Raw genomic sequence first — 71928 nt, 5'->3', positions numbered from 1 at the left:
CCCATAATCGACCGACACTAACAAATTCATGAGCACCCATACGCGCCGACACGCACCTAAACCTGTCCTCATCCCCAATCGTCAGTCACCCGTGTGCACCCCAAATCTATATTTACGTCCTGTGCACCCATATTGGTTGATACATTCCTAATCTTGTGCGACCTCCCAATCAGAAAACACCATCAGATACGTATGTGGTTCCAAGTCCACCCATCACTGTGCACACGTACTCGCCGAAACTCTCCTAAAGAGACCAAATCTGTGTGTACCCCCAAATCCGCTGATTTCACTAAATCTGTTCGCATCGCAAATCGGGTTGTCGTCCAAATATGCCGAAGCAGCCCTAAATCTGCACAAACCCAAAATCGGTGCGCACCCCAAACCCTCTGACACCCGAGAGGCATAATGGATTATCCCAGACAAGCAACATTTCAATCAATTCAGAGAATGACCGTCTCGAGGTTAGCAAGCCATATGTGCGCCAAAATCCTTTTGCAGATCGGCGACACACCCAACTCAGCCTGTCAGCCCAAATCCGTGTGCGGCCCCATATTCAAGACTACACCCCTAACTGATCACTAAAATCCGTCCGCACCCCCACATCTGCGCACATCCTCAAATACGAGAGCACCCCACAGGCATATTAGATGACCCAGACCGATAATCATTGCAAACACAAAATGGCTGTCTGGTAAAAAAACCACCACGTATCCCAAAGACCCTACGTACGTCACCAAATCGACATGCACTCACAAAAACGTGAAGACTACGACCCTAATTTTGCTATCCCTATAAAGGTGCGCACCCTTATATCGGAGCACTCTCCTAAATCAGTTTGCAACCCTTTATTAGAGAACGCTCCTAATCCAGGCACAACCCTAGATCCATATGAACCAGAAGACTGTGTGCAACCCACATTCGACGACAAAAAATAAAATTGCGCAATCGCAAGTTCAGTGCGCACCCTAAACCCGCGGACTCCGCCACTTGTACATCAGATTTTCCGGGAGCAACAATCAATAAAAAAACAGTTGAGAAAATGGCAACCTTGACATTAAAAATCCGCACTCATATTTTGATCCGTCAATTGACCAAATATATGTGTGTCCCGTGATCGAAAAGGCAACCCAAATCAGCGAACAACACCATGTGCATCGTCAAATTGGTGCGCATCACCATGCGCAGCCCAAACACGCTGAAACCCCCACATTCATTTGTGAGGCTCTTTGTACACAGATTTTTGTCATCTTGTGAATGTCTGAAATTATTCTTTTGAGATATCCTAATTAGCGGGTGTGTGTCTACGGTTTTTGAAATTGTGGGGATGCATTTGCATTTGGAGATGCACACGAATTTCTCACGTATTTGAGGTGTCTGCGGTTTTGGGGTGTGCCGAATCTCAAAGTTGTTTCATTTCGATCACGTGAATAATGAATTTAATTTGAAATTTGACGTGAAGTATTTTAAATGATACTTCCTCTGGGATAATCTAATGTGGAAGTTGGTTTCTCCGCAGATATGATATTCGCATGAATTTTAGGGTAGTTTAGCCATCAGTAAGACTTGGTTGTATGAGGGGCAGGTTTGTTAACTCAAACGTCCTGTTTACCGCTGTTTTTTGCCGTGCTAATGTATGTATAATTTAGGCTGAGGCGAGGCTTTAAAGGTGGAACTGAGGAATAAGAAAGATATGAACTCGTTCATGGAGCTTATTATCGACCACCGAACAGTCTGGGGATTTAGAGGAACAAATCTGTGGAGCGTTCGGAGTCTGTTGTAAGAGACATCAGGTTGTGTCATTGGGTGACTTTAACATTTTTTGGTATTGTCTCTGAGCCTCATACCGTGAAAGAAACATTGGACAGTTTTCTTAATCAGTTAAGAAAGTTTCCTTAATCAGTAGACGGAAAGTCCCAAAGAGAGTGCAGTACTTGATCTCATCCTATCGAACAGGACACACCATTTGTGCCGGGGACCACTTTGCATCGAGTGGTGGTAATGCCATTAGATACAGGGTAATTACGGAAAAAGGATGGGTGTAACCTCGAGTTAAGTTTATTTTTGAGGTTTATAACAATACGAGACGCAGGTTGACCAGATAGCTTGTATCTTTTACCCCCAGCGTGGAAATGTCTCATACCAGAGGACCTGCATTAAGGTGAGAGAGAGTAGGTTGAAAGGAGATGAGTTTGACAAGTTTTTGTTGTTACAGAGATTGGCGGGTGATTGGAAAGTGCTGGCAACGCTTGTGGTTGAGGGAGATCCATAGAGGCGTTTAAGTGGCTCTTTAACAGGCACGCGGGTGGGCAGGAATGGAGGCGGGCGGATGTTGTGTCGGCAGAAGGAATTCAGAATTGGTATATCACAACTCTTGGACCGAAGGGTCTGCTCTGTTGTGTGATTTACGTTCTCTGCTCTGTAAAAAGAGCAGAGTGATTTGAGCTCATCGGGTGGGAAGAGCAGGGGGTTGGGTAGAACACGGAACTCGACTATTTATCGGCAATCAGAGGGAACGACCAATTCGCAGATGCCATAAGCCGTGAAAAAGATACACAGCGACACCATCTTCAACGGGACACTGAAATACCCCTTACAGTGTTTCTGTGGCACCGACACAACCCTCGTCGTGATACGAACTCGACCCTCACAGTGACACCCACACACTGACAGACCCTGCACTGCAACAAGGAAACTTCCTCGCTCATAACACCCTCTCTCCACAAAACCCCTCCCCGAATCCGTAAAAACACGCCCTCTCCAACACTACTCCTCGTCCCCGTCACACAATCCCTCCACTACCCCACTCCAGTCTCCGTTATCCGTCCCTCCCTTACCAGCTACATTCTCTCCGTGATACAGTGCCTACCCTGCACACATTCTCCGTCCGGGTCATTCCTAACATTCACTGCGCCCCTCCCCGTCCGCCTGACCCACCCCATCACTTAAACACCAACCCGTGTTCGTCAACCTCTCCTTCTCCTGCACCGCTCCCTGTCTCTGTCACACACTGCTCACACAACACCGATTCACTTTCATTCAGCCCCCTTCCCTTACAGGCTACCACGTCTCCGTGACCTAATCCCTCCCCTGCACACGCCCCGTCTCCCTGATCACCCAACTTCCTGTGGCACCTCCCACGTCTCCGTTACCTCGTCAATCCCCTAAAACTATCCCTGTCTCGGTCGCCGCCCCATTCGCCTCCCTTACTGTGTTCACAGGCAATTGTGGGGTCTATGAGGGAGAGCTGACGTTTGTTGCTACACCTCGCGCATTCCACCGGATATCTCTCACCCTTAGCAACAGTTATGTTACTGTGGATACTGTCGGAGAGGTGACCGAATGATGGAAAATCGCAGTGGGATCTTTCAAGGAAGTTGCGCCATCTAAAGGCGAGACAGTTTCACGGCATTTCAATTCAATTCAATTCCAGCGTGAGACATCAGAAAGAGGAAGGAATTAAAGGAGGAGGGGTGAAAATCCTAGGCAGCGAAAATGTCACCGCCCTGCTCAGTCACGACAGGCATGAGAACGCGTCTAAGTGAGGCCCTATGGGTGGAAATGAGGAATAAAAAATAAATGACCATTTCCTTGGGGCTAAATTCTACTTCATTACGAGAGACACAGATAGACCAGACAACCGGTAAATTTTCCTGGAGCGGCGTAATGAGAGAGGTGAGCAGATACAGGTCTTTCTCATTTCGAAAGACATAGACAGACTAGATTACCTGTACATTTCTCCCCTAGGATAGAAATTTCAAATACCGCAGAGTTTAATGTGGGGGGGTCTATGCTTATAGGAGCTGTGATGGACAAGCTCTTGTTTACACAGACAGCGTGGGTGACTGGAATGCGCTGTCAGGGTTTGTGCGTGAGACAGATCAATAGAGGGGTTTAAGTGCTTCTTTGACAGGCGTGTGGATGTACAGGGATTGGAGGGAGATGGATATTGTGATGCCAGAAAGGATTTCATTCAGCTCTCCCCATCCTCTCAAATTCAGCCCACAGCCATGGAAGGGAGGGTTCGCCATGATAGAGCTGGGTGGGGCGACATCCCTCTGCAGCCTCTTGCGACCCTCTGAGTTGCAGGCTCCAGACCAGATCCTGATCCTCCCCACTGTACCTCTGGGGAAATTTTCGAATCTTCAGCGAGAGACGAAAGATCCCCAGACTCCTACAGTTGTCATCCCTTCGGTATCTGAGTGCTATGGACGGTGGTGAAGGTGAGTGCAGAGCAAGGTGTAGAGAACACTCAGACTCAGATGCGAAATAAACAAGAAACACATTGAAGAAAACCAAAGACGGATTCACAAACACTGGTACCAGAAAGGGATCTCCTCTGGTTGAGGAGCCCATTAACTGCAGGCATTCCAGGAAGGAATGTGGCGGGCAAAAATTGGCAGTCTGAGTCTTAAAGGGAAAGTGACAGCTCACCACACTCCGGGGAGTGGGCGTGGCGAAACCTGGATGCACGTTCACATTAGCCTTTTAGCTTTGTATAATTAGAAAGCGTTTTCCTCTCAGTTTTTATATTTTGTGCTCGTTGATTTGCATAGTGTATCTTATCTTTCTTAATTGCTCGCTTAGCAGTTCTCTGTTGCTTTTTAAACATTTCCCAATATTCTGGTTTACCGCCACACTTGGCGACGTTGTGTGCACGAGTGTTTTAGTTTGATGCCTTCTTTCATTTCCCGAGTTATCCACGGCTGGCTCTCCCAACTCTTACTCTCCTTGCTTTCAACCGGAATGTACTTCTGTTCAGGACCATGAAAATCCTCTGTGAAAGTTTTCCCCGGATCCTCAACCGTTCCGCCACAGAGCCTGTGTTCCCAGTTCACACCATCCCATTGTTGTCTCCATTGTTTCGGCATAATACACTGGATTTAAACCGACCTCTTGGACCCTCCATTTGTATGAGGAGCTCAGTCATACTGTGGTCACTCTTTCCAAGAGGACCTCTAACTGCAAGATCACTAATTTTCCCTCTCTCATTGCACAGAACGGATCTAAGATAGCGCGTTTTCTTCACTTCACTCCACTCTTATTAATCTCGTTTTTTATTTTATGATTTTAATTTATCTTTATCCACACTGTTCTTTTACAATTTATCTCTACTTCTGCAATCTGCTAAGACCACACCGCACCTCCCTCTATGTAGGTTAAACCCCATATCCACAGCTCTAGTGATGTGATTTTGCTGGGATCCAGGTCCAGTCACGTTTCAGATGTAGCCCGTCTCATTGGAGCAGCTCCCTCCTTCCCTAATACTAGGACCCATATCCCATGAACTCAAACCCTGATCCAGGTGTTTAACTCTCTATTCTTCTTTACCTTATGCCAATTTTCATGTGGCTGAGACAGTAATCCAGAGGCACATCTTTTTCGTGTCTGTTTTTTCAGTCTCCAGCGGATCTGGTTCCCTCAGCAGAATCTCTTTCCTCGTTCCACCGATGTCTTAAATATACCCAGTGAATTGGCATCCACAACAGCCTGCTGCCTCTGATTCCCCAAATTTACACCTCTCTGGCTGATGAACTACCTCCTGATTTCCGTTCTAAATTGTCATCCCTGTATTGAGAGGCTGTGTCCGCTGTAGTTAGTCTTCCCACCATTGGAAGCCTTCTCTCCCCATCCACTCCACCAAGGAAATTCAAAATTAGATCAGTTTCAATGAGGTCACCCCTCATTCTTCTGACTTTCAGTTGAGTCCAGTCCCAGATTCATCAAATGATCCTAATGTGATAAGCGTTTCAATCCCGGAATCATTTTCCTGAGCCCCCATTTAACGCTCCTCAATGTCAACACATCTTTTCCTACATAAGTGTCCAAAACCGCTCATAATAGCCTGGATTAGGTTCTTAAAAAGGCTGAAGATGTGATGATTGCCTTTATATTCCAGTCCTCTGGAAAGGAAAGCTGCCACTGTATTTGCCTTCCTCACCACCGACTCCATCTACAGATTCACTGAGGGAATCCTGCACGAGCACTCCCAAATCCCTTTGCGCCGTAGGTTGTTGAATCTTCTCTCCATTTAGAAAACAGTCTACACTTCAATTTCTTCCACCAAGTTTCATGACCATGCACTTCGCGGCACTGTATTCCACCTGCCACTCCTTTGCCCGTTCTCCTGATCTGTTTCAGTACTTCTGTAGCCTCTCTGCTACTTCAACACTGTCTGTAAGTCGGAAATCTTATCACCGATCAACACTGACTGTGGTTTCCTGATGAGGAAGAGAAACATTCTGTTGTAGAGGTAGATACAACCGCCCAGCATTTGGAGTTTGTTGATTAGAACTCAGGGAATGAGTGTGCAGAACTCTCAGCTGTTTCTATAAACCACAGCGTAGGCATTGCTATTGTCCAGATGGTCCGAGGTCCAGTAGAGACCAAGTTAAATAGCTCCCGCTATAGCTCCACTGTGGAGAGAGATAAATTGTAACGGGGTAATTGTACTTGACGCAATATAGATCTTCTGAGATACTACCACAAAGGGACCAATTGATTCAAGAGGCTGAGGGGTGATAAATAGGGCATATTGAGAGGTGCAGGACACAGCAAACTGGGTGACAGCCAGACGGGGATAACAGTTAAGGAGCCAGTGCAGGGACCCGTGTGACCATCCTCCACAACAGCAGGTAAACCACTTTGGGTACTGTCGGAGAGGTGACCTCTGTGATTCAAAAGGGAACAGGTAAGCGGGCAAAGGGGCTAATGACGGTTTAATGACGATGACTTAGTTAGGGGAACAGACAGGAGGGTCGATGGACGAGAACAAGATTCCCGGATGGTATGTTGCCTCCTTGCTGCCGGGGTCCGAGATGTCTCAGATCGAGCCCTCAGCATACTTAAGAGCCAGGGTGAACATTTAGAAGTCTTGGCCCGCTTAGGTACCAAAGGCGTGGCTAGGATGAGTGCTGGGGGAGTACAGGGAGACAGATGCTAAGTTACAGGGCTGGATTCCCGAGTGGTGTTTTCGGATTACTCGGTAGGCCAGAGTGAGGACCGGTTTGCAGACAGGGGGTGGGGGTGAATCTAGGGTTGCAGGCGGGTGGGGAGCAGAACGCCAGAACATTTAGTGGAGAGATGTTGGGAAGAATTCAGACAAAGTTAGCAATCAAAAGATTGAGCATGATGTGACGAGTGTCCTGAGCTACAAGACAGGAATTTGTCGTTGGAAAGTCGGGTAACAGTGCGGAATCTGAGGTAACAGGTTACAAAGAGACGCAATGTGGAGAGAGGAGAGGCTGTCAATACGGGAAAATTGCAGTCAACGGGATACAGTTGCAGATTGGCAGGTATAATGTGGGAAGCATCACTGCATCATGGCTCTAGAAATATTCTAGTTGGGAGATTAATGTCCAAGGATACACATAGTGTAGAGAGTACAGGCAGGAGGGCAGAGAGGTCCATTGCTAAAAAATTAAATCCAGCCGTTGGAAAGAGATGGCATGGGGTCGGAAGTTGTTGAACAATGTTACGATAGCCATGGGGGACTACAATATACAGGCAGATTGGGAAAATCAGGTTGATGTAAGAATGCATGAGACCATAAGACACAAGAGCAGAACCAGGCCATTCAGCCGATCTAGTCTGTGCACTCGCCGCAATGACAATGCATACATTCTTACATTCTTGAGATAAGGGGCACAAAACTGTTGATAATAATCCGTGTTTTTTTTAAGTCTTCAATATTCTCTCCTGTTTTATATTCCATTCCCCTTGAATTAAACGCCACATACTATGAATTTCTACAGTGCCGACGAGATAGATTTTTGGATCAGGTCATGATTGAGGCCACATGGGGCTCGGCTATTCTCGGATGGAGGCTGTTAAATGGAGCAGAATTCATCAGATAGGTTAAGATAGGGATCATAACATGATTGAATTCATCCTGATATTTGAGAAGGAGAAGCCAAGTGGAGATGTATCAGTATTACAGTGGAGTAAAGGGAATTACAGAGGCATGAGAGAAGAGCTGGCCAGAGTTGATTGGAAAACAACACTGCAGGGATGACGGCAGAACAGCAATGGCTCGGATTTCGGGAAGCAGTCCAGAAGGCACAGGATATAAACATCCCAAAGAGGAAGAAGTTTTCTAAAGGAAAGATGACAGAACCGTCGATAACAAGAGATGTCAGAGCCAACATAAAAGCAAAAGCGAGAGCATATAATTGAGGAAAGGTTGGTGGGGAATTGGACGCTTGGGAAGTTTTTCAGCACTTTTAAAATAAGACAACCTAAAAAAGTAATTAAGAGGGTAAAGATGGAATACGTGAATAAGCTACCCAGTACTGTTGAAGAGGATGCCAAAAGTTTCTTCAGATACATAAAATATAAACGAGAGGCGAGAGTGGATATCTGATCGTTTGTAATGGGGAACAATGGAATGGCGGATGAAATGACTGGGTATTTTTGCATCAGTCTCCATTGTAGATGGAACCAGCAGTGTGGTGAAAGTTCCGAAAGTTCCAGGTGTCAGGATTCATGAAGTGTGTGAAGGTACCATAATTACACTCTCCCACACCCTTAGTCTCTCTCCTCCCTGCCCCCACTTCCTCCGCCTGTTCCTGTTTGCTTTCTCTATCAACTGTTCATCTGGTGTTTGTCGGTGTCGGTCCGCCTCCTCTGTCAACACAGGCTTCCTCTGACAACGGCTGCTTCCCCTTTCTGAGCTCAGAGACGCAGAGAATCCTCGACAGAATGGACGACAGCGAGACTCACATGAACGTGCAGTTCGCAAAAACGGACTCACGCTCTCCATCGATGGGTGAGCGGGGCAGAGAAACGGAGGGGGTGAGCTTCATTCTTTGTTGGATCCGGGGTGCGTGCGATCGGACGGGTGAAGGGAGCCTCACCCTGTTTCTGACTCTCATGTACGGTCCCCAGCTGAACCTGATGTAACATACGAGGAACTGAATGTCCAGGCCCTCTCTGATCCCCGGGTCCGGACAGATGGCGGTCAGTTTCATCTTCGTTGGTTTAACTGTGTTTAGCTGATGGGTCCGTTCCTGTCGAGGGAGCTCAGGGCAAGCGCACAGTTGACCCTAATAATTTCCTGTTTAAGGATGTCAGAGGGATCCCGATGGGGAGGCGATGAGGAGATCTGGTGAGGAATGAGCGGTCCGCGAACGTCGGGGTTGCAATAGGGGGAGCGGTGTGGAGATAGAACCGTGGGAGGGCGATGAAGCGAGGGTACTGAGGTGGAACACAGAAGAGGGAGCTTTGCGGGATGGCCGGTGGCGAGGGAACACTGTGGGAGGAGTGGTGAGGAGAGAGGACAGTGGGAGAGGCGGTGTGGAAGGAGAGCTGTATGCAATTTGTACCACAATCTACACTTTCTAACCACACTCTCTATTTCCCCTTTTCTCCTCTATCTCCATTCTCGCCTTCTCTAACACTCTTTCTCGCCTTTCCCTCACCCACTCCCACGCCCTCAATCTCCCCCTCTCTCCCACCTTTCTCAATCCACCGTCACAAAAACTTACTTGCCCCCTCTCCATCCGCCACTCTCTCTCCCGTTCGCTATAATATTTTCTCTCCCCATTCACTCACTCCATTCTATCTCAATTTTCCGTCCATTGCTCCCATCGGATACCCCTCTCTCCACCACTCCATCCACCCCATTTGCCCTCTCTCTACTGCTCTGTGTCCTCGCACTTCCTCCTGTCTTCCCTCTGTCTCTCATCATTTGTGCCTCAACCTCTCATACCTCTATCCCTCTCAATTCCAAATCTTTCTTCGCCACTTACTGCACGCTGTCTCTGTCCTCCCTCCCCCCATTTTTTTCCCTGGTCTCTCCCCGTCTCTCTCAATTTCTCGTTCTCACTCCCAGATAATTTCACCTCCAACTACTCAGCGCTGAACTTTCGAGAAGACTCTCCCTGCACACTGTCCCATCACACACTCCCTGGGTCAGACACAGAGTTAATCTCTCTCCACACCGTTCCATCACACACTCCCGGGGTCAGGCACAGAGTGAATCTCTCTCCACACCGTCCCACCACACACACACGGGGTCAGACACAGAGTGACTGTCCATCCAGACTGTCCCATCACACACTCCCGGGGTCAGCCACAAAGTGAATCTCCCTCAGCACCGTCCCATCACACACACCCGGGGTCAGACACAGAGTGAATCTCCCTCCGCGCTGTTCCATCACACATTCCCGGGGTCAGACACGGAGTGAATCTCCCTCCACACCGTCCCGCCACACACTCCCGGGTCAGACACAGAGTGAATCTCCCTCCACACCGTCCCATCACACACTCCCGGGGTCAGACACAGAATGAATCTCCCTCGACACCGTCCCATCACACACTCCCGGGGTCAGACACAGAGTGAATCTCCCTCCACACCGTCCCATCACACATTCCCGGGGTCAGACACAGAGTGAATCTCCCTCCACACCGTCCATCACACATTCCCGTGGTCAGACACAGAGTGAATCTCCCTCCACACCGTCCCATCACACACTCCGGGGACAGACACAGAGTGAATCTCCCTCCAGATCGTCCCATCACACACTCCCGGGGCCAGACACCAGGTGCCGCTTCGTCCGCACCGTCCAATCACAAAATCCGTGGGCCAGACACTCAGTGAAGTTCTCTTCGCTCTCTGCCATAATACAGTAACGGGGTTTGAAACTCTGCGAATCCCTTTCCCTGTGACCACTCACTTCTCACCAATCTCCAGCACTTCCGCATTCCTGTAGTCTTGAATTCTGTGTCTGTTTCAGAGATGGTATGTGTGTGTGACCGGACGCAGCGCCGAAGGAAAAGGTGGAGAGGGAGGGCAGTGAAGATGTGGTGAGGTTGCAGTTACTGACAGGAAACCGTGTGGAACCACACGACCGGCCTGTCCACATGGAAACGCAATGAGTCTCAGCCCGAGAGATCGATATCAGATGGTGAGGAGGAAGTGTAACACGGGACGTCAGCTCTCCCCCATTCTCCCCACAATTCCTGTGATCACAGAGAGGGAGGCGTTTGGATGGGAGTGGGTAGTAACGGAGACGTCGGGGCTGTTGGTGATGAGGTCGGCAACGGAAAATGGGCATCGGGGAGGGAGGGCATGGCAGAGAAGGGGAGGGGTGTAGATCCCACAATGTCACAAAAACAAAGGGGCTGCTTGTGGACTATAAGCGGACTGTAGACAGGATGAGCTCTATTGACATCAATGGATTTGCGGTAGAGAGCGTGACCAGCTTTATGTTCCTCGGCATTCACATCACCGAGGATCTAACGCGGACTGTACATCCCAGCTGTGTGGTGAAAAATGCACAACAGCGCCTCTTTCACCTCAGACAGTAGACGAAGTTTGGTATGGGTCCCCGAAACATTAGACCTTTCCACAGGGACACAATAGGGAGCATCCTGAGTGGATACATCACTGCCTGGTCTGGGTCCCCAAAAACATTAGAACTTTCCACAGGGACACAATAGGGAGCATCCCGAGTGGATACATCACTGCCTGGTATGGGTCCCGAAAACATTAGACCTTTCCACAGGGACACATTAGAGAGCATCCTGAGTGGATACATCACTGCCTGGTATGGGAACCGTATTTCTCTCAATCGCAGGACTCTTCAGAGAGCGGTGTTGACAGCCCAGCGCATCTGTAAATGTGAACTTCCCACGATTCAGAACATTTACAGAAACAGGTGTGTAAAAGGGGCGTGAAGGATTATTGGGGACCCGAGTCACCGCAACAACCAACCGCTCCAGCTGCTACCATCCGAGAACGTGTAGCACAGCAAAAAAACACAGGACCAACATGCTCCGTGAGAGCGTCTTCCGTCAGGCCGTCAGACTCATTAATTCACGCTGATACAACTGAATTTCTAAGTTATATTGACTGTCCTGTTGTACACAATGTTTATTACAAATTGCTATAAATTGCACATTCCACATTTAGACATAACATATATGAAATATGGAAGTAATAGCGTCAATTCAATTCAAATGACGGGGACGGGGAGGGGTGTAGATGAGGGACAAGGTGACGGAGATGAGGAGGACTGTAGAGTGGACTGGAATTTCCGAGGACATCTTCAATCTCTCACTGCTGCAGACGGAATTCCCCCTTACTTGAAAATGCCGACATTGGCACCATGCCCGAGAAGAGTAGGGTGAGATTCCTCAACTACACTCGCCCAGTGACACTCACAACTGCTGTGATTAAGCGCTTTGAGAGTCGGGTCATACCCAGAGTTAACCTCTTCTCCAGCAAGGACGTGGACACGCTGCACCCTGACGATGAGCACAATAGGTCTACATCCGATACGTCCCTGTTGGCTCCCCACTGGTCACTGGACCACCTGGACAATACAACACGGGGCAGCTGTCCTCCTCATCGGGAAACCTCAGTCAGTGCAGATCGGCAGAGAAATCCCCGATCTACAGATAGTGCTGAGGAAGCAGAGAGGCTACAGAATGTTCCAGAGAGATTGAGAGAATGGGGAAAGAAGCGGCGGATGGATCACAGTGTCGGGATGTGTATGGTCATGCACTTTGGTGGAGGAAATAAAGACACAGACTGTTTTACGAATGGAGAGAGAATTCAACCACTTGAGATACAAAGAGACTTGGGAGTCCTTGTGCTGGATTCCCTGAAGATGAATTTGCAGGCGGAGTCGGTGGCAAGGAAGCCAAATGCAATGTCGCATTCATGTCGAGAGGATTAGAATACAAAAGCAGGGATGTAAAGTTGAGGCTTTATAAAGCACTGGGGAGCTGTCAAGGAAGATTGTAAGCAGTTCCGGGTCCTTTACCTAATCCGGCCGGATGCCTTTGTATTGGAAAGGGTTGAAAGGACGTTCACGGAAATTGCTCCGGATTGAAAAGTTTATCAAATCAGGGGCATTTTATGGCTGGAGCTCTGAAGAATGGTGGGGTGGTGGGACGTGGGAGGGTGGTGGTTGGTGTTGTTGAAACCGATCAAATACTTAAAGGCCTCGATAAAATGGATGTGGAGAGAAGTTTCCCTATGGTGGGAGAGTCTAAGACCAGTGGCCCACATGGAATAGCGGGCCGTCTTTTAAAAATGCCGATGAGGAGAATTTCGTTCGACTTTCTGGGATGAATCTATGGAATCTATTGCCACAGCAGACTGCTGAACTTAAGGCCTGATGTTTAAGGGAGAGGCTGAGAGAATCTTGATTAGTCAGGTCAGGTAGGGATACAGGGAGACGGCGGGAGATTGGGGCTGAGAGGGAAATGGATCGGCCATCATGAAATGGCGGAGCAGACCCGATGGGCCAAAGAGCTTAATTCTGCGTCTCTATCGTATGATCATATTTGAAGTTCCTGTGTTGCTGAGTGTCAGTATCTCAGAGGATCTGCATTAGGCATGTAAACACGAAGAAAGTTTCTTCATTGGCCGGCATCCAGGATTCGGAACCTCCATTCCTCGGTGTGTGGTTAGCTGTCACTTTCCCTTTAAGGCTGTGACTTCCAATTATTGCCCGGCAGTAATTAAAGGGCTCGAGCTGTATTAGCAATTCTAATGCTGCAGATTGTGATCTAATCTTTGGATTTTCGTCACTGTCGTCTTGTTTATTTAGAGTCTGAGTCTGAGTGTATTCTGGACCATTCTCTACACTTACCTTCACGACTACCCGTAGCCAGGAGATTGAAAGGATTTGGCCTTTCACTGAAGACCAGGAAATGTCTACAGATGGACATTGGGAGCATTCTGACTTGTAGCATCGCCGCCTGGTGTGGAGGCCGCAAGGGACAAGGTCACCGGAGGCTGCAGAGGGATATAGACTCAACCATCGTCAAATGCACCACCTTCCCCAGCTTCAGGGACATCTTCAAGATGCGATGCCTCGAGAAGGGGGCATCCATCAGGGAGGCCCCTCAGCCCGGTACAAGCTCCCTGCTCAATACCACCATCGGGGAAGGGGTACAGAAGGCTGAACTCTCAACGCTTCGGAAACACCTTCTTCCCCTCCAGCACCACGTTTTCGATCGCATGTGCACCACCTCCAAATTTTTCAGGTTTTTATTATCTTTTTTTTGGTAATTTACATTGATTCTACATCTTTCCGCCGTATCGATGCTGCAAAACAACAAATTCCAGGTTTTGTAATTTTCAGATAATAAATCAAATAGCGGTGAGGCCGCCCTGCTTTAGGAAAAATGTCAGCGAACTGGATAGAATGTACAAGGAGTTCTGCAGGGATGTGGCCGAAACTCGGAGGACTGAGTTATGGTGGGAGGGAGGGAAAGTTGGGACTTTATTTCCTGGAGAGCAGTTGTAAATTTACAGATTTCCTTAAAACCAAGAGGGGCACAGACAGAGGGAATAGGCATACCCATTCATCCAGGGTTGGGTTGTCGAGCACCAGACGGCACAGGATTGAGATGAGAGTGTGTGGAAAGCAGAAAGAGAGAGAGAGAGAGATCAGTGAGACGGAGGGTTTAGAGAGAACGGGGAGTGGAGGTAGAGAGTTCCTTGGGAGGGAAGTGGAGAGAGGTGTATGAGGTGTGCAGATGATGTAGAGAAAGAGTTGGCGGAGTAAGTTCGAGGGAATGAGGGGAGCTGAGGGGCAGAGAGAAAGGTAGAGGGAGCTAGGAAGAACGGGACGCGGGGAATGGCGAGAAAGAAGGAGAGAGACGGCGGGAGGGGTTTGTCGGTGCCTCGTGGAGAGAATATGCTTGCGATAAGAGGAGGAGGGATTAGGAGGGTGGGGAGCAATTTTAAAAGGATTTATGAGTGAGAGTGAAGGGGAGAGAAGAAGGAGAATATGGGAGTAGTCACTTGATTCATGTCGACTCCACTGGCTGTTGGCAGAGACTCTGGATCTTTTCAGGAATATCCGGGAACAACGGTGCCGACTTCTCGCAGATGAAACGCCGATCACCAGCACAAGGGTGCCTCCTTACGTGCGGCTCGCAGTCTGTGCAGTCGGACGTCCCCGGGGACACATTGTACAGGAGGGCCAAGCCCACAGTCCTATCCAAGAGGGTTAAACAATTTCAACAGAGACAAAACAGCTCCAGCAGAGGACCCGAGCCGAGACCGTCCCCAAGCTAATCCTATGAAATCGCTCTCACCTGACAGCCTGTGTCAGTCCCCAAACTCATCCCACTCAACCACTCCCGCCCCACCGTCCCGTGTCAGCACCCGGACCGATACCACGTTTCCAATGTCTCCCCACGGCCTGTGTCTCCCAAACTAATCCCACCGAACCGCTTCCTCACCACAGTCCTCTGTCAGTCCCCATACGAATCGAACAGGCCCACCCGCTCCACTCTGATCTGTTTCAGTCCCCGAACAAACCCTACTGTGCCACCGTCTCCCCACACAGTTATATCTGTCTCGAAATGAATCGCATTGTTCCACACTCTTCCCTCAACCCTGTTTCGGTCCCAGATCAATCCTGTTGCCCCTCCCTCTATCCAGAGCTTCTTGTCTGTCTCCCGACATATCCCACTATTCCGCGCTCTCCCCACAGCCTCTCGTTGGCCTCTAGAATTATACCACTGGCACCCTCTCTCCCACATCCTTGCCTCAGTTCGCAAACAAATCTGATTAACCCATTGTGTGCCCACCGCCCTGTATCTGTCTCCAAACTAATCCAGTTGTCCTACTCTCGCCCCTCAGATCCATGTCATTCACCAAACTAATCCCCCTGTTGCTCACTCTCCTCACAGCCCGGCGACTATCTCCAAAATAATCCCACTGCACTGCGCTCTCTTCAGCGACATGCGTCAGTACCAGAATGAAATAATTTCTGTGTATTGAACTCTCCCCACTGCCACCTAACAGTTTCCGAAATATTCCCACTGCCCTGTCCTTCCCCGACAGACACGTGTCGGTCCCAAAATGTTCCCATTGTACCACACGCTCCCGACAACCTCGTACAGTCTAATCGTGAACAAATCCCATTTTTTTCTTCCGTCAGAACTATGTCAATGCCCAACTCTTACCCCACATATCAGTTCAAATCTCACCCGTTTTCGCATTTTCCAATCCAGTGTGCAAGGTTTCGGTACAAAAGTTTGTGGGATACAAGGCTCTGGGGAATTAAATTTATTTCATTAATGCCAGCTATCTACGCAGCTTCTCTCTGTTGATTAAAACAGGAATGTGTGATGGGACGGTGTGCAGGAGCTTCACTCTGTGTCTGACCCCGGGAGTGTGTGAGGGGACGGTGTGGAGGGAGATTCACTCTGAGTCTAACCCCGGGAGTGTGTGATGGGACGGTGTGGAGGGAGATTCACTCTGAGTCTAACCCCGGGAGTGTGTGATGGGACGGTGTGGAGGGGGATTCACTCTGTGTCTGACCCCAGGAGTGAGTGATGGGACGGTGTGGAAAGAACTTCACTCTGCATTAGACACCGTGAGAGTGTGCTGGGAGTTTATGGTGGGTATTCACTCTGTGTCTGGTCCGGGGCGTGTGTGATGGGAAGGTGTGGATTGAGCTTCACTCTGTGTCTGATCCCGGGAGTGTGTGATAATTCCTGTGTTACTGTGGGATCTTCTCGTGCTGTGACACATACCGCTTCATCACTTGAATTGATTTCCAGCAGCCTTGAATCACGGTTTGAACATTCTTGCATCGCTCTGCGGAAAGATGTTTCAAACGTCGAGACATAATAACACCGGTCTTTATTTGTGATCCAACCCTTGGAACACGTTTGCTCTGGAAATCAGGAACAAGGAACAGTGAGACACAGAGTGAATCTCCCTTCAGACTTTTCTATCACACACATACGGAGTGTCACACAGAGGGTATTCTCGCCATGCGGTCTCATCACGCACACCTGAGGTCAGGCACAGATTGAATGCCCCCCCCCCACCTGCACGCCGTCCAATCGCACATTAACAAGGATCAGGAAGAGTGAAGTTCCCTCCACCACCGTCCATCACACACTCCCGGGGTCAGGACACAGAGTGAAGCTCCCCCCTGCACCGTCCCAACACACACTCTCTTCTTCAGAGAAAAGAATTTACATTCCTCCACAAATTCCAATCACACACAGCGTTTGGTTAGGCAGAGTGTGAATCCCTCTCTCCACGGCCCCATCACACACTCCAGCAGTCAGAAACGGGAAGAAACTCCCTCAGCACACACGATAAATGTCAGAGGGAGAGTGATTCTCCCTCAAGAGCTTCTCACACACCACACAGCAAAGTGTCAGACACAGAGGGTAGCTGCCCCCACACGGTCCCATCAGACACTCCCGAGTCTAGAAAAACGTGAATCTCCCTCCTTACGACCCAACACACTCCCTGGCGAGTCACCGAGTGAAGCTCTGTCTGAACCGCTCCATCACTCCCCGCTGTGTTCACACACAAAGCGTAGTTCCGCCCACCCCCACCCATGGCACACTCACGGGGTCAGACTCCCTCGAAAACATCCCGTCACAAAATCCTGTGTCACACAGAGTGAACTTCTCTCTGCACAGTCACTCACGGATTCAGACACAGACGCTCTCTCTCTACGATCCCATGAGAGACCTCTGGGAGCCAGACCACAGGGTGAAGCTTCATTCACACCGTCCCATCACGTCCTGCTGATTCAGACACAGAGTGTACCTCGCTCTAAACCGTCGCATGAATGACTCTAGGAGTCAGACATAGATTGAAACTGTCTCTGCCAAATCCACACTCACTCCCGATGTCAGACTTAGACGCTGTCTCTCTCTCATCTTCTCTCTCCTCTCTCCTCTCTCTCGCTCTCTCTCTCTCTCTCTCTCTCTCTCCTCTCTCTCTCTCTCTTCTCTCTCATCTCTCTCCCTCTCTCTCTCCCTCTCTCTCTCTCTCTCTCTGTCTCTCTCTCTCTCTCTCTCTCTCTCTCCCTCTCTCTCCCCCTCTCTCTCTCTCTCTCTCTCTCTCTCCTCTCTCTCTCTCTCTCTCTCTCTCTCTCTCTCTCTCTCTCTCTCTCTCTTCTCTCTCTCTCTCTCTCTCTCTCTCCTCCTCTCTCTCTCTCCTCTCTCTCTCTCTCTACATTCCCATTTCATAATCCGGGAATCAGACACAGAGTGAAGCTCCAAGCAAACCATTCTATCACACAATCCCGGATTCAGTGACAGGGTTTACCTCCCTCTGCACTGTCTTATCACTCACTCCCGGGATCAGACGCAGACTGAAACCTTCTTTCCAGGAACCCATCATTCACACCTGGAGTCAAACACCCGGAGTCTCTCTACGATTCCATAACACACTCCGGGTGTCAGACACAGAGTGAAGCTCCAACTGCACCGTCCCGTTACACACTCACGATTTCAGAGACAGAGTGAAAACCTCTCTGCACCGTCCCATCACACACTACCGGATTCAGACAGAGTGAAACTCTTTCTCCATGGTCCCATAACACCCTTCAAGGGTCAGAGATGGGATGAAGTCCTCTGGGCACTGTTCCATAACACAGTCCCGCTGTCAGACACAGAGTGAAGCTTGATCCATACAGTCCCATCAGACACACCCGGAGTGAGACATAGAGTGAAGCTGTAATGCTACGTCTCACAATCCCGTGGTCAGACGCGGAGTGAATCCACCTCCACAACGTCCCATCACACTCTCCTGGATTCAGTGATAGTGTGAAACTTCCTTCATGTAGACCTATCACACACTCACCGGGTCAAACCCAGAGTGAATCACGCCCCATACCATCTTTTCACACACTCCCATGTCAAACACAGAGTGACGATTCCTCTCTCCATGCCAGCCCTGTGATGAGCTGCGGGTTAAAGAGGGGGATGATGCCTCACCTCTTCTGCTGGTCAACAATTCACAGATTTGAGCCTTGGTTTCGTTGACAGATCTGTACTTCGTTTCCATCTCAGTGAACTGGTGACGGAGATCGCTGTGCATTTGTTTAAGATCGGACAGATTAGAGTTGAGCGCAGAAAGCTTGGATTGAAGGGTTGAGTTTAACTCATGGTAGTTTTGGTGACAGGTTTCCTTAGACTGACGAATCTGTGATACTGAGAGAGATGGTGAAGGATGTTTAGCGTTCACAGGGACACGTGAATCAGCGTCACGCTACCGAACGTGTCACAGAGAGTGTTGTGTCAGTGTCACGGTGAAGGGTGTCTCAGTGAAGGATGTGCTGGTGGCACAGTGAGAGGCGTCGGCGTCACCATGAGGGACGTGTCGGTGTCACGCTGACGGGTATTTCAATATCCATCTGCAGTTTTTATTGTTGTTACCAGTGAGGTCTGCGTCTGTATCGTGCGGGACATGTCCGAGTGGGGATTTGTCGGTGTTCACTCTAATAGGAGTTTCTGTGCCCCGGCGTGAGATGTGCCGGGTCACAATGAAATGGATCACGATGTCAAAACGAGGGGAATATCAGTGTGAGGGGCCTTGGTGTGTCATCGAGGGTGGAGTATCTGTGTAAATGTGTGTTGTTCTCGCAGAGCGGGGTATGTCTGTGTCACGCTGAGACATGTCATGGCCACGGTGTGTGACAGAGTGTCACGCTGAGGGATGTGTCGGTGTTATGGAGAGGACTTCGGTGGCATTGTGAATTTAGTAGCATGTTTCATGTTCAGGAGTTTGCCTGTGTCAGGGTGAGGTGTGGGTAATTGCCTCAATGAGCGGTACATCGCTGTTATGTTGAGGGGTGATACTGTCTCGGTAAGGACTGTTACAGTGAGGGGCGTCAGCGTCACCATGAGGGACGTGTCGGTGTTGCGCTGAGGGGTATATCAATGTCACGGTGAAGGTTTTGTTGTTGTTACCATGAGGGTTTGCGTCACTATCGTGCGGGGCATGTTCAGGTTGCTGTGACGGACGTATCGTGTCACTCTAATAGGAGTTCCTGTGCCCCAGCGAGAGGTGTACCGGGTCACAATGAAGTGTATCTCGATGTCAAGTCGAGGGAAATGTCAGGGTGAGGGGTCCTGTGGTGTCACTGTTCGTGGAGTATCTGTGTCATGGTGTGGGGTGTGCTAAGAGGGGTATGTCTGTGTCACGGCGAGAGAAAAATCATGGCCACAGTGTGTGTGAGGGTATCACGCAGAGGTGTGTGTCGGTGTCACGGAGAGTACTACGTGGGTGACATTGCAGTAAAGGAGCCATTACGAGGTAGTGATCATAGGATGATAAGCTTTTATCTGCAATTTGAGAAGGATAAGGGCAGATCGGAGGTGTCAGTGTTGCAGTTGAACATGGGAATCTATGGAGCCATGAGGGAGGAGCTGGCCAAAGTTGACTGGACGGATAGCCTAGCAGAAAAGACAGTGGAACAGCAATGGCAGGTATTCTTGGGAATAATGCACAAGGTGCAAAATCAGTTCATCCCCCAGAGAAGGAAGGATTCAAAGGGGGGAAAGGGGCCACAGTGGTTGACAAAGAAGTCAGAGATTGCATAGCATTAAAAAAAAGGAAATATGATAGAGCTAAGGTGAGTGGGAGGACAGATCATTGGGAAGTTTTCAAGGAACAACAGAACTTAACTAAAAAGACAATACGGGGAGAAAAAATGAGGTACGAAAGCAAGCTAACCAGGAATATAAAGGAAGATAGCAAAAGCTTTTTTAGGTATGTGAAGAAAAAGAAGATATTTAAGCACAATGTTGGGCCCTTGAAGAATGAATTGGGTAAAATTGTTACGGGAAACAGAGAAATGGCAGAAGAATTTAATGAGTACTTTCGATCTGTTTTCACTAAGGAAGACACAAGCAATCTCCCAGATGTATGGATGGGCCAAGGACAGAGGGTAACAGAGGAAATGAAACAGATTGACATTCGGAAGTGAACGGTGATGAGAAGACTGATGGGACTGAAGGCTGACAAATCCCCAGGTCCAGATTGTCTGCACCCTAGGGTACTAAAGGAGGTGGCCCTGGAAATTGCGGATGCATTGGTAATCATTTTCCAATGTTCCTTAGATCAGGATCAGTTCCTGAGGATTGGAGAATGGCTAATGTTATCCCACTTTTTAAGAAAGGAGGGAGGGAGAAAACAGGACTATCGACCTGTCACCCTGACATCGGTGGTGGGAAAGATGCTAGAGTCCATTATTAAGGATGAAATAGTGGCATATCTAGATAGCATGATACGATCGGGCCGGATTTACCAAGGGTAAATCATGCTTGACTAATCTGTTGGAGATTTTCAAGGATGTAACCAGGAAGTTAGACAGGGGAGATCCAGTGGATGTAGTGTACCTCGGTTTTCAGAAGACATTTGATAGATAGATAGATAGATAGATAGATAGATAGATAGATAGATACTTTATTCATCCCCATGGGGAAATTCAACATTTTTTCCAATGTCCCATACACTTGTTGTACATACAATACTTAACTCAGTAATAATTGATATGCATCTAAATCACTAACTCAAAAAGCATTAATAATAGCTTTAAAAAAAAGTTCTTAAGTCCTGGCAGTTGAATTGTAAAGCCTAATGGCATTGGGGAGTATTGACCTCTTCATCCTGTCTGAGGAGCATTGCATCGACAGTAACCTGTCGCTGAAACTGCTTCTCTGTCTCTGGATGGTGCTATGTAGAGGATGTTCAGGGTTTTCCATAATTGACCGTAGCCTACTCAGCGCCCTTCGCTCAGCTACCGATGTTAAACTCTCCAGTACTTTGCCCACGACAGAGCCCGCCTTCCTTATCAGCTTATTAAGACGTGAGGCGTCCTTCTTCTTAATGCTTCCTCCCCAACACGCCACCACAAAGAAGAGGGCGCTCTCAACAACTGACCTACTAAGGTCCCACATAGAAGATTGGTGGGTAAAATCAAAGCTTAGGGCATCGGGGGGAAGACATTGACATGGATAGAAAACTGGTTGGCAGATAGAAAGCGAAGGGTAGCGGTGAATGGGTGTTACTCGGAATGGCAGGTGGTGACCAGTGGGGTGCCGCAGGGCTCGGTATTGGGACCACAGCTGTTTACCATTTACGTTAACGATTTGGATGAAGGCATAGAAAATAACATCAGCAAATTTGCTGATGATACTAAACTAGGTGGCAGTGTGACATGTGATGAGAATGTTAGGAGAATTCAGGGTGACTTGGATAGGCTGGGTGAGTGGGCAGATTCTTGGCAGATGGCGTTTACTGTGAATAAGTGTGAGGTTATCCACTTTGGGAGATAGAACAAGAAGGCAGATTATTATCTGAACGGTGTAGAGTTGGGTAAGGGAGAAATACAAAGAGATCTCGGAGTCCTTGTTCATCAGTCACAGAAGGTGAATGAGCAAGTGCAGCAGGCAGTGAAGAAGGCTAATGGAATGTGGGCCTTTATTACAAAGGGAATTGAGTACAAGAGCAAGGAAAACTCTTGAATTTGTACAGAGCCATGGTGAGACCACACCTAGAGTATTGTGTACAATTCTGGTCTCCAGAGTTAAGGAAGGACATCCTGGCTGTTGGGGAAGTGCAGCGTTGATTCACGAGGTTAATTCCTGGGATGTCTGGACTGTCTTACGCAGAGAGGTTAGAGAGACTGGGCTTGTATACGCTAGAATTAAGGAGATTGAGAGGGGATTTGATTGAAACATATCAGATTATTAAGGGATTGGACAAGATAGAGGCAGGAAATATGTTCCAGATGCTGGGAGAGTCCAGTACCAGAGGGCATGGTTTGAGAATAAGGGGTAGGTCATTTAGGACAGTGTTAAGGAAAAACTTCTTGTCCCAGAGAGTTGTGGGGGTTTGGAATGCACTGCCTCGGAAGGAAGTGGAGGCCAATTCTCTGGATGCTTTCAAGAAGGTGCTAGATAGGTATCTTATGGATAGGGGAATCAAGGGATATGGGGACAAGGCAGGAACCGGGTATTGATAGTAGTTGATCAGCCATGATCTCAAAATGGCGGTGCAGGCTCGAAGGGCCGAATGGTCTACTTCTGCACCTATTGTCTATTGTCTATTGTGAATTTAGGTGTTGGTATCACGGTGACGGATTTGCATGTGTCAGGGTGAGGGGTGGATCATTGCCTCAGTGAGCGGTGCATCGATGTTATGTTGAGGGACGATACTGTCTCGGTAAGAGGTGTTACCGTGACTTTTGAGTCCTTTTCACGATGCGTCGCGGGGCGGATCACGTTGAGGAGCGTGAAGGTGTCATGGTGTACGGTACCTCAGTGTCGCGGTGAACAGCGTGTCGGTGTTACTGTGAGGTGTGTTTATGTGTCGATTTGAGGAGTTTATCAGTGACACGGACAGGGGCATGTCGATGTTACAGTGAGGGGTACGTTGTGGTCAGTGTGACTGCCATGTGTGTGTGTGACGACGATGGTCGTGTCCGTGTCGCGGTCAGGAGTGTATCTGTGTCTCGTTGAAGGTCGTGACCGTGACAGTGTTGTTCATTGTAGAGTGAATGGCGTGTCGATGTCAGGACGAGTCTTGATTGTGTTACGGTAAAGGCCGTGTCTTCATCACGGTTAGGGTGGTGGCCGTGTAATGCTGATGTGTTTTAGTCGGTGTTACGGTAAGGGGCGTGTCGGTGTCGCTGTGGTCTTTTACAATAACAATATATTCCACTCTCTTTATTTATGGTCTGACTCCACCCGGAGCCCGTTCCACTCACCATGGATCGAGAGACCGGCCACAATAATGATGAGGGCGGACATAACAAGGCAGAGTAGGCAGATCTGACGGTACGGTCTCCTTCCGATGTTCTCTTTCGGCTCCTGTTCATGAGCAGCTGTGGAGAGACCACACCACCATAAGACCATCAGATACAGCAGATTGTATCAGATACAGCAGATTCGGGCCATCCAGTCTGTTCCTTCATTCACTCATAGGCTGATCCAATTCTTCCAGTCATCCCCGCTCCATAGCCTTCACCCCATACCCTTTTGATGCCCTGGCTAATCAATAACCTGTCTATCTCTGCCTTAAATGCACCCAATGTCTTGTCCTCCACAGCCGCTCGTGATAACAAATTTCACAAATTTACCACCGTCTGACTGAAGTAATTTCTGCGCATCTCCGTTCTAAATAGACATCCTTTAATCCTGAGTTTCTGTCCTCTTGTCCTAGCCTCCCCTATCATGGGAAGTAATTTTGCCATATCTAATCTGTTCAGGCCTTTTGACATTCGGAATGTTTCCACGAGCTCCCCCCCCCCATTCTCCTGAACTCCAGGAAATACAGGCCAAGAGCTGCCAGACGAACCTCATAGGGTAACCCTTTCCTTCCTGGAATCATTCTCGTGAATCTCTCCGAACTTTCTGCAATGTCAGAATATCTTATTAAAAATAAGGAGCACAGAACGGCACACAATACTCCAGGTGCAGTGTCACGAGTGTCTTATGGAGCCCCAACATCACATCACTGCCCTTATACACTAGAATTCTAGAACTGATTGCACTAGAACTCTAGAGCTGATTGCAGACATTGCATTCCGCTTGTGCATCACCGACTCAACCCGGAGAATAACCTTTAGGGTATCTTGCACAAGGATTCATTTGCCGCATTTTCTCCTCTTGCAACCACTTGTCAGTAATGGCTGGAACACTGAATCCCATTCTCCTGTTCCTCGAAATCCACAACTCAACCGAGATCTCTCATGCACAGTACTGGCAAACAATCCCGCTCGGGTTTCAGTTCCACGCCAGTTTATGTACAAACCGTCTTCCATCTCTTTTGGACAGATTCCATCTTCCTTTGAAAAAAAACACAATGATGCCAAATTCTGAAGCCCTCCCAACCACACCAACTCTTGAGCCTCGTGTTAAAGTGCATGGTCTTCCTGTGTCTGGCCTCACTGGGACGGGTAGTGGTCCTGTCCATTCATTTAATTGGTAAATCCCTTATCTCACTTTGCAAAACCTCCACTTTATTCATGCCGATGTCATTGGTACCGATACGGCTGCTCACTCACCCACTTAAGAATCATAGAGAAGGAATGGGTTGCTGAGAGAAGCGGACGGAAGGGGACATTACTGGAGGCCACTGAAAGGGTGTTCAGTTTGCAGCCTTTGGTGCAGAACATGTGAGTTACCATTTTCTTGCTCCCTGTTTCTATTTGGAGTCTTCTTAAACGCCGAAATCCACTGACTCGTGACTAGGAGTCAGGGACAGAGCGAGACTCCCTCCATACAGTCCCATCACACTGAAAACATACACTGAGTTACGCTCCCTCTGCAACGATCCATCACACGCTCCCGGGGCCAGACATGTGAAGTAACTCCCGCACCATCGCAGCACACTCTACTGGAGTCAGAAAAACGGCTCAACGCTCTCCCTCCTCCATTCACCCCACTCACCAGTACCCAATATTTCGGCTTTCGAGTCTCGAATTGTGTCTCTTTCTCGGAGATGGTGTGTGTGTGTGACCAGTTGGTGTGTTGCTGGAAGAGAAAGGATGAGGAGAAGAGCCGTGGTCAGGGAAAAGGGGATACGGTTGCATATTCTGATGCAAGTGGTGTGGAACCGCACGGACGGCCTGTGCACACAGAGCTGTGGAGAGGCTCACAAGATATCGTCGAAGGGGGAGGGGTTTAATTATAAACGTCATGTCTCCCTCATACATATATAAACATATAAACAATCACAGCACGGAAACAGGCAATCTCGGCCCTCCTAGTCCGTGCCGAACTCTTAATCTCACCTAGTCCCACCTACCCGCACTCAGCCCATAACCCTCCACTCCTTTCCTGTCCATATACCTATCCAATTTTACCTTAAATGACACAACTGAACAGTCCTCTACTACTTCTACAGGAAGCTCATTTCAACAGTCATCACTCTCAGTAAAGAAATACCCCCTCGTGTTTCCCTTAAACTTTTGCCCCCTAACTCTCAAATCATGTCCTCTCGTGTGAATCTCCCCTACTCTCAATGGAAACAGCCTATTCACGTCAACTCTATTTATCCCTCTCAAAAATTTAAATACCTCGATCAAATTCCCCCACAACCTTCTACGCTACAATGAATTGAGAACTAACTTGTTCAACCTTTCTCTGAAACTTAAGTGCTAAAACGCAGGAAACATCCTAGTAAATCGTCTCAGCACTCTCTCTAATTTATTGATATCTTTCCTATAATTCGGTGACCAGAACTGTACACAATATTCCAAATTTGGCCTTACCAATGCCTTGTACAATTTTAACATTACATCCCAACTTCTGTACTAAATGCTCTGATTTATAAAGGCCAGCGTTCCAAAAGCCTTCTTCACCACCCTATCTACATGAGACTCCACCTTCAGGGAACTATGCACTGTTATTCCAAGATCTCTCTGTTCCACTGCATTCCTCAATGACCTACCATTTACCCTGTATGTTCTATTTGGATTATTCCTGCCAAAATGTAGAACCTTACACTTCTCAGCATTAAACTCCATCTGCCAACGTTCAGCCCATTCTTCTAACCGGCATGAATCTCCCTGCAAGCTTTGAAAACCCACCTCATTATCCACAAAACCTCCTAACTTAGTATCATCGGCATCCTTACTAATCAAATTTACACCCCACATTTTCCTGTGACACAGAGAGAGGAGAGAGTAGGGAGCTGAAGGTGGTGGGTGCGTCATTGTTGGGGAGTGTTTAGCAGATGGAGTGCATCACGGAGACTGGGAGAGGCGTAGGGAACGTACGGGATTATGGAGACGGCGACTTGTGCAGGAGAGCGACGGGGTTGCTTGTGAACGAGGGATGGATGACGGGGACGTGCATGGTGCAGTGGAGACAGTGTGTCACGGTGACTGGGAGTTGTGTAATTGAGGGACAGTTTGACGGAGTCGGGGAGGGGTTTTGGAGAAGCAGGTTGTTATGCCTACCGGGAAATGTGTTTCAGAGTTACAGTGCTGGGCGGGACTCTTTTGATTGGTGAGTTCCTGCTACAGTGCAGAGCCTGTCAATGTGTCGGTGTCACGATGAAGGCGTGTTCGTGTCAGATGTAGCTTGTGTCGATGACACCGAAACACTTTCATTGTCCCTTTAAAGGACATCTCCGTTTGACAGTGAGGGTTGTGTGTCTCGTTCACAGCTTATGCCGCCTGTGACGTGGCAGTTCCCTGAGTTTGTCAATAAATCGCCTCATTCCCTGATCTACCCAACCCCCAGCTGATGAGATCAAATCACTCTCTGCTCGTTCGGCAGAACAAAGCACGTCATCACAGAACAGAACAGGCCCGTCGGCCCAAAAAGATGTGATTATACCAATTAAATTAAATCCTTTGTGCGGAAAATACGTCCGTCGCCCTCAATTCTCTGCACACACAAGTGCTTGTTAAAGAGAAACTTAAAGGATCTCCATCCATCACCAGTGCTGTAAGCATGTTCCAATCACAAACCACTCCATGTGAAAAATTACTTGCCAAGCTCATCTCCCAGGAACATACCTCCTCTCACCTTAATTCATAATTCTGCTATTAGGTATTTCCATCCTACGGGTTAAAATACCCGCTCCCTTGTCAGTCTTTGCCTCTCGTGATGACATAAACAACCGTCAGGTGTTCCCTCAGACTCCCCTCTCCAGTAAAAAGAAAACAAACATATCCTACGCTGCTGAGAGATTTTGCTCTCTAATCCAGGCAGGCCCTTTCAAAGTCCCAGTGAAACCCTTCTGTCTCTCCCCAAGCAGCCCCACACTGTGCCTGTAACGTGGCGACCAGAAAAAAATGTGTGAGCTCGGAAACTTAAACACAATCCCAATTCCATTTGAATTTGCTCTTTGGAAGGACCAACCAAGGTAGAATATACAGGGTAGAGCACTGAGGAGTGCAATGGAACAGAGGGATCCTGGAAGGACAGACACGTCATTCCCTAAAAGTGGCGTCACAGGCAAATAGGGTCGAAAAGAGAGCTCTTGGTACTTTAGCCTTTATAAATCAAAATATTGATTATAGGTGTTGGAATGTTATGGTTAGGATGTTTAAGACATTGATCAGGCAGAATTTGGAGTGATGCGTGCAGTTTAGGTCACCGAATTACAGGAAGGATATTAATAAGTATGAAAGAGTGCAGAGAAGGTTTACAACAATGTTGCAGGGACTTGAGAAACTGAGTTACAGAGAAAGGTTGAATAGGTTAGGACTTTATTCCCTGGAGTGTAGAAAAATGAGGGGAGATTTGATAGAGGTGTACAAAATTATGATGGGTATAGATAGACTGAATGCAAGCAGGCTTTATCCACTGAGGATAGGGGAGAAAAAAAAAGACATAGGTATGTTTGAAATGGGGAAACTTGGACAGGTACGTGGATGAGAGGGGTATGGAGGGATATGTTCTTGGAGCAGGTCAGAGGGACCAGGCAGAAAAAAATGATTTGGCACAGACAAGAAGGGCCAAGAGGCCTGTTTCTGTGCTGTAATGTTCTATGGTTTAATGTTTCCTATCTCCTTTGTGCGTCAGTTCCTCGGTACCCCCAATCTTGTACACTGAAGTCGCTGTCTCCTTTATTTTCCCATTACTCACAATATGTCATCCCACCACCCCCCCCCCCCGTTTATACTTGCAGATCATTCCTCACACCAATAAAGTAGGCTTTTCTCCAATTTAGAAACTAAACCCGAGGTCAGACCTACCCTTTTCCGTAATTATCTTGTATAGAAATATAGAAACATAGAAAACATACAGCAAAAACACAGGCCCTTCGGCCCACACAGCTGCCGAACATGTCCCTACCTTAGATCTACCAAGGCCTTACACGTCGTCCTCTATTTCTCTGAGCTCCATGTAGACATCCAGGAGACTCTGAAAAGGCTCTATCGTTTCCGCCTCCCTCACCGCTGCCAGCAGCCTAGTCCATGCACTCAGCACTCTCTGACATCTCCTCTGAACCTACTTCCCGGAACCTTAAAGCTGTGCCCTCTCGTGCTAGCCATTTCAGGCCTGGGGGGAAAAAAACGAAAAGAAAAAAAACTCTGACTACCAACACAATCAATGCCTCTCATCATCTTATACACCTCTATCTGGTCACCTCTCATCCTCCGTAAAGGCCGAGATCACTCAACCTGTTCTCGTAGGGCATACTCCCAATCCAGGCAATATCCTTGTAAATCCCCTCTGAACCCTTTCTATTGTTTTCACCTCCTTCCGATAGTGAGGATACCAGAACTGAGCAGAAGTTGTGTCTGACCTGTGTCCTATATAGCTGCAACATTACCTCTCGGCCCTTAAATTCAATCTCACGATCAAAGAAGGGCAGTACACCCTATATGCCTTCTTAACCACAGAGTCAAACTGCATTGAATATCCAATGGACTCGGACCCCAAGATCCCTTTGATCTTCCACACTGCCTAGAGTCTAACCATTAATACTGCATACTGCCATTATATTTGACGTAGCACAATGAATCTTTTGCTTCCCGACTTGGCCTGAAGTTTAAATTACCTCTCCACTATGTGTCAAGCTGTTCTGTTTTTCATTCCCCTTCAACTCCAGATCAAAACCAGCCACTCCCCCCTGTCTAATGGCAAAACTTCACGCTGGGATATTGTTGGTATTGTGATTTCCCTGGATAACTCTGTCTCGATTGGCTTTACTGGTCATCGTCATTCTTGGAATTGAATTTTAGAGCCGAGATGTAATGTTACAGCTATATTGGACCATGGTAAGAACCCGCTTGGAGTACAGTGGTCAGTTCTGTTCGCGTCACTACAAGAAGGATCATCCGTCGCTGCAAGGAAAAAAGGACGAGTCGCTCAACCTATTCTCATAAGACATGCTCCCCAATCCAGTCAACATCCTTGTAAATCTCCTCTGCACCCTTTCTATGGCTTCTACATCCTTTCCTGCACTGCTCGTTGTTCAGTGGGATTGATTTGTAACCGGGCAACACGTCCACACAAACGATATTTCTCGGTCTGACCGGGCAGTATCGGCCCGCGACCCCCGGACAAGCGCATGCTGGTCGAACCTAAGGGTTACATTCAGCATCTCTCCATGCTTGATCACAGGGACAAATGAAGAGATGGAATAGAGATGGAATCACCTAGTGTCTGATCCCAGGAATGAGTGATTGGACGGTGTGGAGGGAGATTCTCTCTGTATCTGACCCCGGGAGTGTGTGATGGGACTGTATGGAGGGAGACTCACTCTGTGCCTGACCCCGCGAGTGTGTGATGGGACGGTGTGGAGGGAGATTCACTCTGTGTCTAACCCCGGGATTGTGTGATGGGACGGTGTGGAGGGAGATTCACTCTGTGTCTGTCCACGGGAGTGTGTGATGGGTCGGTGTGGAGGAGATTCATTCTGTGTCTGACCCCGGGAGTGTGTGATGGGACGGTGTGGGGGGAGAATCGCTCTGTGTCTGACCCCGGGAGTGTGTGATGGGTCGGTGTGGAGGGAGATTCAGTCTGTGCCTTATCCCCGGTGTTTGTGTTGGGACGAAACAGGCCATATCGACCCTTCTAGTCCGTGCCGAAAGCTTACTCTCACCTAGTCCCGCCGACTTGCACTCAGCCCATAACCTTCCAATCCTTCCCTGTCCATATACCTATCTATTTTTTTTAAATGACAAAATCGAAGCTGCCTCTACTACTTCTACTGGAAGCTCGTTCCAGACAGCTACCACACTCTGAGTAAAGAAATTCCTCCTCGTGGTACCCCTAAACTTTTGCCCCCTAACTCTCAAATCATGTCTACTTGTTCGAATCTAGTCTACACTCAATGGAAAAAGCCTATCCACGTCAAATCTATCTGCCCCCACATAATTTTAAATACCTCTATCAAGACCCCCCTCAACATTCTACACTCCAAAGAATAAATACCTAACTTGTTCAACCTTTCTCTGTAACTTAGGTGCTGAAACCCAGGTAACATTCTGACAGTTATCCACCACTACTCTCTAGCATCTCCCATCCAGCCACCGTTGAATCTATTTTACGACTTCAATATAAGTCTTCAACCTAACGATTGAACTTTCCTAACTAAACATCCTAGCGGAAACTTGTCAAAGGCCTTACTGAAGTCCATATACACAACGTCCACTGCTTTACCCTCGTCAACTTTCCTAGTAACCTCTTCAAAAAATTCAATTTGTCAAAAATGACCTTCCACGTACAAATCCATGTTGACTGTTGCTAATCAGACCCTGTCTATCCAGATAATTATATATACCATCTCTAAGAATACTTTGCATTAATTTACACACCAGTGACGTCAAACTTGCAGGCCTAAAATTGCTAGGTTTATTTTTTGAACCATTTCTAATTTTTTTCACATTTTAAATAAGCTATTCAATATTTGATTGATTTACTTGTTTATTGTCTTTATTAGTATTTTTCTCTCTCTCGGCAAGATTATGTATTGCTTTGAATTGCTGCTGCTAAGTTAACAAAGTTCACGTTACATGACGGTGATAATAAACCTGATTCCGATTTTGCATCTCGTGGGAGTTTCTCTCTGTGTCTATCGCCGGGAGCGTGTGACGAGACGGTGTGGAATGGTTCAATCTATGTTAGAGCCACATACCTCTTCCTCCTTTGAATTTATTTCGAGGAGCCTTGCAGCAAAGTTTGAACAATGTTTCCTCGCTCCGTCATAAGATTTCCACAACGTGGACATGAAATAACTCCGATCTCCGTTTTTGATCCAGTCCTGAGGACACGTTTGCACTGCAAATCAGGAACAAAAAAACACTGAATCTCCCTCCATAACTCCCATTGCACCGACAGGGATTAGAAAAAATCAACCTCTCTCCACAACGTCCCATCCCGGATTCAGACAGCAGGTGTCGCTGCTTACACACAGTCATCGTGCACACTTGCAACCACACACAGAGTGAACCTTCGTCTACACCATCCCATTACACACTCCCGGGGTCAGACAGAGATGAGTCTCCCTCCACACCGTCCCATCACACACACCCGGGGGTCAGACACAGAGTGAAGCTCCCTGCACACTTTCTATTCACACCTATCATGATCAGCCACAGAGTAAATCTCCCTCTACACCGTCCCATCACATATTCCTCGTGGTCAGACATAGAATGAAGTTCCCACCACATCGTCCCATCACATATTCCCGTGGTCAGCCACAGAGTAAATCTCCCTCTACACCGTCCCATCACATATTCCTCGTGGTCAGACATAGAATGAAGTTCCCACCACATCGTCCCAACACACGTTTCCGCGCTCAGTTGTAAAGTCACGATCTGTGCGAACCATCCGATCACTCAGACTCGCCGGGCCAGAGACAGAGTGTATCACTCTCTGCCCTCACCCATCAAACAAACATACAGAGGAGTTCCGAAAACATTCTCCCAAAACACATCCCCGGGATCAGACACAGAGCGAAGATCCCAAAACACCGTCTCAGTAGATACACGTTGCGTTAGACACAGAGTAAAGTTGCTTCCACACCAACCCATCACAAAATCCCGGGGTCAGACACAGAGTGATTCTCCCTCCACAACATATCAACACCCAGTACGTTTTCAGACACAGAGTAGAGCACTTCCAGACTGACCCATCAGAGAATCCAAGGATCAGATTCTCCCTTCGTAGCATTCCCTCACACGCACACTGTATCAGTCACAGAGTGAAACTCCTTCCACTGTGTCCTTCCATAACCCACAGAGGTCTGACGCGGAGTGACACTTCCTCCACACAGACCCATCACACTCCCATGGGTTGAACACAGTGTGAGCATCACATTGCACTCTCCCCTCAGATACTCCCGGTATCAGACACAGAGTGACTCTCACTCCGCACTCTTCCTTTGTTTTTGTAATTTATTTTTTTTATTGAGGTTCATCATCAAACAGACATTTCCATAAGATGTATTTCAGACATTGTACATATATATCATATAATCCTATAAGTCACACATCTCCACATAACATTTATCTGAGGCATACACTTAAAGAAAAGAGTGGAATGAAAAAAAAAACAAGCAAAAGGGAAAAAAAAACTATGTACAAGTAGGGAGTGATCTTTTTTTACAACATATTCATTGATTTGTGACAATAAAATCAGGCCTATGAGGCATTATGTAGTTAAACCGTTTTCCCAGTATGAATCTAATTGTTCCAGCTTTTGATTAACTGTTATCTTTTTCATGTTGTAAATGGTCATTGTAATTTCCATCCATGCATTTAAAGTTGTGCTCCCCTGTGATAACCATTTCCTGGTAAGAGTCTTTTTACCAAGCACCACCAGTATATTCATTAAATATTTATCTCTTTTCATCCATTATTCAGGTATATATCCAAAATATGTAATCTTACTCTCTAAGTGTATTTCACATTTAAAGATGTCTTGTAGGGCAGTGTGTACCCTCCTCCAATAGTCTGTGATAACAGGGCAGTCCCAAAAATATGATAATGATTTGCAATTTGATTTCCACAATTTCTCTAGCAAACAGGGAGGTTATTATCATAATGGGATTTCTGACAGGGTGTAATAAAATATCTTATCAAGTTTATCCATCCAAACAGTTCCATTTCTGTGAACTTGTACACATCCATTGATATCTCCATGTTGTTGTCCATTCTTCCTCAGATATTATCCCTCCTTTCTTCTCCCATCTTGTTTTAATGTATGAAGTCGAATGCGTTTTAAGATTTGACAACCACTTATACATGTTTGAAATGATTCTACTACCGTATCTGAATTATATGCTTTTCCAAATAGATCGATTAAGCAAGTTCTTGCCTTGGTTACAGTTTTTAGCGTCTTATTAACCTATTGCCCCATCTGTAAATAGCGAAAAAAATCTTGCGTTTGTAATGTGTTTCTCTTCAAGCATTTCAAAACTGAACAGTGTTCCTTATTTCATTACGTTGTAAAGAACCGTTAGTCCTTTAGCCGTCTAGTCCTTAATTATAGCATCCAATTTATTTGGTGTAAAATCCGAGTCATATGCACACCATTTAAGAATTGCAATATCTCCTTCAAGATTATGTTCTTTTATAGTAGTTTTCCATATTTTAAGAGTCAATTTCACCCATGGGTTATCAACAGTATTTGTGTACCTTTGCAGATTGTTATCAGCCAAAATTGCTTGTATGGGGATGGGAAGTATCCGCTCCTCAATGTTTTTCCATTGAGCCTCATATAATGGGTTGCACCAACATATCACAGCTCTCAACTGTGCTGCAAAATAATAATCTCTGAGAGAAGTTAGGCCCCATCCCCCTTTTTTCCTTTGCTAATTGCAAAGTTTTGAGACGAACTCCAGGCATTTTACCCTGCCAAATATACCTTAATAACATCTTGTTCCATTAATTGATTTGATTTTGATTACTCTCTATTGGCAGGGTCTGAAAGAGATATAACAGTCTGGGCAGTATATTCGTTTTAATTGACTCGGTCCTTGAATTGAGACTGAAAAAGGAATCACGTTCCATCTTGCCATATCTTCCTTATTTTGTATATAAAGGTTGATAATTACATTCCGATAATTTTGCCAAATCTTTTGGCATAATGATGCCCAAATGTTTGACACTGTTTGCCATGCCCAGTGGTATCTACCTTCAATTTCTCGGTGGGCTATAGTTCTATGAAAGTAATTGACTTTTATCTATGTTGATCTTGTATCTTGATAATTGACCATATTGTTCAAAGGATTGCGTCAATTTAGGTCAAGAGTATGTTGGTTGCCCTGGATAGATCAAAATGTCATGCACGTAACAAGCCATTTATGTTCTATCCCTTTAATAGTAATTCCCCTCATATCTTCATTTTGTCTGATGTATTGAGCTAATGGTTCCAGATACAATACGGAGAGTGGCGGTGATCATGCACAAGCCTGTCTGGTGCCCCTTTCGAGGGTAAAATTATTTGATAAATATCCATTGCTTTTTAATCCTAGCGGTAGGGTTCTCATATAGTGCCTGTATAGTTTTAATAATTGTGTCTTGAAAACCAAATCTATGAAAAACTCTGTAAAGACAATTCCAATTAACCGAATCAAGTGCTTTTTCAGCGTCCACGCTTATCACTATTGCTTCGATTTTATTTTATTTTTGTATATGATCCATAATGTAAAGTGTCATTCAAATATTGTCTTGTGTTTGGCGTTGTCTTCTAAAACCCGTCTGACCGTCACGTATCAGTATGTGTACAAACTGCTCTAATCGTTTGGCCATGACGGAGGTAAATTATCTATAATCTACATTAACAACGGATATTGATCTAAATGACCTGCATTCCATTTTATCCTTGCCTTCTTTCGGTATAGCTGAGATTATCGCTTCCTTCCAACTCGATGGCATTTGTAGAATACCACTTTGTATACTTCTGGGTGGGGGACAGGGGTGAAAATGACCAGTAGAGATATATCTGTCAGGTCAGGGCTCTGGCACTGAGTTTGGTTCTGTGGTGCAGTGGGATTGTGCGGAGGGCGAGATGAGGCGAGATGTGGCCAGAGGGGATTCATTGTGTGGCGAACAGAAAAGAGGATCTGCAGGCTAGAGAAGTATTCTTGGATGGTATTATACCTCCCGGGTGCCAGGGCCGCGACCGACATCTCGGATCGGGTCTCTAGCAATATCCAATGGGAGGGTGAGCAGGCAAAGCTCTGCAGGTGCTGGTGTGGTCAGAAATCGGAAGGTAATGGAGATTAATACATGGCTGCGGTGCAGGGTTATGAATGAGGGCTTCAGATAGTCAGGTCATTGGGTTTTCTTCAGTGGCAGTTCCGACCTTTGCAGAAGAGACGGTTTCAATGCAATCCAATTTTAATTGACAGGCAACCATACGTGAGTAGACATGAGTGCAACCAAACTAAACAGCGTTACTCCAGGACAACGCAACTTGAGGCCCTGTCTCCAATGAATGCCACTGAATGCCACAGTGGAGCGCAACAGAGCTTGTCTTCTGCAGGGCGAACACTAGGGGGCAGCACATACGTCTGCCTGGAGGCAGCACCACACCGCGCCAACTTTGGGCAGCAACTTGATTTTCTCTGCCCTCGATCAACTCTCTCAGTTTCCACCTGAACTGGAGGGGAAATAATATCTCAGCGGAAGTTTTCCCACTAAAAATAAGGAATGTTAGCAGAATTACACGGGGATGAAAACCAGAATGAGATAAAAGATGGTGGCCAAGGGAGGCAGGCAAGTCGGGCACGGTTAGGAGAGGCAAGTGTAACAGTCAGGTACTACATTGTACCCCAGTGGGGTTGCCCCTTGATAATAAGTACTCCTTTTTGAGTACTGTTGGGAGGTGGACAGCCCACCTGGGGGAAGCAACAGTGGCCGTGCCTCCGGCACAGAGTCCGGCTCCTTTGCTCAGAAGGGTAGGGAAAGGAAGAGGAAGGAAGTAGTAATAGGAGACTCGATAGTTGGGGGGTCAGATAGGCGAATCTGTGGATGCAGTCAGGAGACCCGGATGGTAGTTTGCCTCCCTGATGCTAGGTTCCAGGATGTTACTGATCGCGTCCAAGATATCCTGAAGTGGGAGGGTGAGGAGGCAGAGCTCGTGGTACATATAGGTACAAATGACATAGGTAGAAAAAAGGAAAGATGTCCTGAAAGGAGAATATAGTGAGTTAGGAAGTAAGTTGAGAAGAAGGACCGCAAAGGTAGTAATCTCGGGATTACTGCCTGTGCCACCGCGACAGTGACAGTAGGAATGAATGAGTTTGGGCATTAATGCGTGGCTGAGGGATTGCAGCAGGGGGCAGGGATTTACGTTTCTGGATCATTGTGACCTATTTGGGGCAGGTGTGACGTGTACAAAAAGGACGGGATGCACATTAATCCTAGGGGGACCAATACCCTGGCGGGGACATTTACTAAGGCTACAGGGGAGACTTTAAACTAGAATGGTTGTGGGTTGGAATAAAATTGAAGAGACCAGGAGAGAGGAGGTTTATTCACAAATAGAGAAAGCTAGTAGATAATGTGTGAGGGAGGATTGGCAGGTGATAGAGAAGGGGAGCGCTCAGACCGAAGATGTAGGGGAGAATGAAGATAAAGATAACAAAGTTGGTTGCACCTTTAGGGATCAACAGAGAGGAAAAGATGAAGAATATCTTAAATCCATCTATTTTAATGGTAGGAGAATTGTAAGAAGAGTGGATGTGCTTAGAGCGTGGATTGATACCTGGAAATATGATGTTGTAACAATTAGTGAAATATGGTTGCAGGACGGGTTTGATTGGCAACTACATATTCGTGGATTTCGTTGCTTCAGGTGTGATAGGATCGGAAGGACAAGAGTGTTGCGTTGCTTGCCAGGGAAAATATTACAGCGGTTGTTAAGCAGGATAGATTAGGGGGCTCGTCTCGAGTGGATTTGAGGAATGGGAAAAGTGTAGTAACAATTTTAGACCACCTAATATAGAAGGAGAATTGGAGAAGCAAATTTGTAAGGAGATAGCTGATTTTTGTAGTAAGCACAAGGTTGTGATTGTGGGAGGTTTTAATTTTCCACACATAGACTGGGAAGCCCAATCTCTAAAAGGGCTGGATGGATTGGAATTTGTAGAATGTATGAAGTATAGTTCTTTGCAGCAAGACATAGAGGTAGCAATAATAGAAGGGAGAGTGTTGGATCTGCTGTTAGGGAATGAGATAGGTCAGGTTACGGAGATATGTGTTTCGGAGTACTTCGGGTCCAGTGATCACAATGCCATTAGTTTCAAGATAATTATGGAGAAGGATAGGACTGGACCCAGGGTTGTGATTTTTGATTGGAGAAAAGTAAACATTGAGGAGAGGCGGAAGGATTCAGGAGTGGATTGGGGCAATTTGTTTTATGGGAAGGATGTAATAGAGAAATTGAGGTCATTTAAAGTTGAAATGTTGAGGGTACAGAATCTTTATGTTTCTGTTAGGTTGAAAGGAAAGGTTATAAGTTTGAGAGAGCAATGATTTTTGGGGGTTGTTGGAAACTTGGTTCGGAAATAAAGAGAGTTCTACAATTAATATACAATAGACAGTATGTGCAGGAGAAGCCCATTCGTCCCTTCTAGCCAGCACCGCCATTCACAGTGATCATGGCTGATCATACACAATCAGTACCCCATCCCCGCAGTCTCCCCATATCCCTTGACCCCGCTATCTATAAGAGTTCTATCTAACTCTCTCTTGAATGCATCCAGAGACTTGCTCCACTGCATTCTGGGGCAGAGCATTTCACATATCCACCACTCTCTGGGTGAAAAAGTTTTTCCGCATCTCTGTTCTAAATGGACTACCCCTTATTCTTAAACGGTGGCCACTAGTTCTGGACTCATCAATCAACGGGAACATGCTTCCTGCCTCCAGTTTATTAAATCCCTTAATAATCTTATATGATTCAATCAGATCCCCTCTCATCCTTCTAAATTCCGCGTATACAAGCCCAGTTGCTCCAATCTTTCAACATATGACAGTCCCGCCATTCTGGGAATTAACCTTGCGAACCTACGCTGCACTCCCTCAATAGCAAGAATGTCTTTCCTCAAATTTGGAGACCAAAACTGCGCACTGTACTCTAGGTGTGGTCTCACTAGGGCCCTGTACAGCTGCAGAAGGACCTCTTTACTCCTATACTCAATTCCGCTTGTTATAAAGGCCAGCATGCCATTAGCTTTCTTCATTTCCTGCTGCACCTGCATGCTTGCTTTCATTGACCGATGTACAAGAACACCTGGATCTCGTTGTACTTCCCCTTTTCCTAACTTGACTCCATTTAGATAGTAATCTGCCTTCCTGTTCTTGCCACCAAAGTGGATAACCTCACATTTAGACACATTAAACTGCATCTGCCATACATTTGCCCACTCACCCAACCTGTCCAAGTCATCCTGCATTCTCATAACATCCACCTGACATTTCACACTGCCACCCAGCTTTGTGGCATCAGCAATTTTGCTAATGTTACTTTTAATCCCTTCATCTAAATCATTAATGTATATTGTAAACAGCTGCGGTCCCAGCACCGAAGATTGCGGTATCCCACTGGTCACAGCTTGCCATTCCGAAAGGGGCCCGTTAATCGCTACTCTTTGTTTCCTGTCAGCCAGCCAATTTTCAATCCATGTCAGTACTCTGCCCCCAATACCATGTGCCCTAATTTTGCCCACTAATCTCCCATGTGGGACTTCATCAAAAGCTTTCTGGAAGTCCAGGAACACTACATCCTTGTCCAATTTCATAGTTACATCCTCAAAAAACTCCAGAAGATTAGTCAGGCATGATTTCCCTTCATAAATCTATGATTACTCGTACTGGTCCTTCTACTGCTATCCACATGTGTCGTAATTTCCTCTTTTATAATTGACTCCAGCAACTTTCCCACCACTGACGTCAGGGTAACCGGTCTATATTTTCCTGTTTTCTCTCTTGAAAAGTGGGACAAAATTAGCCACACTCCAAGCAGTAGGAACTTTTCCTGAATCTATAGAACATTTGGAAAATGATTACCAATGCGTCTACGATTTCTAAAGCCACCTCTTTAAGTACCCTGGAATGCAGACCATCAGGTCCCGGAGACTTATCAAACTTCAGACTCAACAGTCTATCCAACACCGTTTCTTGCCCAATATAAATTTCTTTCAGTTCATCCTTTACCCCAGTTCCTTTGGCCACTATGACATCTGGGAGGTTGTTTGTGTCTTCCCTAATGAAGACAGATCCAAAGTACCTGTTCAACTCATCTGCCATTTCCTTGTTCCCCATAATAAATTAACCCGTTTCTGTCTTCAATGGCCCAAGTTCAATAGTCTTAGCTATTTTTTTGCTATTCACATAACTGAAGAAGTTTTTACTATCCTCCTTTATATTCTTGGCTAGTTTACCTTCGTACCTCATTTTTTCTTGGTGTATTGCCTTTTACGTTACCTTCTGTTGCTCTTTAAGTACAGGCTCTTTAAATATAGGCAGCATGGAGTAGATGAGGTGCTCGAAGAATATAAAGAACGTAAAAAGAATCTTAAGAAAGAAATTAACAATTTCTTTTCTTCGGTATTCACTAAAGAGAAGGATGTTGAATTGTGTAAGGTAAGGTAAACAAATGGGTTAGTTATGGAAGCTGTGATGATTAAAGAAGAGGAAGTACAGGCGCTTCTAAAGAATATAAAAGTGGATAAGTCTCCGGGATCTGACAGAATATTCCTTAGGACCTTGAGGGAAGTTAATGTAGAAATAGCAGGGGCTCGGACAGAAATATTTCAAATGTCATTAGAAGCGGGGATGGTGCTGGGGATTGGTGTATTGTTTATGTGGTTCCATTAGAAGTGGGGATGGTGCCGGGGGATTGGTGTACTGCTCATGTGGTTCATTGTCTGAAAAGGGTTCTAAGAGTAAACCTAGCAATTATAGGCCTGCAAGTTTGACGTCAGTGGTGGGTAAATTAAGGGAAGGTATTCGTAGAGATGGTATAAATAATTATCTGGATAGACAGGGTCTGATTAGGAACAGTCAACATGGATTGGTGTGTGGAAGGTCATGTTTGACAAATCTTTTTGAATTTTTTGAAGAGGTTACTAAGAAAGTTGACGAGGGTAAAGCAGTGGATGCTGCCTATATGGATTTCAGGAAGGCCTTTGACAAGGTTCCACATGGAAGGTTAGTTAGGAAGGTTCACTAGTTAGGTATTAATATTGAAGTAGTAAAATGTATTCAACAGTGGCTGTATGGGAGATGCCAGAGAGCAATGGTGGATAACTGTTTGTCAGGTTGGAGCCCGTGACTATTGGTGTCCCTCAGGGCTCTGTACTGGGTTCAATGTTTTTGTCATATACATTAGTGATGTGGATGATGGGGTGGTTAATTGGATTAGTAATTATGCAGATGATGCTAAAATAGATGGCGTTGTGGATAATGAAATAGAAATCCAAAGTTTACAGAGAGATTTAGGACAGTTAGAAGAAAGGGCTGAAAAATGGCAGATGGGGTGTAATGCTGCAAAGTGTCAGGTGCAACATTTTGGTAGGACTAATGAAAATAGGACATACATGGTAAATGGTCGGGCATTGAGGTATGCAGTAGAACAGAGTGATGTAAGAATAATGGTGCATAGTTCCCTGAACGTGGAATATCATGCGGATAGGTTGATGAAGAAAGCTTTTCGTATGCTGACCTTTATAAATCAGAGCATTGAGTATAGGAGTTGGGATGTAATGTTAAAATTGTACAAGGCATTGGAGAGGTGAAATTTGGCGTATTGGAGGATAGGCTTTTTTTCCGTTGAAAATAGGGGGTATTCAAACAAGAGGTCGTGAGTTGGAAGTTAGTGGGCAAAATGTTAGGGGTAACTTGAGGGGGAACTTCTTTACACAGAGAGTGGTAGTTGTGTGGAAAGAGCTTCCAGTAGAAGTGGTAGAGGCAGGTTCGATATTGTCATTTAAAGTAAAATTGGATACGTATAAGGACAGGAAAGGAATGGAGGGTTATGGGCAGAGTGCAAGTCGGTGGGACTAGGTGAGAGTAAGCATTCGGCACGGACTAGAAGGGTCAAGATTGTCTGTTTTCCGTGCTGTAATTGTTATATGGTTTTATGGTTATATCTCTCTCGTTACAAAACGAATTACAGCGTTAGGAGTTTGAGTGGATGTGGTCTGTCATTGAAGACTCGCGAATTTCTCTGGATGTACTGTGGAGAGCGTTCTGACTTGTCGCATCGCCGCCTGGTGTGGAGGCTGCAACGCAGAGGGTCGCCAGAGCCTGCAGAGGGTTCTGGGCTCAGCCAACCCCATCACGGGCACAAACCTCCCCTCCATCGAGGACATGTTCAAGAAGGAAAGACTCGGGAAGACCACATCCATCAGCGAGGACCCCATCCAGCCGGTAAATGCCCTGTGCTCATCGGTACCATCGGGAAGGGGGTACAGGAGCCTGAAAACTCAACAATTTACAAGCAGCTGCTTCCCCTCCGCCATCAGTTTGGGAACTCTCCCTGAATACTTAAACACTCCCTGGGTAATCACTTATTTTTGCAGTATTTATTAACTTCCCCGATTTACGTTAATTTTACATCTTTGCACCGCATTGAGTCACGTTGTAGTTGCAGGAAAGGTCGGTGAGGCCCAGCTTGGAGGGCGGTGTTCAGTTCTGGTCGCCCTCCTGTAGGAAAGACGCCACTGAGATGGAAGGAGTGCGGAGGGAGATTTACGAGGATATTGCCGGGTCTCGAGGGTCTGAGTTATGGAGAAGAGACGAGAAGGATGGGACTTTGTTCCTTGGAGCGTGGGTATGAAGCCAGGGGAGGCACAGATAGGGTGAATACACAGCCCTTTTTTCCCCTTGGCTGGGGCATCGAGAGCTAGTATGCACAGCATTGAGGTGAGAGTGGGTGGTGACAACGGAGAGAGGAGAGGCAGGGACTGGGGTAAGAGACAGAGATAAATGGGGAGAAGCGGAATGAGTTTATGAGAAGAAGGGCAGAGTGAAAAGAGGAGTGAGTAGAAAGGAGGAGTAAATGGGGGAGCGGGGGAGTTTGGGGCAGGGAGGGGAGAAGAGCGGTCTAGGTGGGGAGAGGGAGAGTAGGGGGGAGAATGGAGATGCGAGTAGAGGAGGAGACTGGGTTAGAAAGGTGGGGAAGATAGGGTGGGAGGGGATGAAAGGATGGGGGAGTGAGGGTGTAGATTGAATGGGGAGAAGTGGGGTGAAGTCACTTGTTTGAAGTCGTCCCGAAAGGCAGTTGACAGAGACCTCGGACCTCTTCAGGAATATCCGGGTATAAATATGCCGTCTTCTCGCAGATGAATCTGAATTTACTTTTGCAACTGTAACGGTAACTCGATCCGCACTTACTGCAGGTGGGCGTTTCATAGTTTAACTCGTACACAAGATCAGATGCCACATTCCTGTTAAAGAGGGTTAGACAATTTCAACAGAGACAAAACAGATCCAGCAGACAAACGGAGACCTTCGCCAAACTCATCCCACTAATCTGAGCACTCGCCACAGCCCCTTGTCAGCCTCTTAACTTATCCTATGATACCGTGCTCTCCCCTCAGCGCCGGGTCCATCGCCGTACGAATCCCATTACACCGCTCTCCCCTACAATCCCGAATCAGCTCCCAAATTAATCCCGCTGCACCACTTTCTCCCGCCAACCCTGTGTCAGTGAACAAACTAATCCCATTGTCTCACTCTCCCCACAACCCTGTCTTTCTCCAAACTGATCTCACTGACTCACTCTCTCCGCACAGATCTGTGTCAGAAATCAAACAAATCCCACTGCCCGATTTTTTCCCCACGACCCCATTTCAGTCTTCAAACTAATCCCACTGTCCCACTCTCTCCACAACACTGTCTTTCTCCAAACTGATCCCACTGACCCACTCGCACACCACAGAGCTGCAACAGTCCAAACCTCACCTGTCCGTGCATTTTCCAATCCAGTATGTTACGTATCGTTGGACAGCGCTGGAAACAAACTTCTGTGAAATTAAATCCCTTCAGTTAATGTTTAGAACCAGACTCTAACAATGCATATCCATGTGAAGGGACGGTACAGAGAGGGAATCACACAGTGTCTGAGCTTGGGACGATGGTGCGAGTTTCACTGTTTGTCTGACTCCGGAAGTGTGTGGTGGGACGGTGTGGAGGGAGATTCACTCTGTGTCTGACCCCGGGAGTGTGTGATGGGACGGTGTGGAGGGAGATTCACTCTGTGTCTGACCACGGGAGAGTGTAGATGGGACGGTGTGGAGGAAGACTCCCTCTGTGTCTGACCCCGGGAGTGTGTGAAGGGACAGTGTGGAGGGAGATTCCCTCTGTGTCTGACTCAGGGAGTGTGTGCTGGGACGGTGTGGAAGGAGCTTCATTCTGTGTCTCACACCTGGAGTGTTTGGTGGGAATGTGTGTAGGGAAATTCACTCTGAGTCTCACATCTGGAGTGTGTGGTGGTATTCAGATTATTGATATCTCTTCTCGCGGTAAGACATACCTTTTCCTTATTTGAATTTATTTCGAGGAGCCTTGAATCAAGTTCCGAACAATTTTGCCTCGCTCCATCATAAGATGTTCCAAACGTCGATATGAAATAACAACGGTCTTCATTTTTGATCCATTCCTGGGGACACGTTGTCTCTGCAACTCAGGTACAACAAACCGTGAATCTCCCTCCATAAATCCCGTTGTATCAGCTGGGGTCAGAAAAAGTTAAACTCTCTCCACACCGTCCAATCACACACACCCGGGGGCAGACAGAGAGTGAAGCTGCCTCCACAGCGTCCCCTCATACACTCCTGGAGTCAGACACAAAATAAATTTCCCTTCACACCGTCCTTTCAAACATTCCCGGGGTCGATGTGAAACTCCATCCACACCGTCCTATCACACCCTTCTGGGATAGAACGCAGAACGAAACTCACTCCGCACAGTCGCGTCACTCATTCTAGTTGTCCCTCGGCATCATCAATTCCCACAGTCAGAGTCAGACGCAAAGTGTAGCAATTCAGTATCCGACCTGCCGCATCAAGCACTCTCGAGATCCACATTCGCCATTCACACTTTCCAGGGTCAGACACAGGATGAAGCTACCTTGAATTGTCCAACTTCCGGTAATTACCTCCCGCTCCCTTCCCTTATCCCATGTTCACTATGCCTCCTCCATCAGTTTCCTATTAGCTCACTCCTGCCTCCGCCTGGCGGTGGCAGATCAGTCTGTGTCTGCCCACGGGAGTCTGTGATGGGACGGTGCGGAGGGAGATTCACTCTGTGTCTATACCCGGGAGTGTGCGATGGGAAGTTGTGGAAGGAGCTTCACTCAGTGTCTGACCCCGGAAGTGTGTGATGGGACGGTGTGGAGGGAGATTATCTCTGTGTCTGACCCGGGGAGTGTGTGATGGGACGGTGTGGAGGGAGATTCACTCTGTGTCTGACCACAGGTGTGCATGATAGGACGGTGTGGAGGGAGATTCAGTGTGCGTCTATCCCCGGGAGTGTGTGATGGGAATGTGTGGAAGGAGCTTCACTCAGTGTCTGACCCCGGAAGTGTGTGATGGGACGGTGTGAAGGGAGATTCAGTCTGTCTCTGACCACGGGAGTGTGTGGTGGGACGGTGTGGAGGGAGATTCACTCTGTGTCTGACCCCGGGAGTGTGTGATGGGACGGTGTGGAGGGAGATTCACTCTGTGTCTGACCCCGGGAGTGTGTGATGGGACGGTGTGGAGGGAAATTCACTCTGTGTCTGACCCCGCGAGTGTGTGAATGGACAGTGTGGAGGGAGTTTCACTCTGTGTCTGACCCCGGGAGAGTGTGATGGGACGGTGTGGAAGGTGATTCTCTCTGTGTCTGACCACGGGAGTGTGTGATGGGACAATGTGGAGGGAATTGCACTCTATGTCTGACCGCGGGACTGTGATGCGACGATGTGGAGGGAGATTCACTCTATGCCTGAACGCGGGACTGTGATACGACGGTGCGGAGGGAGATTCACTCAGTGTCTGACCCCAGGAGTGTGTGATGGGACGGTGTGGAGGGAGATTCACTCTGTGTCTGATCCCGGGAGTGTGTGATGGGGCGGTGTGGAGAGAGATTCACTCTGTGTCTGACCCGGGGAGTGTGAGATGGGACGGTGTGGAGGGAGATTCAGTCGGTGTCTGACACCGGGAGTGTGTGATGGGACGGTGTGGAGGGAGCTCCACTCTCTGACTGACCACGGGAATGTTCCGCATCCTTCTGCTATCCATCGAGCGATGCCCTTACATTCCTTCTTCACCTTCCCCTGCATTCCGCCCACACACATTGATCTTTCCCCTTACCTTGCACCTACGAGACTTCTTCCCATCCCGGGGTCAGACACAGAGTGAATCTCCCTCCACACCGTCCCATCCCACACTTCCGGTGTCAGACACAGAGTGAATCTCCCTCCACACCGTCCCATCACACACTCCCCGGGTCAGACACAGAGTGAATCTCCCTCCACACCGTCCCATCACACACTCCTGGGGTCAGACACAGAGTGAATCTCCCTCCACACCGTCCCAACACACACCCCCGGGGTCAGACACAGAGTGAATCCATCTCCTCAACGTCCCTTCACAATTTCCTGGATACATTGATATTGTGAAACTTCCTCCACGCATTCCAATCACACACTCACCGGGTCAAACACTGAGTGAATCACCTTCCATACCATCTCTTCACACACTCCCGATGTCAAGCACAGAGTGACGCATACTCTCTCCATGCCTGCCCTGTGATTAGGAGCGGGTGAAAGAGGGGATTGATGCCTCACCTCTTCTGCTGGTCAAAAATTTACAGAACTGGTGACGGAGATCGCTGTGTATTTGTTTAAAAACGGATAGATTAGACTTGAGCGCAGAAAGCCTGGATTGAAGGGTTGAGTTTAACTCATGGTAGTTTCGGTGGCAGGTTTCCTTAGACTGACGAATCTGTGATACTGAGAGAGATGGTGAAGGATGTTTAGCCTTTATAGTGACCCATGAGACAGCGTCACGCTACCGAACGGGTCACAGAGAGTGTTGTGTCAGTGTCACGGTGAATGGTGTCACAGTGAAGGATGTGCCGGTGTGACCTGTAGAAAAAGGGCGGATTGCACTTGAATCCTCGGGGGTCCAATATCCTATCCTGGCGGGGAGATTTGCTAAGGCTACTGGAGAGACTTTAAACTAGAATGGTTGGGGCTGGGAATCACATTGAAGAGACTAGGAGAGAGGAGATTAGTTCAGGATTAGAGAAAGGTTGTAGACAGTGTGTGAGGGTGGATAGGCAGGTGATAGGGAAGGGGAGCGCTCAGACCGAAGATGTAGGGGAGAAGTAAGAAACAAAAGATACTAAAGTTGTTTGCACCGTTAGGGATAAACAGAGTGGAATAGGTGGCGAATTTCTTAAATGTATTTATTTCAATTCTGGGAGCACTGTAAGAAAGGTGGATGGGCCTAGATAGATAGATAGATAGATAGATACTTTATTCATCCCCATGGGGAAATTCAACATTTTTTTCCAATGTCCCATACACTTGTTGTAGCAAAAACTCATTACATACAATACTTAACTCAGTAATAATATGATATGCATCTAAAACACTAACTCAAAAAGCATTAATAATAGCTTTAAAAAAAGTTCTTAAGTCCTGGCAGTTGAATTGTAAAGCCTAATGGCATTGGGGAGTATTGACCTCTTCATCCTGTCTGAGGAGCATTGCATCGACAGTAACCTGTCGCTGAAACTGCTTCTCTGTCTCTGGATGGTGCTATGTAGAGGATGTTCAGGGTTTTCCATAATTGACCGTAGCCTACTCAGCGCCCTTCGCTCAGCTACCGATGATAAACTCTCCAGTACTTTGCCCACGACAGAGCCCGCCTTCCTTATCAGCTTATTAAGACGTGAGGCGTCCTTCTTCTTAATGCTTCCTCCCCAACACGCCACCACAAAGAAGAGGGCGCTCTCAACAACTGACCTATAGAACATCATCAGCATCTCACTGCAGACATTGAATGACGCCAACCTTCTAAGGAAGTACAGTCGACTCTGTGCCTTCCTGCACAAGGCATCTGTGTTGGCAGTCCAGTCTAGCTTCTCGTCCAACTGTACTCCCAGATACTTGTAGGTCTTAACCTGCTCCACACATTCTCCATTAATGATCACTGGCTCCATATGAGGCCTAGATCTCCTAAAGTCCACCACCATCTCCTTGGTCTTGCATGGAGCATGGAATGATACCTGGAAATGTGTTATTGTAGCAATTAGTTAAACATGGTTGCAGGAGGAGTGTGATTGGCGACTAAATATTCCTGGAATTCGTATTTTCAGATGTGATAGAATCGGAGGGGCAAGAGAGGGAGGTGTAGTATTGCTTGTTCGAGAAAATATTACAATGATGCTCTGGCAGGATAGATTAGACGGCTCGTCTAGGGAGAGTATTTGGGTCGAATTGAGGAATGAGAAAGTTGTAGTAAAACTTATAGGGGTGTATTATAGACCACCTAACGGGGAGCGAGAATTGGAGCAGCACATTTGTAGGGAGATAGCAGATATTTGTAGTAAGCATCGGGAAGCCCATTCTGTAAAAGAGCTGGGTGGATTGGAGTCTGTAAAGTGTGAGCAGGATAGTTTGTTTGTTTGCTTGTTTGTTTTTGTTTGCAACAACACATAGATGTACCAACAAGAGAATGGGCAGTGAATGCAAAAGCTCAGTCGTTTGCCAGATGATCGGGGGGATGGTCGGCTACGGGACACTTTAAAATGCCCGGTTGATGGCGTGGCTGGTAATTGCAACCGCCACACCCTCACACAACACGGTGCTCAACACAGAGTGGAGCATTTCCACACAATCCCAACACACACGCCAAGGATCAGATATAGAGTGATGCTCCCTCCGTAGCATTTCTTCACACGCACACTGTGTCCGTCACAGAGTGAGGCATCTTCCACAACATCCTTTCACAGAACATGGACGTCAGGCGAAGAGTAACGCTCCTCTCCATACACTCCCATCTCAATCCCAGGGGTTGAACACAGTGCGAACATCGCATGGCATTCTCCCATCAGACACTCCCAGTATAAGACACGGAGTAAAGCTTGCTCCAGACTCTCCCAAGACACATTCCTGGGGTCAGACACAGAGTGATGGTCGCTGCATAGCATCCCATCGCAACAACACTGCATCAGACGCAAAGTAAAGCTTGCTCTATACCGTCCGATCATTCACTCCCAGGGTTAGACACAGAGTGAAGCTCCCTCCAGAACGTCCTAACACACATTCCTGGGGTCAGAAACAACCTGAGGCTCCCTCTAAACTGCCCATTACCCGTTTCCGGGGTCAGATAAACACACCTTCCACACCCTCCCATAGACTGAATATGCGTTTTCACTGTCCTAGCACACTCTACTGGTGGCAGACTCAAGTTGTAAGGTTTAGCTCCGTCAACACCGTCCCGTCATAAACTACAGGTGTCAATTACTCATTTCCTTCCCACCATCCTATCACAGACTGCCTGAGCGACACATAAAAACAGAATTTCAATCCACACTGTCCAGTGACGCACTTCTGGTGTGAGACACAGGAACTTCCAATCATCCAATCCTTTGCCACTGTGTGGAATCTCCTTCAGCGGTGTCCCAACACGGAATCCAGGAGACAAACACAAAGAGAAACTCCCTTACACTGTTACAACATACACAACAGAGGTCAGACACAGCGTGAAGCTCTCTCTCCCTACCGCCCCATCATACATGTATGGGTTCAGACTGCGCGCTGCTCACTGTCACATCACACGTTCTTGCGGACAGACACAGAGTGAAATTCCCTCCACACCGTCTCATCACATAGCCGGAAGAGACACGGAATGAAACTCCCTCAGCACCGTCCTCTCCCGGGATCAGACACAGAGACAATCTCCCTCCACCCGCCTGTGATCAGAGAGGAAATGAAACACTGTCTGCACCATCCCGCCGCATCACACACTCACAGGTCAAACACAAAGTGAATCACCCTCCATAACACCTCTTCACACACTCCCGATGTCAAGCACAGAGTGACGCTTCCTCTCTCCATGCCTGCCCTGTGATGAGGAGCGGGTGAAAGAGGGGGATGATGCCTCACCTCGTCTGCTGATCAAAAATGCACAGATTTGAGCCTTGGTTTCGTTGACAGATCTGTACTTCGTTTCCATCTCAGTGAACTGGTGACGGAGATCGCTGTGCATCCGTTTAAGAGACTGACGAATCTGCGATACTGAGAGAGATGGTGAAGGATGTTTAGCGTTTACAGTGACACGTGAGTCAGCGTCACGCTACCGAACGGGTCACGGAGAGTGTTGTGTCAGTGTCACGGTGAATGGTGTCATAGTGAAGGATGTGCTGGGGGCACAGTGAGAGGTGTGAGCGCCAGGTTGAGTGACGTGTCTGTGTCACGCTGAGGGTTTCTCAATGTCCTGGTGATGTTTTTGTTGTTACCATGGGGTTCTGCGTCTGTTTCATGCGGAGTATGTCAGAGTTCCTGTGAGGAACGTGTCGTTGCCACTGTGTTAGGAGTTCCTGTGCCCCGGAGGGAGGTATATCGGGAAACAATGAAGTGCATCTCGATGTCATGGCGACAGAAATGTCAGTGTGAGGGGCCTTGAGGTGTGACGGTGTTGGGGTATCTGAGAAATGGTCTGTGTCACGGTGAGAGGCATGTCATCGCTACGGTAGGTGTGCCAGTGTCACGCTGAGGTGTGCGCCGATGTCACGGAGTGCACTATGTGGGTTTCGTTGTAAATTTCAGTGTCGCTATTGCGGCAAGGGTTTGCTTGTGTCAGGGTGAGGTGTGGGTAATTCCCTCTGTGAGTGGTGCATCGGTGTTATGTTATACCGTCTCAGTAAGGGGTGTGACAGTGTAGTGTGAGTCTTTGTCACGGTGCGGAGCCGGACGGGCCACATTGAGGAGCGTGTACGTGTCACAGTGAGTGGTGTCTCCGTGGCACGGTGAGGTACGTGTCAGTGTGATGTTGAGGTACGTGTTGTGACACGTTGAGCAGCGAGTCCGTGTTACTGTGAGGTTTTACACTCACGTTTCATTCCACACTGTTAGTTTACAGTCTGACTCCAACCAGAGTCCGTTCGACTCACCATGGATCGACAGCCCGACCACTATCGTGAAGAGGATGGACGTAATTAGGCAGAATATGCAGATTCTACGGTCCGGTCTATTTCTGAAATTCTCGTTCGGCTCCTGTTTATGCGGACCTGTGGAGAGACCATTCAGATGAACAGAAGTAGAAGTAAAGTTATGGTGAGGGGGAGCAATGGGCGGGAAAATGTGAGAGAATGGGGGAAAGAAAACGAAAAGAGAAGGGAGAGAGCGAATGGCGGCGTGAGAAGAGGGAGCCATTTTGATTTTTTTTTCTCATTGGGGTAAGAGATGCGGGACTGCGCAGGCGTGTAACGTCGGGCAGTGAAGAGCGGAAGATTTTAAAGGAACACAGACTTGTACAGCAGGCACAAAAGTGAGCCGGGAGCAATGTGAAGGCTTAAGAGCTTGGGCTCGATTTAAGTTAAAGGACAGGACCTCCAGGAGAGCAATCTCAAGATTGCTACTAGTTCCACGTACAGGTGAGTTTAGAAATAGTAAGATAGTGCTGATCAACAAGTGGCTGCAGACATGGTGCACGAGGGAGGGCTTCAGATTTATAGATAATTTGGCATTTTTCCAGGGAAGGTGGGACCTGTTCCGGCAGGACGGTTTACATCTGAAGTGGAGGGGAACAAGTATTGTTGCAGGTAAGTTTGCTAGAGAGGCTCCGGTGGATTTAAACTAGCTATGAGGGGGGAGGGGAACCAGAGTGTAGGAACAGATGTATGGGAGAAGAAAGAAAAAGAAGACAGTAAAGTTCTTTGTACTGTTAGAGATAAACAGAGAGGACGAGGTTGGGAATTTCTTAAATGCATTTATTTTAATGCTGGGAGCATTGTAAGAAAGGCGGATGAGCTCAGAGTATGGATTGATACATGGAAATACGATGTTGTAGCTATTAGTGAAACATGATTGCAGTAGCGGGGTGATTGGCAACTAAATATTCCTGGATTTCGTTGCTTCAGGTGTGATAGAATCAGAGGGAAAAGAGGGGGAGGTGTTGCGTTGTTTGTCATAGAAAATATTACAACGTTGCTCTGGCAGGATAGATTAGAGGGCTCGTCGTGCTTTTGGGTGGAATTAAGGAATGGGAATAGGAAAGGTGTAGTACATCTATAGGGGTTTATTATAGACAAACTAACGGGGACCGAGAATAGGAGGAACAAATGTGCAAGGAGATAGCAGATATTTGTAGTAAGCACAAGGCTGTGATTGTGGGAGAATTGAATTTTCCTCACATATACTATGAAGCCCATACAGTCTAAGGGATGGATAGATCGGAGTCTGTATAATGTGTGCAGGATAGTTTTTTGCAGCAATACTTGGGGAACAAACGAGAGAAGGGGCCGTGTTGGGTCTTCTGTTAGGGAATGAAATAGGTCAGGTGACGGAGGTATGTGTTGGGGAGCACTTCGGATCCAGTGATCACAATGCCATTACTTTCAATATAATTATGGAGCAGGATAGGACTGGACCCAGGGTTGGGATTTTTAATCGGAGAAAGGCTAAATTTGAGAAGATATGTAAGGATTTAGGAGGAGTGGATTGGGACAATTCGTTTTATGGGAAGGATGGAATAGGGAAATGGCGGTCATTTAAATGTGATATTTTGAGGGTACAGAAATTTTTTGATCCTGTTAGGTTGAAAGGAAAGGTTAAACGTTTGAGAGGGCTATGGCTTTCATGGGATATTGGAAACTTGGCTCGGATAAAGGAGAGATATCTATAATAAATATAGGTAGCATGGTGTAAATGTGGTGCTCGAGGAATATAAAGTATGTAAAAAAACTAAAGAAATAAATTAGAAAAGCTAAACGAAGCTATGAGGTTGCTTTGGCAAGTAAGGTGAAAGTAAATCCAAACGATTTATACAGTTATATGAAAAGCAAAATGACAGTGACGGATAAAATTCGTCCCTTAGAGAATCATGTGTGGAGCCAAAGAGAGGGGGGAAGTTTTGAACTTATTCTTTTCTTCGGTATTCACTAAAGAGAAGGATATTGATTTGTGTAAGGTAAGGGAAACTAGTAGGGTAGTTATGGAAACTATGATTATAAAAATACTGGCGCTTTGAAAAAATATAAAAGTCGATAAATCTCCTGGTCCAGTTGGGATTTCCCTCGGGCCTTGAGTGAAGTTGGTGCAGAATTATCAGAGGCACTGACAAAATATTTCAAATTACAATAGAAACGGGGATTGTTCCGGAGGATTGGCGTATTGCTCATGTGGTTCCATTGTTTGAAAGGGTTCTAAGATTAAACCTAGCAATTATCAGCCTGTATGCTTGACGTCAGTGGTGTATAAATTAATGGATAGTATTCTTAGAGATTATATATATAATTATCCGGATAGACACGCTCTGATTAGGAACAGGCAAATGGATTTATGCGTGGAAGGTCATGTTTGACAAATATTATTGATTTTTTTGTAGGGGTTACAAGGAAAGTTGACGAGTGTAAAGCAGTGGATGTTGTCTATATGGATTTCAGTAAGGCCTTTGACAAAGTTCCACACGTAAGGTCAGTTAGGAAGGATCAGTCGGTATTAATATTGAAGAAGTAAAATAGATTCACATGGCTGGATGGGAGATGCCAGAGAGTAGTGGTGGATAACTGTTTGTCAGGTTGGAGGCCGGTGAGTAGTGGTGTCCCTCAGGGATCTGTACTGGGTCCATTTTTTTTGTCATATACATTAATTATCTGAATGATGGGGTGTTAAGTTGGATTATTAAGTATGCAGATGATACTAAGATAGGTGGCGCTGTGGGGAATGAAGTCGGTTTTCAAATCTTGCAGAGAGATTCAGGAGAGTTAGAAGAATGAGATGAAAGATGGCACATGGAGTTTAATGCTGTTAAGTGTGAGATGCTACATTTTGGTAGGACAAATCAAAATAGGACATACATGGAAGATGTTAGAGCACTGAGGAACGCAGTAGAACAGAATGATCTAGGAATAATTGTGCTTTGTTCCCTGAAGGTGTAATCCCATTTGTATAGGGTGGTGAAGAAAGCTTTTGGAATGCTGGCCTTTACAAATTAGAGCATTGAGTATAGGAGTTGGGATGTAATGTTAAAATTGTACAAGGAATTGATAAGGCCAAATTTGGACTATTGTGTACAGTTCTGGTCACCGAATTATAGGAAAAATTTCAACAAAATAGTGAGAGTATGGAGGACATTTACTAGAATGTTTCCTGGGTTTCAACAGCTAAGATACAGAGACAGGTTGAACATGTTAGCTCTTTGTTCTTTGGAGCAGAGAAGATTGAGGGGGGATTTGATAGAGGTATTTAAAATTATGAGGGGGATACATAGAGTTGATGTGGAAAGCCGTTTTTCATTAAGAGTAGAGGAGGTTCAAACAAGAGGACATGAGTTGAGAGTTAAGGTGCGAATGTTTATGGGTAACACGAGGGTGGACCTCTTACACAGAGAGTGGTAGCTGTGTGTGGAACGAGATTCCAGGAGAAGTGGTGGAGGCAGGTTCGTTATTGTCATTTAAATAAAACAATTTGGATAGGTATGCGGACAGGAAAGGAGTGGGCGGTTATGGACTGAGATCAGTGCGAACTGTTGTATTTCAGAAAGACAAGCTAGGGCGGGGCATTCACAGTGAACAGGAGGAACACTGGGAAGTATTATAGAATAGATGGACTCACGGCTACGGATAAACGGTTCCCAGAAATTGAGGTCAAGGTTGGATATGGCGGTGAAGATTGCATCTTCATCAATCAAGGCTCTGAATACAGGAGTCCAGAGGTGACTTTGCAGTTGTACAAGATGTAGGGAAGGCCACCCTTGGAGAACAGTGTTTGTCCACGTACGTTCGGAGAAATGCCACCGAGCAGCAAAGTTTGCAGAGGGAGCTTTACGGGGATATTGCCGAGACTCGAGGGATCAAGTTATAGAGATAATTCGGACAGGTTAGGATTTTATTCCTTGGAGTTCATGGGTGACGAACAGAGGTTTATAAAACCACATGGGGCACAAACAAGGTGAATGTGCAGAGTCATTTTCTATAGACTTGGAGAATCGAGGATTAGAGCGCACAGTTTGTCTATAACAATGGATTCCAACAACTTTCCAAACTCTGCTGTCAGGCTAGCAGGTCTATAGTTTCCTTTCTGCTGCGTACACCCTACCTAAATAGCGGAGCAACATTAGCAATTTTCCAGTCATCCGGTACAATGCCAGAATCTATCGATTCCTGGAAGATCATTGTCTCCGCAATCACTCCAGCTACTTCCTCCAGAACCCGAGGCTGCATTCCGTCGGGTCCGGGAGATTTATCCACCCTCAGACCATTAAGCTTCCTGAGCATCTTCTCAATCGTAACTTTCACTGCAGAGACTTCATTTCCCTGACACTCTTGAATGTCTGGTATACTGCAGACCTTCCACTGTGAAGTCCAGTGCAAAGGATACATTCAGTTCCTGTGTCTTCTCTGGGTCTCTCATTACAATGTCCCCAGCGACGTTTTCCATTTGTCAAATATCTACCCTTGACTCTCTTTTACCCTTCATATACATAAAAAAATCACTTACTAGACGATAGACAACAGGTGCAGGAGAAGGCCATTCTGCCCTTCGAGCCGGCAGCGCCCATTCACTCTGAGCATGGCGGATCATCCACAATCTGTATCCCGTTCTTGCCTTCTCCCCATATCCCTTGACTCCACTATCTTTAAGAGCTGTATCTAACTGTTTTTTGAAAGCATCCCGAGAACTGATCTGCACTGCCTCTTGAGGCAGAGCATTCCACAGATCCACTATTCGCTGGGTGAAAAAAAATTCCTCTAAATGGCCTACCCCTCATTCTTCAACGGTGGCTTCTAGTTCTCTACTCCCCCAACTTCGGGAACATGTTTACTGCCTTTAGCGTGTACAATCTCTTCACACCCTTATATGTTTCAATCAGATCCCCTCTCATCTTTCCAAATCCTGGTGTATACAAGTCCAGTCGCTCCAATCTTTCAACGTATGACAGTGTCGCCAACCCGGGAATTAACCTCGTGAACCTACACTGCACTACCTCAATAACAAGAATGTCCTACCTCAAAATTGGAGACCAAAACTACACAGTGTATCCCGAGTGGTGTCACCTGGGCCCTGTTCAACGGCTGAACGACCTCTTTGCTCATACTCTATACTCAACTCTGCTTGTTATAAAGGACAACATGCCATTTGCTTTCTATAACATGCCATTATGTTAGTATCTTCTTTGATATTCGCCGCCAGCTTCCTTTCATAATTCATTTTTTCCTTCCTAGTGAACTTCTTAGTTTCCTCCTGCACGTTTCTAAAAGCTTCCCAATCCTCATATAATACGCGTGATGCAGCCTAATACAGGCAGGAATGCTATGTACCTGCATACGTCCCTGTCAGTAAGCATGGCCGCGAACAATGAAACTGGACACTGTTTTGGTTCTTGTCTTTAATAATGCGCCATCTCTTACCATTTGACTTATCGAAGTTCAACTTCTGAGTTTGTCCGGGTTAAGTTCATCCTGCCATTTCTCCAACCCATATCAGAAACTGATCCACATCCTACTGAAATATTTGCAGATCTTCTACACGGTCCACAATACCACTGAACTTCATGTATCATGTGTAGAACTACAAAACCCCCATCTACGTTTTCAACCATATCACTTATTTTCATCAGAAACAGGACAAGTCCTAGTAACTTCCAGAGATACAGATCACTTCGCTGGAATATAAGGCGGTGCATCAGTCACAGAATGCAGAATAAAGTGTCACAGTTACAGAGAAAGTGCATGCAGGCAGGCAGTAAGGTGGAAGAGCCACGAGGTGACGATTGTGAGGTTCAGCGTCCCTAATATCCTAATATGGGACTGTTCGATCGTCTGATAACAGTTGGATAGAAACCCTCCTTGTGCCTAGTTACAGCTATAGAAGACCGTGGTCAGATCCCACTTGGAGCACTGTGTTCAGTTGTGCTCACCTCACTACGGGAAGGATGTGGACACTGTAGCGAGAGTACAGAGGAGATTTACAAGGTAGTTGCCCGGATTGGATGGCGTACATTATGAGAATAGGTTGAGTGATCGGTCGGCACAACATTGTGGGCCGAAGCGCCTGTAATGTGCTATAAATTTCTATGTTCTATGTTCCAGTGAGACATGCGTTCGTATCTTCTTTCCCATGGGGTGGGTGCAGAAGACAGCATGACCGGGCAGTGTGGTTGGTTCTTTGATGATGATGACAGCAGGAAGTGTGGACAGAGTTCCTGGAGGGGAGGCAGGTTGCCGAGATGTGCTCAGCTGTGTTCACAGTGTTCTGCAGTTTCTAAATGAGGATTCAGGAACCCGGACGGTTCATGAGAGCAGGGTGGTAGACGTGATGTGTAGGGAACTCAATAAGGCGTTTATTGTTTCCAGTTGTAAGCTAACCTGTAGAATGGTCTGGGGACCAGGGAGAGTTTACTGACTGATTTCTGCAGATTGGTAGGCATAATGTAAGCTGAATTTGACAAGTCCCTTCACAAGGTCGCTGTGGAAGATGGAAGAGTGGGAAGTAGGGAGAGACGTAGGAGGAACGGAGCAGTGACAGAGGGAGGGAGAAGGGAATAGAGGGATGGTGGAAGATAGAAGAGGCAGGGAGATTCTGAATGGTGTGAGACCCGGGGTGAGTTATCGGGCTGATTTTACCGGAGCTGATATATCAAGCACCGGTAGCGTATGTATCGTATTTAACACGATATGAACAAGTGCTTAGATGGTTGTTTGCTCTGGATGATGATGTGGAACCCAGGAGATATTTCTGACTTATTTGATTGCGGAGGACCGACCAAATCGGGATGGTAGATGTAATGTACCCAGATTTTAACAATGTCCCAGATGGTATACCGCGCTGGAAGATGGGCGCTGTGCAGGCACGACTGACTGACTGATACACAATTGGAGCGGTGTGAGGAGGGAAGGTTTAAGGTTGCACTTCCTTTCTCAGACTGGGAACCCATCACTAGCAGAAGCAAATGCAGTTTAAATCGGATCAGTGCGAGTTATGGTATTTCAGTCAGACAGCCCAGGGTCGGACTTTCACAGAGTTCCGGAGGAACACTGAGGAGTGTTGGAGAACAGAAGTACCCGCGGTCCAGGAACACGGTTCCCAGAAAGTGAAGTCACAGGTAGACAGGGCGGTGAAGAATGGGTCTGAACGCAGACCTTCATCAGAGTGTCACCGAGTACAGGAGTCAGGTGACCATGTTGCAGTTGTACATGAGGTCGATACACGTGGAGTACGGTGTTCAGTGTTGGCCGTCCTGTTCCCGGACAGATGTCATCAAACTGGAAATGAGTGCACGGGGAGATTCACGACGACGTTGCCGGGACTCCAGGGTCTGAGTTCGGGAAAGAGGTTGTGATTGCGACTTTATTCCTTGTAGCGCAGGGATGACCTTTCAGGGGTATATAAAGCCATGAGGAGCACAGACAGAGTGAATGGGTGCAATTATTTCCCCTAGATCTGGACAATCGGGAGCCAGAGCGCACTGGTATGAGGAGAGAGGGGAAAAAAGATTCAACTGGTGAGCCGATTGACAACCGTTTGTTACCCAGATGGTGGTCAGTCTGCGGATGGAGCTGCCAGAGAATTGGTGGAGACGAATACATTATACTCTAGGGCCTTTCGGAGTATGACATGTGAGCCCTCCAGAATGACGTCGTTGTTGCATCACTGACCTGTTTGTATATTGATGAGGGGTTCGACTTTCCGAATGTTCAGCTTTGTGTTGGTGGAGGTCTGATGGTCTGCGAGAGAAAGATAGACAAGGAAGAGTGAGAGCGCAGCAGAGATTCGGGGACAGTGAGGTGCACAGTGGAGTAACAGACCTGTTTCTGTATTGATGAGGCGTTCGCTTTCCGAATGTTCATCTCGGTGTAGAAGGAGTAGAGAGAGGCTCGGAGATAGTTAGCGAGCGGGTTGAATGTGTAAGCGAGATGGAGGCAGGAAAGAAGGGAGGGAGGAAGAGAAAGAGAGAGAGTGGGAGAGAAGGAATAGAGGGAATAGCGTGAGAGACATGGCGGGGGAGAGTGGGCAGGGGGGGAGTCTGTGGTTTAGTAGGGAGAGAGAGGAGGGGGCGTTAGAGGGGAGCGAGAGAAAGAGAACAACATGGGGAGAAGGGAGACAGAGAAATGAGAGAGGGTGATGGTGGACAAGGGTCAGAGTGAGGACAAGAGAGCGGAGAAGAGAGGGCAAGAAGAATGAGCGTGAGAGGGAAAGGGAGAGAAAATGTGGGAAGAGATAAGTATTGTACAGAGTAAGAGAAGGGAGAGAAGAACGAAGGGGCGAGAGGGGATAAAAAATAGATTTTAGTGGGCTCCCTCCACACCGTCCCATCACACACTCCCGGGGTCAGACACAGAGTGAAGCTCCCTCCGCACCGTCCCATCACACTCTCCCGGGGTCAGACACAGAGTGAATCTCCCTCCACACCGTCGCATCACACACTCCCGGGGTCAGCCACAGAGTGAATCTCCCTCCCTCCGTCTCTCTGCCCCACTCACCTCGGGAAGAAGAGCGTGTTTTTGTGAACTTCACATTCATGTAAGTCTCGCTGTCGTCCATCCCGTCGAGGATCCTCTGCGTCTCTGAGCTCAGGAAGGAGAATTAACCGTTGTCAAAGGAAGCCTGTTTTGACAGGGGAGTCAGACCGACGCCAACAAACACGAGATGAGCAGCTGATAAAGAGGAACCGAGAGCAGGCGGTGGGGGAGGTGCCGTGGAGAGGGATTGAGAGTGTTCGAGAGTGTGGCCCACGGAGATAAGAGTGGCGCAGAGAAGAGTAGTGAGAGTGGGTTGAAAGAGGGGGAGGGAGAGGGGGGAGTGATCGGGTGTTGGCGGAGAGAGAAGTGGGTATTGTGGAGTGAGTGGGTGGAGGGGGAGAGGGAAGTGATGGGAGTAAGGCGGAAGTGAAGGGAAGATAAGAGCGATGGAGATGAGAAAACGGAGGAAGAGGATGATGGGTAGAGAAATAGAGGGAGAGGGGTTTGGGAGAGAGAGGGAGAAATGTGGGGATGTGTAAACGGGAGGAAGAGAGGCAGGAATGGAATGAGAGGAGCGGAGAGGAGGATAGGAAGGAGAGAGTGTTTGGTAGAGAGAAGAAAGAGGAGTACAGGAAAGGGAGGGATGAGGGAGAAGGAATGTAGACGATAATGGAGAGAGCAGTCGAATGGGGAGAGAGACGAAACGATTAGACGGTGGGAGGTAGAGAAGGAGGGCGGGTGGAAGGAAAGTCGATGTGATTTGTTTCACTCATACAGAGCCTCTATTCTTCAGGAGATTTACATCTCCCGGTTGGTTCATGGTTTGCGCAAAGGGCACTCCCACTGCTCCTGCTCATCGTCGGTACTTCAGACGCTCTGTCTGCGAGAAACCACAGCCCCAGGACAAACACCCATGCCCCACCGAGGTGAGTGAGCTCCCCCTCCTTCCGAGTAACGTGAACAGCTCCCCTGGAAACTCGTGTCCCCCACGGGGTGTACTCGTCTTTCTCTTCCAGTGGGGCACTCTATCTTCCATTCTTTATTCCATGACACTTCGCTCTCACACACCTTTGTCTCCACCATACCTCTCTTCCTTCTCTCCCACCTTCCCCCACTCTCAACCCACTTCCCCATTTGTCTGCGGCTTTCTCTTTCTCCTCTCCACCAGCCGTGTCACCCCAAACTGGAGATACCCCCCCAGCCTATCCACTTTTTGCACCCCGATCACAGTTCCCTGCATAATCCCTCTCCATTCCGCTTTTTCGGGGGTGGGGGGTGGTGTTTGTGAATTTGGTAAAGTTCAGCCCGGGACTTACAGCCGTCTGCCGGAATCACTCTCCCTTCTTCCCAATTCCCGCCCTCCCCCTCCGTCGCCCAATATCCATCCCTCCCTTCCTAAATCCTCCACCCAATCCTCCCCTTCTCTTGTACCACATCGTTCCTCTTTTCCTTTTGCCCTCTCTCCTACTTACGTCTGCCACACTCACTCCCTCTCTCCCCTGTCCCAACATCGCCCGTATCTGCACTTTCTTCCCTCCTTGCCTCTCCTCCCTCCCCACCACCTCTCAACCTCTCCATTTCCCTCATCTCAACACCCCGTCCAACACCTACCTTCCCTTCCCCACACCTGTCCGCCCTCCCTTCACCGCTTCTCTCCCCTTTCCTCATGCACCTCCGTCATTCTTACTTCTCCCCTCCCGCTCGCTTCCTCCCTTCCTCCATTCCCCTCCATCACTTTCCCTCTACACGGCTCTCCTCAGTTCCCGATGTCGTGCTGGGTACAGCACTGCGGAGCGCTGTGTTGAGGGAGCCCCACCCGTCCTGTCCACTCGGGCATCGCACCACGCTGGTGGGCAGTCACCTCCCTCCGGGGTGGGAGGACGAGTGGAATTGCGAAGGCCAGGCAGCTTTTACGGACTTCCCCAGGAGCCGGGATTCCAAGGACGAGTTTCCTCCACCTTTCGCGTTCCACTTCCTTTTCACCCCCCACCTTTCGCACCCCCTTCACCTCCCGATTTCCCTCTGCGGGAGCCGCCGCCTTTCACACAGGACAGTTAAGGTGAGGGAGAGAGCGCCGGAGAGGTCGCGGAGGGTCAGAGTGGAGAATGATATTAGAGGGGGACGAGTGGGGAAGAGGAGAAGGACGAGGAGAGGGTACTCCCATGACCGTACGGTATGGGGTAATCCCTCCGGCGCACCGAGGAACGGGAGAGGAATTACGGAACGGGAGTTGCGGGAATGATTTACGGAGGTGGCCGGAGGTGACGGACGTCCTGACCTCACTCCTCAGACCCATTGGCTCACCTTCACTTATTTTATTTTCAGCTCCCCTACGATTTTTCTTTAGTCAGAGGGTGGGGAATCTGTGGAATTTGTTGCCACGGGCGGCAGTGGAGGCTGTCATTGGGTGTATTTAAGGCAGAGATTGATAGGTATCTGAATAGTCAATGCATCAAAGGTTATGGTGAGAAGGCGGGGGAGTGGGACTAAAGGGGAGATTGGATCAGCTCATGATGAAATGGCAGAGCAGACTCGATGGGCCGAATGGCCGACTTAGGCTCCTTTGGCTTTTAGTCTTATGGTCTTACGGTCTTCTCTCTCCTCCACCTCCAAAATCTCTATTGTCCCCTCCTTGCCCCTTCCCCGCCTCAGTCCCGTTGATGTCCTCCTTCCTCATCTGTCTCCCATCTCTGTCGCCTTCACCTTCTCGCCCCCACCACTGCCCTCCATTCTTCCCACATCCTACTCCCCTGCTTCTCCCCTTCCCCAACCTTTCCTCCTCTCTCTCACCTCCCAGTATCCCTACCGCACATCTTCGTTTCCCTCTCAATGTACGCTTTTCCACCTCACTAAAAGTTTCTTCCCCCTCCTTTCATCTCCCTTTCTATCGCCTCCTTTCTCTCTCTCCGAACAACCTTAGTCTTCACTCTCCCATCTCTTTTTCCCCGCTATCCCCCTGTACATCTCTGCCCATTTGCCCTTTCGCACTCCCTCTCTACCCTCCATGATGCCTCTAATATGGTTCAGGTTCGCTCCTTTCCCCAGCTCCCTCGCTCTACCCATCACTCCTATGTTTTTCTAACTCACTGTCCTCCTCAGTCAAAGAACAATATAGCACAGTGCATGACATTCGGCCCAAAATGTTGTGCCGATCTTCAAACTCTGCCTCCCATATAACACTCCACCATAATTTCCTCCATACACCTGTCTAGTAGTCTCATAAATTTCACTAGTGTATCTGTCTCCACCACTTACTCAGGCAGTGCATTACACGCACCAACCACCCTCTGGGTAAAACAAACCTTCCTCTAATATCCCACTCTAACTTTCCACCCCTTACCTTAAAGCCAGGTCCTCTTGTATTGAGCAGTGGTACCCTGGGGAAGAGGCGCCGCTGTGCACACTGTCTATTCCTCTTAATATCTTGTACACCTCTATCATGTCTACTCTCATCCTCCTTCTTCCCTGAGAGTAATGTCCTAGCTCCCTTAATCCGTTAAATTTTATTTTGCTCGTTTAGAGTAGAGACAATGCAAGGCAGGATGCTGGAATGCTCCTCTTGCAGGAAGTGAGAAGTCAGCGACACCTGCAAGAGGTGCATCCAGCTGCAGCTCCTGTCAAACCATGTTTGTGAACTGGAGCAGGAGCTGGATGACCTCTGGATCATTCCGGAGAATGAGAAGTTTATAGATAGTAACTACTGGGAGGTAGCTTTGCCAAAGGAGCAGCGCACAGGCAATTGGGTTACCGTCAGGCCAGGGAAGTGGAAAGGGCAGGCAAAGCAGGGCTCACCTGTCGCCATTGTCCTCAACAGCACGTATACCGATTTGCATAGTGACTTACCTGGTACAAGTTTCGGCAGAATGATCTCTGGCACTGAGTCTGGTTCTGCAGTGAAGAAAAGGAGAGCGGTAGTGATAAGGGACTCGATAGTTAGAGGTACAGACAGGAGGCTCTGTAATCGTGACAGAGACTCCCAGATGGTTTGTTTCCTCCCGGGTGCCAGGGTCAGGGATGTCCCTGATCGTGTGCACAGCATTCTGAACTGGGAGGGTGAACGGCCAGAGGGTGAACCAACAGTAGGAAGAAGGAGTGAGGAGGTCCTGAAGAGTGAGTATAGAGAGCATGGTAGGAAGTTAAAAAGCAGGACTTCAAAGGTTGTAATATCAGGATTGCTACCTGTGCCATGTGCCAGTGCGGGTAAGAACAGGATGCTCTGAAGGATGAACGCGTGTCTGAGGAACTGGAATATGGGGCAGAGTTTCAGATTTCCGGTTCACTGGGAATGTGGGACCTGTACAAAAGTTAAGGCGTACACCTGAACCACAGGAGGACCAATACCACTGAAGGGAGGTTTGTTAGTGATTTTGGTGGGCGTTTAATCTATATTCACAGGGGGATTGGAACCAGAGTGCCTGAGTAGATAGTGGAGCGGGAGTGAAAATAAATGGTGTTAAAGGTTCATGCAACGTCACAAATAGAAGAGTTGTGTGTTTTGGTAATAAACTTCTGAGGAGTGTCTATTTCAATGCGACGAGTATTGTGGGGAAGGCAGACGAGCTGAGGGCGTGGATTGACACATGGTATCATGACATTATAGCCATTAGTGAAACTTGCTGCACGAGGGGTAGGACTGACAGCTTAATGTCTCAGGGTTCCGATGTTTCAGCTGTAATAGAGGCAGAGTGATCAAGGGTGGGGAGTCGTGGCATTGCTAGTCAGGGAAAATGTTACAGCAGTGCTCAGGCAGCGCAGATTAGAGGGCTTGTCTGCCGAGGCCATATGGGTGGAGCTGAGAAACAGGAATGGTATAACCACATTAATAGGGTTGTATTATAGACCACCCAACAGTCAGCGAAAATTGGAGCAGCAGGTCTGCAGAGAGATAGCAGACAACTGCAGTAAACATAAAGTTGTGATAACGGGGAATTTTAATTTTTACATAATGATTGGGACTCCCATACTGTTAAATTTCTAGACGGGTTAGTGTTTGTAAAATACGTTCAAGAAAGTTTTCTGAATCAATATATAGAGGTATTGACTGGAGAGGATGCAATATTAGATTTCCTTTTAAGAAACGAGTTATGCCAAGTGAAAAAGTGTGTACAGGGGAACACTTTGGTTCCAATGATTATAACAACATTAGTTTTAACTTGATCATTGATAAAGATAGATCAAGCGCTCGGGTTGAGTTTCTAAACTTGAAAAAGGCCTATTTTGAAGAAATAAGAAAAAATAAATAAAACCCGTAGAACGGGACAGGTTGTTCTCTTGCAAGAATGTCGTTGGTACGTGGAAGGCCTTCCAAGGAGAAATTTTGAGAGAACAGACTTTGAATTAAAGGATTCATGATTAAAGGAAAAGTGAATAAGAATATGGAAACTTGGTTTTCTAGGGATATTGGAACGCTGATAAAGAAGAGAAGGATGTATGACAAGTATAGGAAACAGGGAGGAAGTTACTCGAAGACTGTAAAAAGTGCAAAAAAAAACAACAACTTAAGAACCAATTCAGGAGGGCTAAAAGAAGACGTGAGGGAGCTTTGGCAGTCAAGCTGAAGGATAATCCAAAGAGATTCTACAGGTATATGAAGAGCAAAAGGATAGTAAGGGTTAAAACTATTCCTTTTGAAGATCAGAGTGGTCGGCTATGTATTGAACCAAAATAAATGGAGGAGATCTTATTTTTTTTTTTTATTTTGCGTCAGTTGTTACGAAAGAAACTACCACGGAGTCAATGGACATGAGGCAAACGAGTAATGAGGTCACGGAACATTTACAGATTGAAGAGCTGGAGCTGTTTCCTATCTTGAGGCAAATCAGAGGAGATAAAGCCCCAGGACCTGACAGGGTATTTTCTCGGACGTTAAAGGAGACTTGTGTTGAAATTGCAGGGGCCCTGCAAGTATAATTAAACTGTCGGTATCTGCGGATGAGGTGCCGGAAGATTGGAGGATCGCTCATGTTGTTCCATTGTTTAAAGAAGGTCCTAAAAGTAATCCGGGAAATTATAGGCCGGTAAATTTGACGTCGGTAGCAGGTAAATTATTGGAAGGAGTACTAAGAGATAGGATCTACAAGTATTTAGATAGACAGTGACTTATTAGGGAGAGTCAACAGGTCTTTTTGCGTAGAGGTCAACACCTCTACATGCTTAACAAATCTATTAGCGTTTTTCGAGGAGGTTTCAAGAAAGTGGATGAAATGAAAGCAGTTCATGTTGTATACATGGACTTCAGTAAGTCCTTTGACAAGCTCCCGAATGCGAGGATAGTTAGGTAGATTCAGTCGCTAGGTGTACATGGTGAGGTAGTAAATTGGATTAGACATTGGCTCAATGGGAGAAGTCAGAGAGTGGTAGTGGAGGATTGATTCTCTGAGTGGAGACCTGTGACTAGTGGTGTGCCACAGGAATAAGTTCTGGGTCCATTGATATTTGTCATTTATATCAATGATCCGCATGATAATGTGGCCGATTGGTCCCGCAAATTTGCTGTTGATACAAAGATTGGAGGTGTAGTTGACAGTGAGGAAGGTTTTCAAAGCTTGCAGAGGGATTTGTTCCAGTTAGAGGAATGGGCTGACAAATGGCAAATGGAGTTTAATGCGGACATGTGTGAGGTACTGCACTTCGGAAGGACAAACCAAGGTAGAACATGCAAGGAAAACGGTAGGACACTGAGGAGTCCAGTAGAACAGAGCAATCTGGGAGTACAGAGACATAATTCACGAAAAGTGGCTTCACAAGTAGATAGGGTCGTAAAGAGAGCTTCTGGTACATTGGCCTTTATAAATCAAAGTACTGAGTATAAGAGTTGGAATGTAATGTTGAGGCCGCATTTGAAGTATTATGTGAAGTTTTGGTCACCGAATTACAGGAAGGGTATTAAGTTTGAAAAAGTGTAGAGAAGATTTAAAAGGATGTTGCCAGACCTTGCGAAACAGAGTTACAGAGAAAGGTTGAACAGGTTTGGGCTTTATTCCCTGGGGCGAAGAAGAATGAAGGGAGATTTGATAGAGGTATATACAATAATGTACAATAGGTGTTTCCACTGAGGCCCAGGGGAGAGAAAACGAACAGAGGACATGGGTTAAGGTTGAAGGGGGTAAAGTTTAAAGGGAATATTGGGGGGCATTAGGGTGAGTGGTGGGTGTATGGAATGAGCAGCCAGATGAAGTGGTAAATGCGGGCTCAGTTTTAACATTTAAGAAAAAAGACTGGGACTGGTACATGGATGAAGGATATGGTCCAGGTGCAGGTCAGTGGGACTCGGCAGAAAAATGGTTCGGCACAGCCAAGAAGGCCAAAAGGCCTGTTTCTGTGCTGTAATGTTTTATGGATCTATGGCTCGAAATAAATAGACGGTTTGCCCTAGCTGATCGGCCAGTGAGTCAGCAGGCCAGTGAAGCAGTGGAGCTTTGAGGCTCTGACCCAAGTCGTTTTCGCGGGAAGGATTGAAGACGAGCTTGCTCCTAGTTAGGCTTTACAATGCTTTCTGAGACGGTGATGTGCCTCTCACATGAGATGTGTCATTATTGGACGGATTTCTCTCTCCCGCAGTCACATCTGCCAGAGGTGCTTGCGGCTGGCCGATTTGGAAGACAGTGTAAGGAATCTGGAGCAACAGCTGCATAACCTTCGACTCATGAGGGAGTATTAGGTAGTCATAGATGAGAGCTACAGGGAGGTAGGGACCGGAAACAGGTCGTTGGGTGACAGTCAGAGGAGAGAGAGCGACGGTGAGTAGACAGATTTTGTGGACGTTCGAAGGACGCCCACAAGGTTTGTTGCCTCCCGGGTGCCAGGGTCCGGGATGTCTCTGACCAGGTGCCAAGACATCCTGGTACAAGAGGGAAAGCAACCAGAAGTCGTGATACATGTTGGTACCAACGACATAGGCAGGAAGAGGGATCAGGTCCTGAAGTGTGAGTTTCGGGAACTAGGCAGAAGGCTGAAGAACAGGACCTCAAAGGTGGCGTTCTCAGGATTGCTGCCAGTGCTACGTGATAGTGATGGTCAAAATTGGAGGAGATGGCAGTTGAATGCGTGGCTGAGGATTTGGTGCAGCGGGCAGGGTTTTAGATTTTTGGATCACTGTGATCTCCTCTGGGGAAGGTGGGAACTGTACAGATTGGATTGATTTCACCTGAACTCGAGGGGGAAGAATATCCTTGCAGGTAGGTTTGCTAGCATGTTCCGGGAGGGTTTAAACTAATTTGCAATGGGAATGGGACCCGGAGAGATAGAACAGTGGACGAAGTTCCTGGAGAAAAGCCAGATCTAACATATAGAGAGGCTTTGAGGAAAGGGTAGCAGAATAAAGGGTGTAAAGTTAGCAAGGTAGAAGGGCTAAAGTGCGTGTACTTCAATGCAGGATTCATCAGGAACAAAGAGGAACTGAGAGCTTGGATACATACATGGAATTATGATGTAGTGGCCATTACAGAGACTTGCTGGCACCAGTGCAGGAATGGATTCTCAATATTCCTGGATTTCAGTGCTTAAAAGGGATGTGGGGGCGGATAGGATGGTGGCATTACTGGACATGGATACTATTACAACTGCAAAGTGGGTGGGGAGTGTCGTAGGATTCTCCTTTGTGTCAGTATGGGGGGTGAAGACAAGAACAGGAAGGGCGTAGTTACTCTATAGGGAGTATTGGCTCCCTAGTTGCAGTAGATTGGAGGGCAGATTTTGGAAAGGTGTAAAAATAACAGGGTTGTTATCATGGGTGACTTTAACTTCCCTGATATTGATTGACACCTGATTAGTTCCAAAGGATTAGGCGGGGTATAGTTTGTTACGTGTGTCCAGGACTTATACCTGTCCCGACGAAGGGTCTCGGCCCGAAACGTCGACAGTGTTTCTCCTTATAGATGCTACCTGGCCTGCTGTGTTCCACAAGCATTGTGTGTGTTGCCGAATGTCCAGCATCTGCAGATTTCCTCGTGTTTCTTGTCACAGTACGTTGACAGGTCGAGTAGAGGGGAATGCCGTACTAAATCTAGTATTAGGTAACGAATCGGGTCAGGTCGCAGATCTCTTAGAGTGTGAGCTTCTGGGGGACAGTGACCACCGCTCCCTGGCATTTAGTATTATCATGCAAAAGGATTGAATCGGAGAGGACAGGATGTTTTTAATTGGGGAAGGGCAAATTATGAGGCTATAAGGCTAGAACTTTCGGGAGTGAATCGGAATGATGTTTCTGCAGGGAAATATACTATGCACATGTGGTCGATGTGAACAGAGCTCTTGCACGATATTAGGGATAAATTCGTCCCGGTGAGGAAGATAAAGAATGGCACGGTGAAGGAACAATGGGTGAGAAGTGAGGCGAAAAATCTAGTCAGGTGGAAGAAGACAGCATACATGAGGTTTAGGAAGCAAGAAGCAAATGGGTCTACAGAGGAATATAGATTAGCAAGAAAGGAGCTTCAGAAAGGGGTGATAAGAGCAAGAAGGGGAATGAAATGGCCTTGGCGGGTAGGACAAAGAAAAATCCCAGGGCATTCTTCAATTATATGAAGAACTAAAGGATGACAGGAGTGAGTGTAGGTTCGATTAGAGATAAAGGTGGGAAGGTGTACCTGGACTCTGTGGAATTCAGCGAGGTCCTTCATGAATACTGTTCTACGGTATTCAGCAATCAGAGGGAAATTGATGACGCTGAGGACAATACGAGTGAGGTAGATGTTCCAGAACATGTTCATATTAAGGGAGAGGAGGTTCTGGAGTTGTTAAAATGCATTAGGACGGATAATTCCCCAGGGCCTGACGGAATATTTCCCAGGCTGCTCCACGAGGCGAAGAAAGAGATTGCTGAACCTCTGGCTAGGATCTTTATGTCCTTGTTGTCAACGGGAAAGGTACCGGAGGATTGGAGGGAGGCGAATGTTGTCCACTTGTTCAAAAAAGTTAGTAGGGATAGTCTTGATATTTATAGACCAGACGACAGACACATAAAGCCGGTGGAACACAGCAGGCCAGGCAGCATCTAAAGGAGAAACATCGACAGTGCTTCTCCTTATAGATACTACCTGACCTGCTGTGTTCCACCAGCATTTTGTCTGTGTTGTTTGATTTTCCAGCATCTGCAGCTTTCCTCGTGTTTGCTCTTTAAATTATGTCTGTCGTCTGTGGTGGGAATGTTGTTGGAAAAGATTCTTAGATATAGGATCTATGGTCATTTAGAGAATCATGGTCTGATCAGGGACAGTCAGCATGGCTTTGTGAAGGGCAGATCGTGTCTAACAAACCTGATAGAGTTCATTGAGAAGACGGCCAGGCATATGGATGAGGTTAGTGCAGTGGATGTGATCTACATGGGTTAAGTAAGGCATTTGACAAGGTTCCACACAGTAGGCCTATTCAGAAAGTCAGAAGGCATGGGATCCAGGGAAGCTGACCAGCTAATTTCAGAATTGTAAGGGGTGCAGAAAGCAGAGAGTCGTGGTCGGGGGAGTACATTCGGAATGGAGGGTTGTGACTAGTGGTGTCCCACAAGGATCATATCTGGGACCTCTATTATTCGTGATTTTTACTAACGACCTGCATGTGGGGGTAGATGAGTCGGTTGGCAAGTCTGCAGACGACACAAAGATTGGTTGTGTCGTGGATAGTGTTGAGGATTGTCGAAGATTGCAGAGAGACATTGATAGGATGCAGAAGTGGGCTGAGAAGTGGGAGATGGAGTTCAACCCCGAGAAGAGTGGGGTGGTACACTTTAGAAGGACAAAATGAATCGCGAGATAACGATGCAGCTTCATAAAGCTCTGGCCAGACCACACTTGGAGTACTGTGTCCAGTTCTGGTCGCCTCATTATAGGAAGGATGTGGAGACATCGGAAAGGGTACAGAGGAGATTTACCAGGATGCTGCCTGGTTTAGAGAGAATGCATTATGATCAGAGATTAAGTTAGATAGGGTAATATGCTTTGGAGAGACGGAGGATTTGAGGAGGCATGATAGAGGTATACAATATATTAAGAGGAATAGATAGAGTGAACAGCCAGCGCCTCTCCCCTAGGGCATCACAGATCAATACAAGAGGACATGGCCCTAAGTTAAGGGGTGGAAAGTTCAAGGGGTCTGTTAGAAGAAGGTTTTTTACTCAGAGAGTTGTTGGTGGTTGGAATGCACTGCCTGATTCAGTGGTGGTGGCAGATCCACTAATGAGATTTAAGAGACAAAAATACAGAGGATACAAAAATATGGAGGAATTTAAGGTGGGGTTTATACGGGAGGCAGGGTTTAAGTGTCGGCAAACATTGTGGGCCGAAGGGTCTGTACTGTGCTGTACTATTCTATGCTCTGTTTTCTATGATATTCATACTGATGTCATTGGTACCTACACGGACCAGGCCTTCCGGCTGCTCACACTCCCTCTTATGAATCATAGGGGAGGAATAGTCTTCTGAGGGATGAGGAAGGAAGGGGAGATGACCTGAAAGCCACAGAGTGGGCGTTCTGATTGCAGCCTTTGGAGCAAAACGTGTGAGTTACCATTTTCCTGCCCCGTATCTCAGATTGGAGTCTGCTTCGACACCGAAATCCACTGACACATAACTAGAAGGCAGAGACAGAGCGAGGCATCCTCCATACTATCCCATCACACATTCCTGGAAACATGTATTGAGAAACGCTCCCTCCTCAACGATCCATCAAACAATCCCGGGATCTTACTAAGAGGCTGGCTCCATCCACAACGTCCTGTCACACAATCCAGGGGTCAGATAACAGTGAAGCTACTGAAATATTAACCCATCACACTCCCGGGGTCAGATAACAGTGAAGCTACTGAAATATTATCCCATCACACTCCCGGGGTCAGATAACAGTGAAGGTACCGAAATATTATCCCATCACACTCCCGGTGTGAAGTACCCCCCGCACCGTCGCAGCACACCCTGCCGGAGTCAGAAAATGTGCGCAACCCTCTCCCCCCTCCGTTCTCCCCACTCACCAATACCCAGCATTATGGCGTTCCCGTAGCCTTGAATTGTGTGTGCTTCTCTCGGAGATGGTATGTGTGTGTGCCTCTCCGAAATCTTATGTGTGTGTGTGTGTGTGTGTGTGTGTGTGTGTGTGTGTGTGTGTGTGTGTGTGTGTGTGTGTGTGTGTGTGTGTGTGTGTGTGTGTGTGTGTGTGTGTGTGTGTGTGTGTGTGTGTGACCAGATCGTTTGCTGCTAGAAGTGGAAGAAAGGGGAGGATAGACGAGGCCACGCAAAGGGTGTTAAGAATGCAGAAACAGGTGCAAGTGGTGTGGAACCACACGACCGGCCTGTGCATACAGAGCTGTGCAGAGACTCAGATCCCTGTGATAGATGTCCAGTGGAAGGGTCGAGGTGCAATACGAGACATGCTCTCTCCCTCATACTCCCTGTAATACAGGCAATATCCTTGTAGATCTCCTCTGCAACCTTTCTATGGCTTCCCCATTGTTCCTGCAGTGAGGTGACCAGAACTGAGCACAGTACGCCAAGTGGGGTCAGACCAGGGTCCGGTAGAGCCGCAACATTTCCTCTCGGCTCCGAAACTCAATTCTCTGGTTCATGAAACCTAAAGCACGGTATGGTACTTAACCACAGTGTCAAACTGCTTAGCAGCATTGAGTGTCCTATGGACTCAGACCCCAAGATCCCTCTGATCCTCCACACCGTCAACACTTAACAATAATACTGTATTCAGTCATCGTATTTGACTGATCAAAATAAACGACCTCACACTTATCTGGGTTGAACTCCATCCGTCAATTCCCATTAAGAGAGAAAGAGCCGCGGAGAGAAATCTGAAGGGTAAAAATAGAGAGAGGAGAAAGAGGAAGTGGTGGGAGAGCGAGAGGTGGGAGCATAGAGAGTATGTGTGTGTGCGAGAGAGAGAGAGAGAGAGAGAGAGAGAGAGAGAGAGAGAGAGAGAGAGAGAGAGAGAGAGAGAGAGACAGAGAGAGAGAGTGTTTCACATCACATATTCCCGGGTCAGACACAAATCCGTCCAATCACAAACTCTCGGGGTCAGGCACAGAGTGAACCTCCCTACACACCGTCCCATCACACACTCCCGGGGTCAGACACAGATTGAATGTCCCTCCACACCG

General features: G+C 47.3%; 2 protein-coding genes across 2 annotated transcripts; both read right to left on the bottom strand.

Annotated features, from left to right (window-relative positions):
* Positions 1-14537: 14537 nt before the first annotated feature.
* On the bottom strand, positions 14538-23576 carry LOC140720757 (C-type lectin domain family 9 member A-like). Its single transcript, XM_073035585.1, has 5 exons — positions 23499-23576; positions 18721-18936; positions 16507-16649; positions 15958-16022; positions 14538-14956 (listed from the first exon to the last, which is right to left on the bottom strand). Exons 1-5 carry the CDS (start codon positions 23539-23541, stop codon positions 14767-14769), a joined length of 657 nt encoding a protein of 218 aa, XP_072891686.1. The 5' UTR covers positions 23542-23576; the 3' UTR covers positions 14538-14766.
* Positions 23577-41761: 18185 nt separating this feature from the next.
* LOC140720752 (C-type lectin domain family 4 member A-like) lies at positions 41762-62718 on the bottom strand. Its single transcript, XM_073035579.1, has 8 exons — positions 62679-62718; positions 58857-58940; positions 58032-58100; positions 50325-50441; positions 49318-49449; positions 43693-43835; positions 43122-43183; positions 41762-42604 (listed from the first exon to the last, which is right to left on the bottom strand). Exons 2-8 carry the CDS (start codon positions 58915-58917, stop codon positions 42409-42411), a joined length of 780 nt encoding a protein of 259 aa, XP_072891680.1. The 5' UTR covers positions 58918-58940; positions 62679-62718; the 3' UTR covers positions 41762-42408.
* Positions 62719-71928: the final 9210 nt, after the last annotated feature.

The sequence above is a fragment of the Hemitrygon akajei genome, unplaced genomic scaffold (genome assembly GCF_048418815.1).
Source record: "Hemitrygon akajei unplaced genomic scaffold, sHemAka1.3 Scf000046, whole genome shotgun sequence".
NCBI classification, from domain to species: Eukaryota; Metazoa; Chordata; class Chondrichthyes; order Myliobatiformes; family Dasyatidae; genus Hemitrygon; species Hemitrygon akajei.
Note: the sequence above shows the minus strand (reverse complement) of the source record. Positions and strands in the feature narration are given on the sequence as shown.

Bases quoted from the DNA above. Each gene is read 5' to 3' on its own strand.
- LOC140720757 (XM_073035585.1), bottom strand. From the start codon at position 23,541: ATGTCCGCCCTCATCATTATTGTGGCCGGTCTCTCGATCCATG. The intron at 16,650-18,720 runs GTGAGGCATCAT...CCTGATTTCCAG, and splicing joins ATTGTTGACCAGCAGAAGAG to AGCAAACGTGTTCCAAGGGT. The intron at 16,023-16,506 runs GTATGTGTCACA...TTAATTCCCCAG, and splicing joins TCAATTCAAGTGATGAAGCG to AGCCTTGTATCCCACAAACT.
- LOC140720752 (XM_073035579.1), bottom strand. From the start codon at position 58,917: ATGGACGACAGCGAGACTTACATGAATGTGAAGTTCACAAAAACACGC. The intron at 49,450-50,324 runs GTGAGTCGAACG...CATCTCTCTCAG, and splicing joins GGTCGGGCTGTCGATCCATG to TATCGCAGATTCGTCAGTCT. The intron at 43,184-43,692 runs GTATGTCTTACC...TTAATTTCACAG, and splicing joins TAAATTCAAATAAGGAAAAG to AAGTTTGTTTCCAGCGCTGT.